Below are 72,089 nucleotides of genomic sequence, written 5' to 3' on the forward strand. Positions count from 1 at the left end.
TCTAAACATATATAAATTGGAATGGCATTCTGAAACTTCATGTTTAACATGTGTCAATCACTGAAATAACAAAGTACACATTATATGCTAATGAAATTTAATAGTCAAATCAAAAAAAATTTTATTCTATTTTCTTCTATCTCAATTTATGAGTTCAATTTTCAAAAAAAAGAGTTCAGCTTTCATCACATACTTTTCTTAAATCATTGTGTGCAAGTTTATCCCATTCATCCTAACTATAAAGTAATGGTAGCTCTTTCATTTCAGTACCATCTGGGAAAATATTAGCAGAGGAGATAGTTAAGGAATAGAAATAAATTTATTTTCATTTGTTTATAATACTATGTGACTAAATGGCAATTCTACTGCTGTTGCATCCATCCGCCTCCTCCAGAGCCTGAGGTCAGTGAGCTAGCACAGAAGGAATGAAGCATGATTCATTTATTGACCAGAGAAATATCCTTTAGATCTTTATTCATATATCATCTGCATAGTGGGTCCTTCCTGGTCATTCTATCCAAAATTACCCAGACACTTCCTATGCCCTTCCTGCCTCATTTTTTTTTCTTAGCATTTATTACTGTTTTACTTATTCAATTTTCTTATTGTTAGACTTTGGGTGACAAACCAGCTTTCCAAACCTTCCAAGGGGGCACAGTCTTTCCCTAATCACACCCAAAGACTGCCCTGATTTCAGAGACAAGGGATAGCCAAGGAACTTACAGAAAATACTTTCCATCTCCCCAGAAATCGGATTTTTCCAAGCTCAACAAAGAGATCAAAGGCTTTGCTTGATATCCTAAGTATGAACATTAATATATAGACTAGCTCATAATCTTCTTAAATCACAGGGCTATATATTAGATTAGATATTTCTGTTGGTCCTCGTATTTCAATGTCTCAGCAACTCAAACCACATTTTTCAATCATTACTTTGGTCCCCTTCTAAATTCAATTGTCTTGACAACATTCATCATTTTCTGCAACATGCCACCCTAAAGAAGCTTAGGACCTTATTTATTTCAGTTCTTTGATCTCAGATGACAATCTTCTATATATTATTGCCAGTGTACTCCCTGTCATTCCACCCTAAAAGGTAGACCAGATGCATAGTCATCATTCCTCAGACCTATTCATCATATTTTGCTTGTCAAAGCATTTTCATTCTCAGTATCTCACTGGACTGTGTGAGATGGATAATAAAAGTGCTATTATGTCATTTTACAACCAAGGGAACTGAGGCCTATTTGCTCAGTGGCTTACTTAGGTAATGGCAAAGCCTCTTATGGTGTTTTCACTGCCTCATCATTTAGGCCTGATGTCAGCATGTTCATACCTTTGTGTTGTGGCCACTCTTAGAAATTGTGTTAAAACTTTAACTATTTTAAAGTTGTAATATGTTTATATTCTTGACTTGGTTCAGTTAAAAGTTCTCAACATGACAAATTTTTTGAAGTTAAAGCTTTTTTTTATTTAAATTCAATTAGCCAACATAGAGTACATCATTAGTTTCAGTTGTAGTGTTCAGTAATTCATCAGTTGCATATCACCCAGTAAAGCTTTTTTTTTTTTTTTTTTTTTTAGTTTATACACAGACAATGAATCATGGAACACTACATCAAAAACTAATGAAGGGTGGGGCACCTGGGTGGCTCAGTCACTGGCATCTGCCTTCGGCTCAGGTCACGGTCCCAGGGTCCTGGGATCAAGCCCCGCATCAAGCTCCCTGCTCGGCGGGAAGCCTGCTCTTCCCTCTCCCACTACCCCTGCTTGTATTCCCTCTCTTGCTGTGTCTCTCTCTCTGTCAAATAAATAAATAAAATTAAAAAAAAAACTAATGAAGGGGGGAAATCGGAGGGGGAGATGAACCATGAGAGACTATGGACTCTGAGATACAAACTGAGGGTTCTAGAGGGGAGGGGGATGGGGGATGGGTTAGCCTGGTGATGGGTATTAAGGAGGGCACATACTGAATGGAGCACTGGGTGTTATATGCAAACAATGAATCATGGAACACTACATCAACAACTAATGATGTAATGTATGGTGAATAACATAACATAATAAAATTTAAAAAAAGGAAAAAACTAATGATGTAATGTATGGTGATTAACATAACATAATAAAATAAAAAAGTTTAAAAAACAGAAGATTTAAAGATATGCTTCAAAATTAACAGAAAATGTTTGGCCCTCCTGCTGGCCAGCCATGTCTCATAGATATGAGTTAGGGTGTAGTAGCTTGTAATCACAGCTACAGAGTATAGAAGATTCAGCCTGGGATGGGGGTGGAAATGAGGGTTGGAGGTGGTGGTATGAGTGAGAAGAAAGAGATAAAAATCTCTAGTGAAAGTGGTCACTGGAGATGACCATTCCATTGTAGGCAGGCAGGCAGTCGGGAGCAAGGTTACTAAGTCCAAACAGGGAAAGATATGAAGATGCGCTAAGATGTCAGAATGTCAGAAAGTCAGGCAAAGAATAATTACCAAATTTGAGAATATGCACTTCCAGGATCATTTTGCATAATTCCTATGGCCTCACTGGAGGGCTTAAGGATAGTCTGGTAACCAAAGGCAAGGTACCACAGATTTGGACTAGGGAACAAATTCTAGGAATGTTTTGTAGTGCACAGGTTAGGCAATCATATTGGATGATATTTCAAAATTCCAAGCATATTCAGTGAAATTAATTTTAGAGTCAGTATAAATCTAGGGATATTTAAAAAGAGTTTGGCCACTATACATTTAAAAAAAAACTGTTCCTTCAATAAATTTTGGAAATAAACAATGCTTTATGAATGACTTAGGTCTGACTAATTCTATTAGGAATTATTACTTTTTTAAGATTTTATTTATTTATTTGAGAGAGAGAGAGCACAAGCAGGAGGGAGGAGCAGAGGGAAAGGGAGAAGCAGGCTCTCCGCTAAGCAGGGAGCCAGATGCAGGGCTCCATCCCAGGACCCTGAGAGCATAACCTGAGCTGAAGGCAGACGCTTAACCAACTAGTCACCTAGGCGTCCCTTTATTCCTTTATTTCTGAATGTCTTACATTTATTTGGGACCATGTGTAACTTCTTCATATATACCAGATATGATGGTCATGTGCCATGAGATTAAAAACTAATTATTAACTTCACATTAATCAACTACTACTTTGATGGTTGAGAAGTACTTGTGATGATAGATGCAGCTTAAGAAATAGTGTTGGACTATGGTACATCCAGACAATGGAATATTATTCAGCACTAAAAAGAAATGAGCTGGCACACCATGAACAGGCATAAAAGAACCATAAGTGAATATTACTAAGTGAAATAAGCCAGTCTGTAAAGACTACATACTGTATGATTCCAACTGTATGACATTCTGGAAAAAGCAAAACTATAGAGACAGTAAAAAGATCAATGGTTGCCAGGATTTGTACATTTTGAGGGGATGAATAGGTAGAGCACATAGGATTTTTAGGACAGTGAAAATGCCCTGTAAGGATGAATAATGGATACATGAATACATACAATGATAGATAGATGTCATTATACATTTGTCCAAACCCACAGAATGTACACCAAGATCGAACCCTAATGTAAACTATGAACTTTGGAAGATTATGATGTATCAGTGTAGGTTCATTAATTGTAACAAATGTTTCACTCTAGTGAGGGATGTTGACAGTGGGGAAGGCTATGCCTGGTGAGGGCAGGGGTATATAGGATAACTCACTATACCTTCTGCTCTGTGTGTGTATGTATATGTATACATATATTATATATATATTATATTACATATATGTATACATATATATATATACTGTCTTATAAAATGAATACCTTTCTTGTAAGCTTAAAATCTGCTTTATGAGTATTCTGTGTTGACTTATGTAATGGAGTAGGTTCCTTGTGAGTTGACAGTGGTGAGATAGATACAACTGGAAAGGAACTGACAGAGGTCAGAGGCCTGAAAGAATGCAACATGGATGCCAAAAGTACATTGAATGATGGACTGAGGTCATTTATCAAATATACAAAAACACCATGAGAACTACAGAACTTTCAGCACATAACAACTCCATCCAAAACACTGCACTAAGAGATCTGACCAAACTCTAGCATGGCTCCAGGCAGCATAAGGCCATGTATCCAGGATGACTCCAGCCCCCTATTGACCACCATCCCCCATTAAATGCCTGCCTGAGAAGCACTGCACTGCCAGGAGAATTTAGTTTCTTCTAGCCAACATGTGACATAGGCTTCTGACCTCCCTTTCTTAGAGCATTTACTAAAAAGGACTTACAGTTTTGAATATGTATCCCTTACAACTCAGAAATGTCTTTCTCAAGGACCTGAGAATCATTACTCTGAAATGTAATCATCAAGAAGCATAGGGCCTCTGATCTCTCAGTCTTTGTGGGAGGATAGAATGCTAATTCTAATAACTGCTAGCTAGCAAATATAGCTGGCCTAATCATATTTATATGACCAACCCTTTGTAACTTTTCACTTCTCTGACTCTACTGAGCCCCCTTCATTCCCCTCTTCCTCATTCTCTGCATCCCTACTGTCAGTAGATTCTGATTAAAATCTATTTTCACCACTTTAATGCCCAGCTATATTATCTTTGACACCACATCTACAACACAGAACACAGGCTGGAATCCAGGGGAAAATCCAAGATCAAATCTTGAGAGGCTAAGCCAGGAATCAAAGCAAAGAACTAGAATATTCTGCAGTAGTAAAGATGAATTTTGCAAATTTCCTTATAGCAGGGCCTCATTTCTTAAGCAATTGAGAAATTCAATTATTTTAGGCAGTGCTATGGACTGAATTATGCTCCCCCCAAATTCATATTTTGAAGCCATGAACCCCCCCACCCCGTGTGATGATATTTGGAAACGGGGTTTTTGAGTGGTAATTAGACTTAGTTGAGGTCATGAGAGTAGGGCCTTCATGATGGGTTAGTGTCCTTACAAGAGACACTGGAGAGCTCCCTCTCCCCTCTCTCTGTCTCCAACATGTTAAAACACAGTGAGAAAGAAGGTGGACATCTGCCAAGATGTAAGCCTACCCTAGAGAACTGAATCAGCCAGTACCTCAATCTTGGACTTCCCAGCCTTCAGAATTGTGAAAAATAAATTCCTGTCCTTTAACTAACTCAAAAAGATATATGCACACCCCTGTTCAGCACAGCATTATTTACAATAGCCAAGATAGGAAACAACCTAAGTGTCCACTGATGGATGAATGGATAAAGAAAATGCACCATATATATAGATAAAATTTATATATATATAATGGAATGTTATTCAGCCATAAAAAATAAATGAACTATTGCCATTTGCAACATGATAGATGGACCTTGAGGGCATTATGCTAAGTGAAATAAGTAGGAGAAAGACAAATAACATATGATCTCACTTATATGTGGGAACTTAAAAAACAAAAACAAGCTCCTAGATGCAGAGAACAGAATGGAAACTGCTAGAGGTGGGCGGTGGGGGCAGTGGGTGAGATGGGTGAAAGGAATCAAACTTCCAGTTATAAAATAAATAAGTCATGGTGATATACTACACAGCATAATGACTATAGTTAATAATACTATATTTCATATTTGAAAGTTAAGAGAGTAGATCTTAAAAGTTCTCATCACAAGAAAAAAAATTTTGTAATTATATATGGTGACAGATGTTAACAGGCTTAGTGTGGTGATCATTTCACCATATATACAAGTATTGAATCATATTGTACACCTGAAACCAATGTTCTATGTCAATTATACCTCAATAAAAAAATTTTAAGTAACAAAATCCTGTTGTTTAAGCCATCCAGTTAGAATATTTTGTTATGGCAGCCTGAGCTGACTAAAACAGGCAGAATGTTAGGCAACATAGAGAACATACATCCAGACTTGTGAAAAGTATCCCAATACTATAACAGTTCAATGTCTGGTTTAGGACTGGAATTTATGTTCACAAATGCTATAATGAAGTGCTAAAGGGCTAAGACAGACTTTTGTATAGAGGCCCAAAGGAAGGACTAGTCACATCCATGAGGAAAAGGAATGAGAAAGGGATGCCTAGGTGGCTCAGCTGGTTAAGCATCTGCCTTTGGCTCAGGTCATGATCCCAGGGTTCTGGGATCCAGTGCAGCATCAGGTTCCCTGCTCAGTGAGGAGTCTGCTTCTCCTGCTCTCCCCCTGCTTGTGCTCCTGTGTGCACTCTCTCTCTCAAATAAATAAATAAAATCTTTAAAAAAAAAGAGAGAGAGAAACAAGAAATGTCTCAAATATACAACCTAACACTATATCTATAGGAGATGGAGAAAGAACAGCAAATAAAGGCTAAACCCAGCACAAGAGGAGAAATAATAAAGATCAGAGCAGAAATCAATGAACTAGAAACCAAAAGAACAATAGATCAAAAAAACTAGAAGCTGGTTTCTTTGAAAGAATTAATAAGATTGATAACCCCTGGCCAGACTCATCAAAAAGAAAAGAGAAAGGACCCAAATAAATAAAATCGTGAATGAAAAAGGAAAGATCACAACCAACACCAAAGAAATACAAACAATTATAAGAACATATGAATAACTCTATGCCAACAAATTAGATAATCTCAAAGAAAGGGATGCATTCCTAGAGATGTATCAACTACCAAAACTGAACCAGGAAGAACTAGAAAACTTGAACAGACCCATAACCACTAAAGAAACTGAAGCAGTAATCAAAACTCTCCCAGCAAACAAGACCAGATGGCTTCCCAGGGGAATTCTACCAAACATTTAAAGAAGAATTAATACCTTTCTTCTGAAGCTGTTTCAAAGAACAGAAATGGAAGGAAAATTTCCAAACTCATTTTATGAGGCCAGCGTTACCTCAGTCCCAAAACAAGACAAAGAACCCATCAAAAAGGAGAAAAACAGACCAATATCCCTGATGAACATGGATGCAAAAACTCTCACCAAAATACTAGCCAATAGGATCCAACAGTACATTAAAAGGATTATTCACCATGAACAAGTGGGATTTATCCCTGGGCTATAAGGTTGATTCGACATGTGCAAATTAATCAATGTGATACATTAATAAAAGAAAGAACAAGAACCATATGTTCCTGTCAATAGATGCAGAAAAAGCATTTGAAAAACCACAGCAGCCTTTCTTGATTAAAACTCTTCACAACGTAGGAATAGAGGGCACATATCTCAATATTATAAAAGCCATATGTGAAAAACCCACAGAGAATATCGATCTCAATGGGGAAAAACAGAGACCTTCCCCCTATGGCCAGGAACATGGCAGGGATATCCACTATCACCACTGCTATTCAACACAGTACTAGAATCCTAGCCACAGCAATCAGACAACAAAAAGAAATCAAAGGCATCCGAATCAGCAAAGAAGAAGTCAAACTCTCACTTTTTGCAGATGATATGATACTTTATGTGCAAAACCCAAAAGACTCCACCCCAGAACTGCTAGAACTCATACAGGAATTCAGTAAAGTGGCAGGATATAAAATCAATGCACAGAAATCATGGCATTCCGATACACCAACAACAAGACAGAAGAAAGAGAAATTAAAGAGTTAATCCCATTTAAAATTGCACCCCAAACCATAAGATACCTAGAAATAAATCTAACCAAAGAGGCAAAGGATCTGTACTAGAAAACTATAGAATACTCATGAAAGAAATTGAGGAAGACACAAAGAAATGGAAAAACGTTCCATGCTCATGGATTGGAAGAACAAATATTGGAAAATGTTTATGCTACCTAGAGCAATCTACACATTTAATGCAAACCCTATCAAAATACCATCCACTTTTTTCAAAGAAATGGAACAAATAATCCTCAAATTTGTATGGAACAAGAAATAAACCCGAATAGCCAGAAGAATGTTGAAAAAGAAAAGCAAAGCTGGTGGCATCACAATCCCGGACTTCAAGCTCTATTACACAGCTGTCATCAAGACAGTATGGTACTGGCACAAAAACAGATACAATAGATCAAAAGAACAGAATAGAGAGCTCAGAAATGGACCCTCAACTCTATGGTCAACTAATCTTTGAAAAAGCAGGAAAGAATGTCTAATGGAAAAAAAGACAGTCTCTTCAACAAATGATGTTGGGAAAATTGGACAGGCACATGCAGAAGAATGAAACTGGACCATTTCCTTTCACCACACACAAAAATAGACTCAAAATGGATGAAAGACCTAAATGTGAGACAGGAATTTGTCAAAATCCTTGAGGAGAACACAGACAGCAACCTCTTCGACCTCAGCCACAGCAACTTCTTCCTAGAAACATCGCCAAAAACAAGGGAAACAAGGGCAAAAATGAACTATTGAGACTTCATCAAGATAAAACCTTTTGCACAGCAAACTAAACAGTCAACAAAACCAAAAGACAACTGACAGAATGGGAGTAAATATTTGCAAATGACATATCAGATAAAGGGCTAGTATCCAAAATCTACAAAGAACTTCTCAAATTCAACACCCAAAGAACAAATAATCCAATCAAGAAATGGGCAGAAGACATGAACAGACATTTTTCCAAAGAAGACACACAAATGGCCAACAGACACATGACAAAGTGCTCAACATCATTTGGCATTAGGGAAATTCAAATCAAAACCTCAATGAGATATTACCTCACACCAGTCAGAATGGCTAAAATTAACAAGTCAGGAAATGACAGATGTTGGTGAGGATATGGGGAAAGGGGAACCCTCCCACACTGTTGGTGGAAATGTAAGCTGGTACGGCCACTCTGAAAAACAGCATGGAGGTTCCTCAAAAAGTTGAAAATAGAGCTACCTTATGACCCAGCAATTGCAATACTGGGTATTTACCCCAAAGATACAAATGTAGTGATCTGAAGGGGCATCTGCACACCAATGTTACAGCAGCAATGTCCACAGTAGCCTAACTACGGAAAGAGCCTAGATGACCATCAACTGATGAATGGATAAAGAAGAAGTGGTATATATATACAATGGATTATGCAGCCATCAAAAAAAATGAAATCTTGCCATTTGCAATGACGTGGATAGAACTAGAGGGTATTATGCTAAGCAAAATCAGTCAATGAGAAAAAGACAATTATCATATGATCTCACTGATATGAGGAATTTGAGAAACAAGACAGAGGATCATAGGGGAAGGGAGGGAAAAATGAAACAAGTAGAAACCGGAGAGGGAGACAAACCATAAGAGACTCTTAATCTCAGGAAACAAACTGAGGGTTGTTGGAGTGGAGGGGGGGTGGGAGGGATGGGTTGAGTGGGTGATGGACATTGGGGAGGGTAAGTTCTATGGTGAGCGCTGTGAATTGTGTAAGTCTAATGAATCACAGACCTGTACCCCTGAAACAAATAATACATTATATGTTAATAAAAAAGACACGATTAGCAAAGCTAATAAACTTTAAACTTCAGGATCACTCTCAAGTGAGTTTCTCCCAAGCCCTATGAGGACCCTTAAAAATGTCTTCAGTTTGGTGAGTTATGTGTTCTTGGAGTTTATCCATCTCTTCTACGTTTTCCAATTTGTTGCCATATAATTTTTCATAATATTCTCTTATAATCCTTTGTATTTCTGTGTTGTTGGTGGTTATTTTTCCTTTTTTATTTTTGATTTTGTTTATTTGAGTCCTCTCTCTCTCTCTCTCTCTCTCTCTCTTTCTTTTAATGAGTCTGGCTACAGGTTTATCAATTTTGTTGATCTTTTCAAAGAACCAGTTCCTAGTTTCATTGATCTACTGGGGTTTTTTTACTTTCTATATCATTTATTTCTGCTCTACTCTTTATTATTTCCTTCCTTCTCTTGCTTTTGAGTTTTCTTTGTTTTCCTTTCTCTAGCTCCTTTACATATAAAGTTAGATTGTTTATTTGAGATTTTTCTTGCATATTCTTGATTTATTCAAGACCTTAGCTTTCTATCAGCCACTTTGGAACATAAACACATAAAATATTCTTACATTTGTTAATATTTTCTCTGATACACTTTTTTCACCACTGAAAACATAAAGTTCCTGACCTCAGCATTGCTGACATAAAAAGGTCAAAGGTCCAATGATGAAAGCAAATTCACAGGTATTTGCAGTTTTATTCAATACAAAAGCAGGACACAGAACTTGAGTATTGTTTGTAAGTCAGTGAGCACTGATTAAGAACTGTCTCAGAAGAATGAGAATAGGAAATTAGAGTAGCTTATTTTTAAAATCTGAGAGAAATGATACAATAGGTATAGTTATGGAAGTAAAAATTAAAGAGGTGGTTGACCCAAAAATTCCATTTCTAGGAATTAAGGAAATAGCCACATATGTGACAAAACAAAATTTATATACATGAGGGGCACCTGGGTGGCTGAGTCAATTAAGTGCCTGCCTACAGCTCAGGTCATGATCCCAGGACCTTTTGCTCAAGTCAGGATCCCAGGGTACTGGGATTGACTGAGTTTTCTCCTTGCTCAGCAGGGAGCCTGCTTCTCCCTCTGCCTGCTGCTCCCCACAGCTTGTCCTCTCTCTCTGTCTCTCTTTCTGAGAAATAAATAAATCAGTGTAGGTTCATCTTTCAATCTTTTTAAAAAATCATGTGAAGAATATTTATCAAAATGGAAAATTATTGAGGGGAGGAGCAAGATGGCAGAGGAGTAGGAGACCTAAATTTCGCCTGGTCCCAGGAATTCAGCTAGATAGAGATCAAACCATTCTGAACACTTACGAACTCAACAGGAGATCGAGAAAAGAATAGCAGCAACTCTCTGAACAGAAAAGTGACCACGTTCTGGAAGGTAGGACATGTCGAGAAGTGAATCAAAGGTGATATTCAGGAAGATAGATGGCGGGGGAGGGGGCCTCGTCAGCTGCTAAGGCAAGTGACAGAGCAGCAGGGCATAAAATCGGAAATTTTAGAAGTGAGCTCTGCTGAGGGATTTCGCTCCAGTGGCTAAGCAGGGGATGGAACCCTTGCTGGGACAGTGTGGTCTCAGGACCCTCGGGGTCACAGAAAGACTGGGGGTGCCTGAGTGTGGCAGAGCTCCCAGGTATTGTAGAAGGGAAGCGAGCTGCAGAGATGGAGCCGAGCACTGGGCTCTCAGCTTGGGATGGCCATAAACCGTGATCCATGCAGGGACCCAACAAGCGGCAGATACGGGGAGACTCCCCTGCCTATCCTGGGAGGAGTGCAATGGAACCACACCACAGGGATCTGCTGGGTTTGGAGAGTCCAAATGGGGTTGTGTGCCAGAGATAGAAATGCTCCATCGCAGGCCAGGTGAGCACAGAGTGTGGCCAGAGACCGGGGAGACGGGAGTGATTGACTGCTATTCTCTGGGGGCTCACTGAGGAGTGGGGCCCCGAGTTCTAGGCTCCTCCAGGGCAGAGATTGGGAGGCCACCATTTTCACTCTCATCCTCCAAAGCTGTACGGAAAGCTTGCAGGGAACAAAAGCTCCTGAGAGCAAACCCGAGCAGATTACTTAGCCTGGACCGGCAAGAGCAGGGCAATTCCGCCTCCAGCAAAGACATTTGAGATCCATGGCAACATGCCCCTCCCCCAGAAGATCAGCAAGAACAGCAAGCCAAGACCTAGTTTACCGATCAATGAGAACGACAGAACACCAGCGGTAGGGGGATAGTGCACATAGAATTCATGGCTTTTTTATCATGATTCTTTAGTCTTTCAAAGTTAATTTTTTTAATTTTCTTTTTTCCTTTTACCTATTTTTTAAATTTTTTTTACCTTTTTAAACCAATATCTTATTAATCCCTTTTTAAAAAAAAGATTTTTATTTTTCATTTCTAGAGTCACATTCTATCCCTTCATAGTAATTAAATTTATTTTTGGTATATGTATATAAGTTGTTCTCTCTTTAAAATGTGGGATAGGGTTTCTTCTAACAGACCAAACTGTACCCTAAATCTCTAGTGTATGGCTTTGTTCTAGTCTCCTGCCTGACCACATTTGCTCTCCCCTTTTTTTTTAAATCCTCTTCTTTCTTTTTCCAACCAACTTCTTATCTTATCAATTCCTTTTAAAAATCTTTTATAATTTTCATCTTTACAGTCATATTCCATACCTTCATCGTATCTACCCTCATTTTTGTACATTTATAAGTTTTTCTTTAAAATTTTGGGAGGCACTTCCTTCTAACAGACCAAAATATGCTCAAAATCTACTCTGTGGCACTGATCTATGCATCAGCCTGATCATATTTGATCATATTCTGTTTTTTTGTTTTGTTTTCTTTTGTTTTGTTTTTATCTTTTTCTTTTTTTTTTTTCCTTTCCCTTTCTTTTCCCCCCAGCTTCAGGTCTCTTCTGATTTGTTTAGTGTATATTTTTCTGGGGTTGTTGTTATCCTGTTAGCATTTTGTTCTCTCATTCATCTATTCTCTACTGGACAAAATGACAAGAGAGAAAAAATCACCACAAAAAAAAAAAAAAGAGGAAGTAATGACTGCCAGGGACCTAATCAATATGGGCATTAGTAAGATGTCAGACTAAGAGTTCAGAATGACGATTTTAAAGATACTAGCTGGGCTTGAGAAAACATGGAACATATTAGAGAAACCCTTTATAAAGAAATAAAAGAACTAAAACCTAACCAAGTCAAAATCAAAAAGGTTATTAATGAGGTGCAATCAAAAATGGAGGCTCTAACTGCTAGGATAAATGAGGCAGAAGAGAGAATTAGTGATATAGAAGACCAAATGATGGAAAATAAAGAAGCTGAGAAAAAGAGATAAACAACTACTGGGTCACAAGGGTACAATCTGAGAGATTAGCGATACCATAACATGAAACAATATTAGAATAATTGGGATCCCAAAAGAAGAGAGAGGGGCAGAAAGTACATTGGAACAAATTATAGCAGAGAACTTTCCTAATTTGGGGAAAGAAACAGGCATCAAAATCCAGGAGGCACAGAGAAACCCCTGTCAAAATCAATGAAAATAGGTCAACACCCCAACATCTTATAGTAAAACTGACGAATCTCACAGACAAAGAGAAAATCCTGAAAGCAGCTCAGGAGAAGAGATCTGTAGCCTACAATGGTAGAAACATTAGATTGGCAACAGACCTATCCACAGAGACCTGGCAGGCCAGAAAGGACTGGCATATCATCTTCAGAGCACAAAAGGAGAAAAATATGCAGCCAAGAATACTATATCCAGCTAGGTTGTCATTGAAAATAGAAGGAGAGATAAAAAGTTTCCAGGACAAACAAAACTAAAGGAATTTGCAAACACGAAACCAGCCCTACAAAAAATATTGAAAGGGGTCCTCAAAGCAAATAGAGAGCCTAAAAGTAACATAGACCAGAAAGGAACACAGACAATATACAGTAACAGTCACCTTACAGGCAATACAATGGCACTAAATTCATATATTTCAATAGTTACCCTGAATGTAAATGGGCTAAATGGCCCAATCAAAAGTCACAGGGTATCAGATTGGATAAAAAAACAAGATCCATTGATATGCTGTCTTCAAGAGACTCATTTTAGACCCAAAGACACCCCCACATTGAAATTGAGGGGGTGGAAAACCATTTACCATGCTAATGGACACCAAAGGAAAGCTGGGGTGGCAATCCTTATATCAGACAAATTAGATTTTAAAACAAAGACTATAATAAGAGATGAGGAAGGACACTATATCCTACTTAAAGGGTCTATCCAACAAAAAAATCTAACAATTGTAAATATCTATGCCCCCAACATGGGAGCAGCCAATTATATAAGCCAATTAAAAAAAAGAGCAAAGGAACACATCGACAATACAATTATAGTGGGGAACTTTAATACACCCCTCACTGAAATGGACAGATCATCTAAGCAAAAAATCAACAAGGAAATAAAGACTTTATGAGACACTGGACCAAATGGACTTCACAGACATATTCAGAACATTCCATCCCAAAGCAACAGAATACACATTCTTCTCTACTGCCCATGGAACATTCTCCAGAATAAATCATATCCTGGGTCACAAATCAGGTCTCAACCAGTACCAAAAGACTGGGATCATTCCTTGCATATTTTCAGAACACACCACTTAGAATCTAGAACTCAGTCACAAGAGGAGAGTTGGAAAGAACTCAAAAATATGGAGGCTAAAGAGCATACTCCTAAAAAATGAATGGGTCAACCAGGAAATTAAAGGAGACTTAAGGAAATTCATGGAAACAAATGAAAATGAAACCACTACTGTTCAAAATCTTTGGGATGCAGTAAGGCGGTCCTAAGAGAAAAGTATATAGCAATACAAGCCTCTCTCAAGAAACAAGAAAGTACTCAAGTACACAACCTAACCCTACACCTAAAGGAGCTGAAGAGATAACAGCAAATAAAGCCTAAACCCAGCAGGAGAAGAGAAATAATAAAGATCAGAGCAGAAATCAATGAACTAGAAACCAAAAGAAGAGTAGAACAGATCAATGAAACTAGGAGCTGGTTCTTTGTGAGATTTTAATAAGATTCATAACCCCCTCACCAGACTTATCAAAAAGAAAAGAGAAAGGACCCAAGTAAACAAAATCATGAATGAAAGCAGAGAGATCAAAACCAACACCAAAGAAAACAAACAATTATAAGAACATATTATGAGCAACTAGGCAAGCAAATTAGATAATCTGGAAGAAATGGATGCATTCCTAGAGATGTATCAACTACCAAAACTGAACCAGGAAGAAATAGAAAACCTGAACAGACCTGTAACCACTAAGGAAAGTGAAGCACTAATCAAAAATCTCCCAATAAATAAAAGCTCAGGGCCAGATGGCTTCCAGGGGAATTCTACCAAACATTTAAGGAAGAATTAATACCTATTCTTCTCAAACTGTTCCAAAAAATAGAAATGGAAAAAAACTTCCAAACTTGTTTTATGAGGCCACCATTACCTTGATCCCAAAACCAGACAAAGACCCCATCAAAAAGGAGAATTACAAACCAATATCCTTGATGAATATGGATGCAAAAATTCTTACCAAAATACTAGCCAATAGGATCCAACAGTACATTAAAAATATTATTCAGCACAACCAAGTGGGATTTATCCCCGGGCTGCAAGGTTGGTTCAATATCTGCAAATCAATCAATGTGATACAATATTTTTTTTATTTTTTTATTGTTATATTAATCACCATACATTACATCATTAGTTTTTGATGTAGTATTCCATGATTCATTGTTTGTGCATAATACCCAGTGCTCCACGCAGAATGTGCCCTCTTTAATACCCATCACCATGCTAACCCATCCCCCCAACCCCCTCCCCTCTAGCACCTTCAGTTTGTTTTTCAGAGCCCATCGTCTCTCCTGGTTCATCTTGTGATACAATATATTAATAAAAGAAAGAACAAGAACCGTATGATCCTCTCAAAAGATGCAGAAAAAGCATTTGACAAAGTACAACATCCTTTCTTGATCAAAACTCTTCAGAGGATAGGGATAGAGGGTACATACCTCAATATCATAAAAGCTATCTAAAAAAACCCACATCCAATATCATTCTCAATGGGGAAAAACTGAGAGCTTTCCCTCTAAGCTCAAGAACATGGCAGGGATGTCCACTATCACCACTGCTATTCAACATAGTATTAGAAGTCCTAGCCACAGCAATTAGACAACAAAAAGAAATCAAAGGCATCCAAATCGGCAAAGAAGAAGTCAAACTCTCACTCTTTGCAGATGATATGATACTTTATGTGGCAAACCCAAAACACTCTACCCCAAAACTGCTAGAACTCATACAGGAATCAGTAAAGTGGCAGGATATAAAATCAAGGCACAGAAATCAGTAGCATTCCTATACACAAACAACAAGACAGAAGAAAGAGAAATTAAGGACTCGATCCCATTTACAATTGCACCCAAAACCATAAGATACCTAGGAATAAATCTAACCAAAGAGGCAAAGGATCTGTACTCAGAAAACTATAAAATACTCAGGAAAGAATTTGAGGAAGACACAAAGAAATGGAAAAATGTACCATGCTCGTGGATTGGAAGAACAAATATTGTGAAGATGTCAATGCTACCTAGAGCAATCTACACATTTAATGCAATCATTATCAAAATACCATCCATTTTTTTCAAGGAAATGGAACAAATAATCCTAAAATTTGTATGGAACCAGAAAAGACCCCGAATAGCCAGAAGAATGTTGAAAGAGAAAAGCAAAGCTGGTGGCCTCACAATTCCAGACATCAAGCTATATTACAAAGCTGTCATCATCAAGGCAGTATAGTACTGGCACAAAAACAGACACATAGATCAATGGAACAGAATAGAGAGCCTAGAAATGGACTCTCAACTATATGGTCAAGTAATCTTCGACAAAGCAGGAAAGAATGTCCAATGGAAAAGACAGTCTCTCAACAAATGGTGTTGGGAAAATTGGACAGCCACATGCAGAAGAATGAAACTGGACCATTTCCTTACACCACACACAAAAATAGACTCCAAATGGTTGAAAAACCTAAACGTGAGACAGGAGTCCATCAAAATCCTAAAGGAGAACACAGGTAGCAACTTCTTCGACCTCAGCCGCAGCAACTTCTTCCTAGAAACATCACCAAAGGCAAGGGAAGCAAGGGCAAAAATGAACGATTGGGATTTCATCAAGATAAAAAGCTTTTGCACAGTAAAAGAAACAGTCAACAAAACCAAAAGACAACTGACAGAATGGGAGAAGATATTTGCAAATGACATATCAGATAATGGGCTAGTATCCAAAATCTATAAAGAATTTCTCAAACTCAACACCCAAAGAACAAATCCGATCAAGAAATGGGCAGAAGACATGAACAGACATTTTTCCAAAGAAGACATCCAAATGGCCAACAGACACATGAAAAAGTGCTCAACATCACTTGGCATCAGGGAAATCCAAAGCAAAACCTCAATGAGATACCACCTCACACCAGTCAGAATGGCTAAAATTAACAAGTCAGGAAATGACAGATGTTGGCAGGTTGTGGAGAAAGGGGAACCCTCCCACACTTTTGGTGGGAATACAAGCTGGTGCAGCCACTCTGGAAAATAGTATGGCACTTCCTCAAAAAGTTGAAAATAGAGCTACCATACAATCCAGCAATTGTACTACTGGGTATTTACCCCAAAGATACAAAAGTAGGAATCGAAGGGGTATGTGCATCCCAGGAGCAGCAATGCCCACAATAGCCAAACTGTGGAAAATGCCCAGATATCCATCGACAGATGAATGGATAAAGAAGAGGTGGTATATATATACAATGGAATATTATGCAGCCATCAAAAGCAATGAAATCTTTCCATTTGCAACAATGTGGATGGAACTGGAGGGTATTATGCTGAGCGAAATAAGTCAATCATAGAAAGACATGTATCATATGATCTCACTGATATGAGGAATTCTTAATCTCAGGAAACAAACTGAGTGTTGCTTGAGTGGTTGTGGGTGGTAGGGATGGGGGCCTGGGTGATAGACATCGGAGAGGGTATGTGCTATGGTGAGTGCTGCGTATTGTGTAAGACTGTTGAATTGTGATTCTGTACCTGTACCTCTGAAACAAATTATTATATGTTAAAAAAAAAAAGAAGAAGAAGAAGATAGCAGGAAGAAAGAATGAAGAGGGAGAAATTGGAGGGGTAGATGAACCATGAAAAGACTATGGACTCTGAGAAACAAACTGAGAGTTCTAGAGGGGAGGGGCGTGGGGGGATGGGTTAGCCTGGTGATGGGTGTTAAAGAGGGCACGTACTGCATGGAGCACTGGGTGTTATACGCAAACAATGAATCATGGAACACTACATCAAAAACTAATGATGTAATATATAGTGATTAACATAATAAAAAAATAATAATAAAAAATCACATTAGCCTTCCCCCCATTATTTTTTAGGGCATATCTGACACATTCACAGCTACTGAATAGATAAGCCCTTGAGGGTAGGAAATGTTTTATATTCATTTATTTATTCCCCATATCTAACATATATCTGGTACAGGTAGGCCCTTAAATATTTTTTTAACTAATGAATGAATAAATGAATGAGTATATCAGTGAACACTGTGTTAAGGTGCCTAAAACTGATTCTCTGGTTTTTCTGCTTCCTTTATCTGACTGCAGGCCCTAGAATAAGTATTTCTGGGTTTGAATCCTCCCTCCACCAAGAGCTATATGAACTTTGGACTGTTATTTAACTTCTTTGCCTCAGATTCCTGATTTTTAAAAGGAGGATAATAACAGTCCCCACATCATAGGTAGTTGTGAGGATTAAAGACAGTGAATTCATGTGACATCTTTAAATAAGCTTGACACAATAAAAGCACTCAGGAGCATCTCTCTTTTATCTTATGTTGTGTAACTGTGACCACTGTCAACAGAATTCTACGTCTTGTCTTTTAATGGATAGTTTTTAATAGAATACCCATGATTATAATATAATAAAATTGATTGTTAGATGATTATTTCTTCCATTGGGCCTATACCACCAGCCTCCACACCTCAATCCTTTGAGGATCTTCTTCCACATGAAAAGTCAAGACTGTCTTGTCCCCATGATATTATTTTTTGATTTATGCATCCCTAATAATTAAAATTCTAAATTCCTTAGATGTATTCATTCATTGCCTTATTCATTCACTCATTAAAAAAATCTCTCATCTATTAAGTTCCTACACTGTGCCAGGCATTCTGCTATAGAACATAGAGATGAATGAAATACAATTTCTGCCCTCGACATACACATTTCTATGCAAGAGACGGACATGGTTTTGTGTCTTTTGGACCTCCTGGTCTCTCTCATTCAAATGCTCCCAAGTTTGTTTCTCTTCTTCCTAAGGGTTCCAAAAGGACCACAATATCTGACCAGCATTGAATAAAGTAGGGACCATCACTTTTTTGTTACACTGATCTCTAGATGGGAGGGAACCAGAGGCTGGGACACATCAATCTCTTCACACTAGACACAGTCCCACCCCAACCCACATGGGCCATGGTAGGGGTGGAATGCAGAGGGAAGGAGTTAAATGCTAGTGGATCCAAATGCTGTGTGCCTTTTTATTTAAAATCTCTCTTGGGGCACCTAGGTGGCTCAGTTGATTAAGCATCTGCCTTCAGCTCAGGTCATGATCCCAGAGTCCTGGGATCAAGCCTGTGTTGGGCTCCCTGCTCAGCAGGGAGCCTATTTCTCCCTCTCTCGCTTCCCCTGCTTGTGCACTCACGCTCTCTCTCTCTCAAATAAATGAAGAAAATCTTTTCTTTTTCCCCTAGAATACTTCTTAAAAAAAAAATAAGGTCTCTCTTGAGGTTTTCCCTTTGGGGGATTCACTGTGTTTAGAGTCTCTCATCTCATATGTACAGTGCAGTAAAAAAAAAGCCTATAATCTCCACCTTCTTGAGAGAAAGATCTTCTTCTTCCCCCTTGGCCCTTAGAAACCAAGCAGAAGCCAGGGATAAGTCTCAGGACAAAGGAAGTAAAAATGTACAACTTAAGCTTGATGTTATAAGCCTTATGAAGAAATACTTTCTTTTGTTTGACAATTTTTCCCTTAGGTTCATCTAATCCTGCCTTCTTGTCATCATCAAAGCAGTAACATCTCAAGGGCTGAGATAAGGATAAAGGCCTAAAACAAAGATACCAAAAAAGTAGTTCCGCCAGCTTTTTTATGTAGGCCTTAGGCTTAGTATAAGCAGAAGAGTTCCAAACTCCATACTACTACCCACCTCAGTAGGATACCAAGCCAGAGCTTAGTAATGAAACTCCATCTCATAACTCAGTGTCTATTTGTTTATTGTCTTTTGTGAATCTCTCCTTTCAAAGCAACATCAAGGGAATCTCTCCTTGCAAAGCTGCCACAAGAGGTAACTAATCAACACGACAGGTGTTTGGGATGCCAGTCATATTCTATCATTAGGTACATTTCTGTCTGAAAGTGATTACACTCAGCTTTGCTGTACAATATTCACCAAGGCCATAGATAATGACTGTTGATGGTCACTGCTATGGATAGAGCTCCATTTTAGCTAAAAAGACCAAAGCCAAGCCAAGATTGCAGCATTTTATCCACATGGAATCTGCCAAGGACTCCAAGAATGCAGCTCCTTCTTACACTACATGGTGCTAGGTATCTTTCCCTCCTAAAATCAGTATTTGCCACAGGGCTTCTTCACAGGGAAAGTACTTTCTTTTATATCTCATGGATATAGTTTCCCAGTAGTCCAGACTACTGCCATTGAATTTCTGCTTTATTTTGTGCTTAAAATTTTCCCATTCCTTCCCACTCCCTAAATCCTTAGAGATGGATGCAAGCTTCTTAACAGTCTGATCCTGTCTATGCTCCAGTCTTAACTTTGCACCATGCTCTACTATGTCCTAGCCATGCTAAGACTCTTGCAGTTCCTAGGGGGAAAAAAAAGAAGAAGAAAAGATATGCTCTCTCTCAAATGCTATGCTTTTCCAAATGCTACTCTTTCTCCTCAAAACTACTCCCACTCTGTTTACTGCCTTTACTTCAAGACTTCTCTCAAGTTGCCTCTTCTGAGAAGCCTTTGTTTCCTACTCAGCAAATTTGGGCAATCCCTATTTTGTGACATCATATTATATTACGGCCTGTATATCTGCATGCCCCCAGTGGACTATGAGCTTCACTGTCATTTACATAGCTTCCATTTATTGAGCACATACAATGTGCCAAAACCCAAACAAATTAGGTGTTTCACATTTACAATTCCACCTTCCAAACAACTATCAAAACAAATATTTCTATCTTCATTGTACTGAATAAGAAGGGCATGTTCAAAACGCATTGCTGTAAGTAGGGGACACAGAATTCCTATCCTAGTCCATTTGGCTCGAACACCTAGGTTCCAGCACTCTGATTCCCAATACATACAATGGAGTCTCATTCATCTTTGTATCCCTAGTATGTGGCACAGAGTAGAAATTCTAGGCACTCAAGAAGAATGTGTTGATAGAGTGAAGAAATGACTACTTAAGTGTTTCTTATGCACACTTTACTTTCATTTACTCTGAACCAATCAATGTGATGAAGAAATACTTGCCTCATACGGAGTCATTTTACCACAGTCCCAGCAAAATGTTAGAAAACAAAGTCATTTAGTGTTGTACTACGAGTTCTAAAGAGCAAGAACTTTCAGTTCTAGATAAGATTTTTTTGTGATTTCCTTTGGCAGCAGTTACATAATTCATATTTAATAAACCTGTTCTGTGCTCCCATAAAATTTTGTATCCATCTCGATGTTAGCACTTGATATCAAGCTACATCAGTGCTTAAGATATGGGTTTTCCTTCTAAAGGGTAAAGATCTGGCCTCGTGGTCACTCATTTCTATATCCCCTAGAACAACCAACAGTGATCCTGGTACAAAGCATTTAACCAATGTATGTTGAATGAATGTTGTCAAATAATCTGACACAGTAACACCAAACCAACCCAAACCAAACAAATCCTGGCTATCTGAAGCCATGTGAAACAAGTCATTTTTAAAAGAGGAATTTTCCACATATGAGTTTAATCCTTTAGGATAAAATTTTTGTTTTTATTTTGTGTGGAAGCCTTTCTAAAATATGCATATTTCTTTCCTCTGAAGGCAATCACACTTAAAACAATTTAAACTACTTTGAACCTTAGCTGTTTCTTTATAGAATAATTGTTTCAGTGAATTTACCATATACAAAATGGTCTCAGACTATGGTGCTTTTTGTATTTTTTTTTTTTTTGCATTTTATTTTTCTTTTCCTGCCTTCTTTTACTATCAAGCTGTCAGATTTCATTCCTTAGGAGTATGAATGTGTTTGCCAATACCAATTTGTTCCCTATATTTAATAACTTTCATTTTTTGAATATTTACTGACAAGCAATGTGCTAAGTACTTTATTTGCATTATTTTACTTAATCCTGACAAATTTCTAAGAGTGTAGAATTGGTTCTGGCTCCTCAGAGCTCTTTTTCTGTTTTACTGACATGTTCCTCATGAGTAAAGTAGGATAGTTTATTTTTGGTATCTGGGCCATCGCTAAACATGACTGAATTGTTATCATCCCTTTTTCAGAAAGCCTCATCCCAATAATTTTCAGTTAGCACCATTACAATGAGAGTAGATACTTCACTGTTTATCACCCTATTTTCTTAATGTTTTAAATAACACATAACTGGAACTGCTAATGTCTCTCAAAAAGCTCCATGTGATGCCTACATATCAGATAAACACTTGGTAAGAAAGACTGGGAAAAGAACAAGGGAATAATTGATGGCTTTCAAACTGATGGAAAAGAATGTATTTTGCACTATGTTGCAGAATTACAACTAACGGGTAGAATTTTAGGAAAGCATACTTTTATTCCATCTATGGGAGAAATTTCAAACAGCTAGAACACATCCTTAATGGAAACAGCAAACTCTGTTTAAAATGACCTGATATTCCAGCCATGAAGCTGCTGCCCTGTTAAAGTATCCCAAGCACTTAGATCCTTTCTTTTATAAGCCTACTACTTCTTTGTTGCAATTGTATTTGCATCTTGTTACTCAGTCTCCCGATTTCCAACTCCTCCCTTGTAAATAAACTCCAGCCCCACCCCACTCTTTGCTTCAGACTGCATCAAAAAATACATCTAATCTGGTCCTTAGTCTACTGGTTAACATTTAGATGACCTGATCAGACTTTTGCAATGGTAGAGAGATTGCACATAAGATTGGATGAATATCAAATGGAATTCAACAGAAAACATCCTGCTTTGGAAAAGTCCTTGGACTATTTGAACAATAAGATTCCTCAAAATTCTTAGGATTCCATGATACCCTAAGAGACAGAAAGATTCAAGACCACATATTGTGGAGTCAAAGCAAATTGCGTTTGAGTTCATAATCCTCTACTACATTGTAAAATATATAGTAGAAACAACTTCACAGGATTGAGGGAATTAAATGAGTTTGTGCACATAAGAGTTTGGTGTATTGCTAATAGGCTTAATAAATGTCATAGGCTCATGACAGTGCTAATGATAGGACACTAGCATGTATAATGGTACTAGTTTGAACCTCAAATCCACCACATACAGAGAAGAAAAAGAATTAAATGAAGCTCTGCTCTTGATCTACTTTGTTTTGTGATTTGTGTCCAGGAACACAATCAATTATTTTAAAAAGTATATAGCAGGGTGGTTTAGAAAATGTACGGCCTACAGTTGAATTCCAGCTCTTCTCCTTACTAGCTATTTGACCTAGGGCAAATCATTTAAACTTTCTGCATTTTTGTTCATTCATCTGTAAAAAGAGAGTAATAGTAATACCTCTCCTGTATAACTGTTATGGGAATTAAATGACTTAATATATGTAAAATGCTTAATAACTTCCTAGAATATAACAAGCACTATATAAGTATTACCTATTATTAAAATGGGTTAGTGCTTACATTAGTCAGCATTCTCTAGAGAAACAGAACCAATAGGAAAGAGAGAGACAAAGAGACTGATTTTAAGGGACTGACTTGCAACTATAGAGGTGGGCAAGTCTAAAATCTATAGGACAGACCAGCAAGCTGGAAAACCAGGTAGGATTGGTGTTGCAGTCTTTTTTTTTAAGATTTTATTTATTTATTTGACAGAGAGAGAGTGAGCATGCACAAGCAGGGGGGAGCAGGAGAGGGAGAAGCAGGCTCCCCACCAAGCAGGGAGCCCACCTCACCCTGGGCCCCAGTGTTGCAGTCTTGATGCAAAATTCCTTCTCTGGGAAACATCAGTTTTTGCTCTTAAGGCCTTCAACTAATTGCATGAGGACCACCAACATTCCCATCTCCTTTACTTAAAATCAACTGTTATAGATGTGAACCACATGTACAGAATACCTTCACAGAAACATCTAGATGTGTTTAATTAAATAACTGGTTATTATAGCTGAGCCAAGTGGACATATAGAACATCCCAGTACTATAAAGGAATCTTGGGGCACCTAGGTGGCTCTGTTGGTTAAGCATCTACCTTTGGCTTAGGTCATGATCCCAGGGTCCTGGGATTGAGCTCCACATCATCAGGCTCCCTGCTCAGCAGGGAGTCTTCTTCTCCCTCTCCCTCTCCCTCTGCACCCCCTCCAACCCTCTCATGTTCTCTCTTTCACTCTCTCTCTCAAATAAATAAAATCTTTTTTAAATTTTATTTTATTATGTTATGTTAGTTACTATACATCAACAAAAAGAAATCTCGTGATGATTTTTGTATTATATATTTCTTTAAGAAATTAGTTTTAAGAAATGCCTCAATGACTTAAGCCATTAATGGCTTTGGGTTTATGACTCACTCTTATAGACTCTATACAAGAGAACTCAGGTTTTCCTGCTGGTATAATATCTGGTGTTATACTCATTGATTCATTTTTCATCAGATTGTGGAGGATGACAACAATAAATGTCAAAACAAAACAACTTTCCCTCCTTAAGTAACGCAGGGTTATTCATATGTTAAGCCATGATCTATCTTATGTTATTTACTTTCAATCATAGCTGCCTATCTACAAATAAATCATATTTACTAAAGTAATAATGAAATTATGACTGAGAATAGTAATGTCTGTGAACATTTCAGAAAATGTTTAATTAAAATAGTGTTTTAATAGATTTTCTAGTCCCCCAAACCCCCTGGAACTACTATCTGATTATGTTCTTTGACAATGTTACAAGTTGTATAATCATAAATCTGAAAATTTCTGGAACACTCCCAATTTCAACTATCCCTGTTTCCATATGTCTATATAGTGTGAAAACTATGGTCCTTTTAGATAAGACAATAATATGATCCATTTATTTATCCAACAAATGTTTACTGATTGGTTACTAGATGCAGGAATCTGGACTAGTGCCAAAGGGACATAAACCATATAAATAGGGCACAGTTCCTGGCTCCATAATATTGTAGGGGAATTCTAGCCTGCTCACAAATAATTAAACACAATGTGAAAAGTGCCAGGCTTCCTAAAAGAAAAAGAAAAAACTAAGCTACTCAAAACAAGAAGAGTACAATAGTCTCTCCTTACCCATGGTTTCACTTTTTGTAGTTTCAGTTACCTACGATCAATCATCACCCAGAAGCAGATAATCCTACTTCTGACACATCCTCAGAAGATCAGTAGTAGCCTAAAGCTATGTCAAAATGCCTGTTATTCACCTCATTTCATCTCATCATGTAGGCATTTTATCATTTTACATCATCATAAGGAGAAGAATGATTAGTACAGAACAATAAAAATATTGTGAGTGTGTATATGTGAGAGAGAGGGCCCATATTCACATAACTTTTATTATGGTATAATATTACAATTGTTTGATTATATTATTAGTTATTATTGTTAATCTCTTACTGTGACTAATTGTAAATTAAACTTAATCTTAGATATGTACAGGAAAACACATAGTATATATAGGGTTCAGTACTATCTGTGGTTTCAGGCATCCATGAGGAGGCTTAGAACAAATTCCCTGCAAATGGGTTGGGGGAGCACCATATACTTCTGGATGAGAATACCAAGTCCTCTTGAGGTTTCCATATAAAACCACTGTGGACAGGGTCTAAAGAAGGTAGACCTCCTTAAATCCATTGTATTGCTATATAGGCAGCATCACATCAAGCTTGTAAAGTATGGATATTTTGAAACATTTTCATTGTTACATTTTTATCAAGTTATTGATAGTTCCACCATATAAACAAATCTCACCCCCTCACCATAATATTTTGAGAACTGCATTGACTTCCATATAATGTAAGCTCCTTTCTCTATGGGAGCAAAATTTTATGGAATGTGAAGTATCCTCTATCTTTTTTGCCAGGATTCTTTCTGCCTGTTAAATAAGGAATAGGAATGTAATATTGTATAATTGCTAAACTGGCAAAAAAATTAATTTTTAAAAGAGAAAATGTTATCAAAATGGGTAAGCAATCAACCCAAATCAAGTCTACAGCAGGATACAGTATAATCCTTGCAGCCTAACCATTCTCTCCAAGACTGCTATTGACCCAATAGCATCTCTGACTCTGATAGTAATACAATGTGCTAGTAAGGTTTCATACACAGTGAAGGTTGTAGAACTATATGATATCAGTTAGCCCACAATTGTCCCATATTCTGCCACATAATAATTATGTTAAAGGATAGAATGAGCTATGGACAACCATGACTCATTTCTGTACTTCTAACAACTTCCTTTGGAATCTTACCTAGGACTAGAAACCTTTTCCAGGGTCAACCAGGAGATTTTAAGACATGCTTCTATACAATACATATATATTTAGCAAAACAGCATATTTTTCTCTGACGTCAAGGTAACTACAATCACCCACTCAATAAACATGTATTGAATACTTACTACCTAACAAGCTCTGAACAATATTATGGCTACATGAGTAAATATAATACTTGATATCAGGAAACACTCAATCTAACAAGTGAGGCATTTGAGCAGCTAGTTCTATTATAATACGATGAACACTCTAACAGAGGCTTTGAGCAGCACATAGGAGGGAAGAATTTGTTCTAGGTGATTGGAAGACTGGTGATAAACAAGTAGGCCTTCAGAAGATTAAGTAGGAAATTTCCAGATGAAAACTAACGGGAAAATATTCCAGTCAGAAGAAACAACAAGAACAAGACTTAAGTAAGACTTAACTCAAGTTTGGGCCAGATTATAAAGGCTACGCTAAAGTAAATGCTATGCTAAGGAAATGGAACAACAATCAGTAAACAATGAAGATCAATAGGTACTCTTTAAACTGTTTGCTTGTGGAGGTTGAGGTAAAAGAGTTCAGATAGATTATGAAGGTCAGTTAGCCTGTTGCCACATCTCTTGGGAAAATTCTATGAAAGCCTGAACTAGACCAGTGGCATTGCAAATGAAGAAGAAGGTCAAACTTAGAGAAAATTCAAAGTGATTAGCATTAATGGAATTTTATAGTTAAATTTTTTTCACCATCTCAATATTATATCCTTTGAGGTCCAATATTTCTAGTAAACAGGAATGTGATCCAATCTCATTACATTTGAACAGTAGTAGGTAGAAAACTAATGTACTCTCACGATTTTGGATCATATTATTGGAAAGTTAGCTAGAGTACTCCAAAGAAAAATATTACTATATTACTATACATTATTCATAGATAAATGTTGAGCTAACATTTAGCCTCAGCAAAGTAACCACCAGCTCCATAAGTTACAGGCTTCCTTAGGTAATTAATTTTGCAATCAGAATTTTCTTTTATAAGTTAGTTTGGGTGTATTTTTAAAATTTAACCTAAATTTCCTCTTTATAAATCAAGTTACTATCCATGAGAAATGATACCTGCAAAGAAAAATCCACTATTTTGTATCCTAAAGAAGGATAATGTATATTATCCTTCTATCCTGGGTACCTCTTCAGGTACCCAGTTGAATATTTCCTAGTATGACAGCCATCTAATTGGTCTCCCTGCCACCAGTTTCTCCCTTCTCTGATTTATCATGCATGATGCTGCCAGCTTAATCTTCCTCAGCAGAGCTGATAATGCCGCTTCCTTGCACAGAAACTTTCTATGGCTCACAACTGCCTAAAGAACAAAGTCTAAACTCTATCATATTGTAAGTAAAGCTCTCAATCAGACAGCTGATATCACCTAATCAGTCTTATAACTCTTGGCTTCCCTGTCTGCTAAACCTGACTACTGACTACTAACTACTCACTATTCCTAAAGACTGTCCCATTTTACCTGGGAAGGGCCATGGGATGTCAGGCACATGTTTATTAATCCCCATGACAGCACATTTTACTCTGTGACTTTGATCAAGTTACTCAACTTTTCTTAGGCTTAGTTTCATCTTTTACAAATTAAAAATAATACCTACCTACCATCTCAAATCCTATTTAAAACAAGGTGAGCAATCAATCAATAAAATACTTACCTTGCTGGATTGCTATGGAGATTAGGAGGTAACACATTGAAAGTGCCTAGCCCAGACTTCATTTGTAAGTAGCAGGTTTTATCACTCTTCCAAGCTTTTGCTCATGCAGTTTCCTCTTCCTGTAATATCTGTCTCCTCCACCCAAGTCTTAAGCATCATGCAAAGCCCACTGCTAGAGCCACATGGCCATGAAACCATCCCTAATATCCTTAATGAAAATTAGCCTTTTTCTCTGAGAGTGTAGTGGAGAAATTCTTGGCTTAATGTCAAACCCCTGACTCCTGTCACTTTCTAACAATATAATCCTGGACAAGTTTTTTATCCCAGCTTCTTCATTTCTAATATGGATAGTGACATCAACTCTATCTGGCTCACCAAGCCATTTTGAGAATCAACCAAGATAAGTTATATTTTTAAACTATATAATGGTCTATATATATGAAACACTGTTCCTCCTACTAAGTATAAGAGCCAATCAAGAGCCTTGGTCTTCCTCATCTTGGCAACTGACATAAAGAAAGATATCAAGTCCAAGGAAAAGAAAATGATTAGTATCCATGTCAGGAACTAGAAGATTGGAAGAAGACACCAAGTGAAAGGAACATGTCAAAGACAGCTGGGCAGAACTGAGGCTAGGAAAGAAGACCACATTCCTAAGGTTCACTTCTACACACCAGCCAATGTGTGCAAAGGTGCATGGTGGCTTAAAGACACCACACAGAGATGATGACACATAGCTGATATTCTATAAGTGACAATGGAAGGGAAAGCATTAGAAAGTGGAGGGGAAAGTAGGGGAGAAAAGGGAAGGGAGTGGAAGGGAGGACAGTTTCATCATTCTTTATAAGACCTAATTTTTGTGCCTCTTGCCAAACTAGAGTAATTTTAAAAAATTAACTGGTAGTTAAAGCTTGTTTGAGACCATTCACTTGTGCTTTAAGGTTCCTCTCCATGAGCGTGCCTCTTTTCTCTATTCCACGTCTCTGCCAATTCACTCCCATTCATCATCAAGTAGTTCCCTCCCACCATCACCCAGGTTCCCTGGGCCACCTAATTACTCTTGTCCTCCCACTCTCTCAAAAAAGCATAAATTTAAAAAAATGGGAAAAAAAAAGACACTGCTCTTATTTAAATGTCAATATGGAGCTCTGACAAGCTCATTCAAAAGCCTACTGACAGCAGTATGATACTGCCCTACAGCAGGCATGAACATTCTACCAGGGTCTACTGTTATTCTTTCTCTTCTTCAGCACCCCCAAAATATCCATGGAAAGAATTCCAAGTAACAGCAATAGGTATGTGGGAAGGTATTTGCATGCTGTACAATAATGATGATGAGATTATCTACATTCACATAATGCTTTTGCTTTGCAAACTGCTTTCCCATCTGATATTTGATCTGAATTCCCAGGAAAGAATGATGAAATAGGGAAATACAATCCTCTTTTACCATACATTCTAATATAATGCAGTTTGATAAAATTCAGTTTTCAAAGCCTTCTTATATACATCTTTACATTTGATTCTCCCCAACAGGTAGTTTTTTTTCTCCATTTACTGGTGATGGAAGTAAGACTCAGAGATTTGGAAGTCCTTTCCACAAGATCATTATCAATATAGCTGCTATTTATGGCATATCTACTAGACTCAGGAACTGTACTAAGCACTTTACATACCTTACATATTATTCATCCTTCAAAACAACTTTATGAGGTTAACTATTATTATTTTAACATTTTACAAATAAAGAAATTGAAGTTCAGAGAGGTTAAGAAATTTGGTTGTGGCCACATAACTAGCATATGGAAAAAACAAAATTCAAACACAGAGCTCTCAGATGACTCTTCATTTTTGCATTATGCCAAGCTACCTCATTCCTGGCCCAGTGCTTCTACTGCAACACTGTTCAATAATAGTTCAGTAATAAAAGAATGCTTTCCTTTTGTTACCAAGTCAGAGTTGCAGCTTTCAGCACAGCAACTCAAGCTCTGTGGGAAAAAATGACTAATATACATAAATTCTTAAAGCAGAAGTGGGGAGGATGCTATGTCCATTTCTTTCACAAAAGAATAAAAGATAGTTAAGCAAAAAATTCACCATAACTGGGAGCTACAAATCAGTTAATATAGTTTTGGTGGCTAGTAGGAGAGTGATATATGCCTCAATATAGAACAGTAAAGAAGAGAGAGATAAATCACTTATAGCTCAGGAAAATATACCTTAGAAACAAGCAAAAAATCAAACCTTGGATTATCTGTTTTGTTTTGTTTTTAAGATTTTATTTATTTATTTGTTTGTTTGTTTGTTTGTTTGACAGAAAGAGACACAGTGAGAGAGGGAAGACAAGCAGGGGCAGAGGGAGAGGGAGAAACAGCCTTCCTGCTGAGCAGGGAGCCCGATGCGTGGCTTGATCCCAGGACCCTGGGATCATGACCTGAGCCAAAGGCAGACACTTAGCGACTGCACCACCCAGGCACCCCTATCTGTTTGTTTTAAAACAAGTAATGTCTTTGATATATTTCTAAAATAAAGGCTGAGTGAATATTTTCCATCTTGTTTCAAAACCTCAACAACACAGAATAGCTCTATTATGACTTTGCTGCTGCCACCTTGTTATATCAATGGCCTATTAGAGGTAAAAAATACTGTAAGGAAGCAACAGAAAACTTTTTGATTTACATTTTCTAAAAACCTTCTATAAATCAGAATTTAAGTTAAGCAGTTAGAATTTTATCACATATGCTGATGAAGTGAAAAGAGAGATCTCTCCCTCTAGGCACCTAAAATGAAATTTTAAGAACTAGCAGGTGAAGCTTATATTTAAAATGATTGCAGGGTGAATGCAAATAGGTAAATGTCATTTTCTTTCTAGACAAGAAAAGACTAAACCTTGATCTCCAGGTCTCTAATACTACATACTATTAAAACAATGTCAACGTTTTTCTTTGGGAACTCATCTGATTTTGTTTCAAGGGAGAAAACTATCATTGGGAGGCACACTATAGGGACTTCACAGAATCCAAAACAATGACCCCATTGTCCTTGCTATCCACTTCAATATACACTAAACATATAGCTACAATAAAGAAGCCTATGAAAACTAATGATGAGTCAAGCCAATCCAGGTAAAAATAAAATATTTCTCATTTCTAAAAATAAGAGATTTTCCATGCCTTTTGGGAAGGTCAGGCCAAGTCATTCATACGCTCAAAACCTTCCAATGGTTTCTCATTTCTCTCAAAATAAAATCCTTCCAATAGCCTATAAGGTTGTACATAATCTGGCCCCCTCTTATCTCTTGGAACTTACCTTCTATTCTTCTTTCATTTGTTCTCTTGGCTACAGCCAAACAGACTTGCCCTCAGTATTCTTTGACTATACTAGATATGCTCCCCATAGAGGACCTATATACTGGCTAGTCCCTCCACCTGGAATGGTCTTCCCCAGATAATCTCATGGATAATTCCCTTACATCCTTCAAGTTTTGCTCAAGTATCAGCTTTATTGAGACCTACAATGACCACTCAATTAAAATTGCTACCTCTTGTAACCAGCATTCCTAATGCCTTTCAACCAGATTTATTTTTCCCATACCAGTCATCACATATTATATACTTTATTTAATTTTGATAATTATTTACTGTTTGTTCCCTCCACTAGAATATAAGGACCAGGAAAGCAGAAATGTTTATTTGTTGATATATATCTAATACCTGACATAATATAAACTCAATAAATACTGATAGAATAAATTAAAAAATGCATGCTATTATCCTAAGAACTGAAGTTTGGTGAATCAGCCAGAAAATGACAATTTTCATAAGCTATGACTATAAAAAATGGACTCAGACAATGAGCAAGGAGAGCTTAAATAACAGGATCTTCAGTTGGAGATCTTAGATCTTTCAGCTTTATAGGGCTGAAAATAGCAGGGATCTTTTCTTGTCTAGGACTCTGACAATCTGAAGGGATGAAGCCCTGCCTATTGAATAATTACTCTCAACCCAGACCCAAGAATTCTAATATCAACAGAGTACTCTCTTTCTTAGTAGGTTATAGACAGAGGATTGAGCAGAGAGGCTGATGCTGGTCATTTCCCTCTGCCTTAAAAGCCTTCCCCTGAAAGCATTTTCCTTAAGAACAGGAACATGACAAGGATGCCCACTCTCGCCACTCTTGTTCAACATAGTACTAGAAGTCCTAGCAACCGCAATCAGACAACAAAAAGAAATAAAATGTATTCAAATTGGCAAAGAAGAAGTCAAATGCTCTCTTTTCGCAGATGACATGATACTTTATGTGGAAAACCTAGAAGACTCCACCCCCAAATTACTAGAACTCATACAGCAATTCAGTAATGTGGCAGGATACAAAATCAATGCACAGAAATCAGTTGCTTTCTTATACACTAACAATGCAACTGTAGAAAAAGAAATTAGAAAAATGATTCATTTACAATAGCACCAAAAACCATAAGATACCTTGGAATAAACTTAACCAAAGAGGTAAAGGATCTATACTCTAGGAACTAAAGAACACTCATGAAAGAAATTGAAGAAGACACAAAAAGATGGAAAAACATTCCATGCTCATGGATCGGAAGAATAAACATTGTTAAAATGTCTATGCTACCCAGAGCAATCTAGACCTTCAATGCCATCCTGATCAAAATTCCAAGGATATTTTTCAAAGTGCTGGAACAAACAATCCTAAAATTTGTATGGAATCAGAACAGACCCCGAATCGACAAGGAAATGTTGAAAAAGAAAAACAAAGCTGGGGGCATCACGTTGCCTGATTTCAAGCTATACTACAAAGCAGTGATCACCAAGACAGCATGGTACTGCCACAAAAACAGACATATAGACCAATGGAACAGAATAGAGAGCCCAGATAAGGATCCTCAACTCTATGGTCAAATAATCTTCGACAAAGCAGGAAAAAATATGCAATGGAAAAAAGACAGTCTCTTCAATAAATGGTACTGGGAAAATTGGACAGCTATATACAGAAGAATGAAGCTCAACCATTCTCTAACACCATATACAAAGATATACTCAAAATGGATGAAACACTTCATCAAAATCCTAGAGGAGAACATAGGCAGTAACCTCTTTTACATCAGCCACAGCAACTTCTTTCAAGATACATCTCCAAAAGCTGGTGAAACAAAAGCAAAAATGAACTTTTGGGGCTTCATCAAGATAAAAAGCTTTTGCACAGCAAAGGAAACATTCAACAAAACAAAGAGGCAACCCACAGAATGGGAGAAGATATTTGCAAATGACACTACAGATAAAGGGCTGGTATCCAAGATCTATAAAGAACTTAACTAATACTCAAAAAACAAATAATCAAGTCAAAAAAAAAAATGGACAGAAGACAGGAACAGACACTCCTCCAAAGAAGACGTACAAATGGCTAACAGACACATGAAAAAATGTTCAACATCATTAGCCATCAGGGAAATTCAAATCAAAACCACATGGAGATACCACCTTACACCAGTTAGGATGGCAAAAATTGATAAGCAAGAAACAACAAATGTTGGAGAGGTTGTGGAGAAAAGGGAACCCTCCTACACTGTTGGGAATGCAAGTTGGTACAGTCACTTTGGGAAACAGTGTGGAGGTTCCTCAAAATATATATAGATATAGATATGTATAGATATAAGTAGATATATAAAATATATCTATAAAATATATAATATAAAAATAGATCTACCCTATGACCCAGCAATTGCACTACTCAGTATTTACCCCAAAGACAGAGAGGTAGTTGAAAAGAAGGGCCATATGGACCCCAATATGTTCATAGCAGCAATGTCTGCAATAGGCAAACTGTGGAAAGAGCTGAGATGCCCTTCAACAGATGAATGGATAAAGAAGATGTGGTCCATATATACAATGGAATATTACTCAGCCATCAGAAAGGATGAGTACCCAACTTTTACATCAACATGGTTGGAACTGGAGGAGATTATACTAAGGGAAATAAGTCAAGCAGAGAAAGTCAATTATCATATGGTTTCACTTATTTGTGGAACATAAGGAATAGCATGGAGGACATTAGGAGAAGGAAGGGAAAAATGAAAGGGGGAGGAAATCAGAGGGAGAGACAAACCATGAGAGACTGTGGACTCTGGGAAACAAACTGAGGGTTTTAGAGGGGAGGGGGTTGGGGGGATGGGTTGCCCAGTGATGGGTATTAAGGAGGGCACATACTGCATGGAGCACTGGGTGTTATACGAAAACAATGAATCATGGATCACTACATCAAAAACTAATGATGTTTTTTATGGTGACTAACATAATAAAATTAAATTAAATTTAAAAAATAAATAAAAATAAAATAAAAGATTTCCCCTGGAAATGTGGGGGGGAGGGGAAGAGGGAGGCAGGGCTGGGGAGATGAAAAAGAGGTTTTTTCCTCCATCTTTTTGGAAAGTGGATATATGGAAAGACTATACCACCAAATAAGAGTCAGAGGGACAACCAATATAGAAGAACATAAACTTAATTCTTAAAAATCTTTGTAATGGATAACATACTCTAGGCAACTTCTCCTTTCCCCTTTAGATAACAGAAAGGTTCTAAAGAAATCTGTACTCCAAAAAATAACTCCTATTATAAAAATGGAAGTAGACTGAATCAGATATAGTCATATTAGAAGAAGACTATTGGGGAAGTACTGCCAAATGACCAGCTATGGAGCATCAAACCAGGATTATTTTATACAGGGAGATACATACTATCTTGGGAATACTTCAGAGTAAGTTATTGTTATTGCCGTTGTTCTTTTCTTTCTTAAAACCAATCACAGATCTGTTAGAAAGACCCAGAAGGAAAGCAATAGGGATTAAATACATGTATAATATTTAGAACAGTGTCTGGCACATAGTAGCACTATATAGATGTTTAGTATTATCTGTATTTCTAATCTCAATTCTATAATAAACAATCTTTCACACAAACTTACACTGTATAAAGAGAGATGATAGAAGGAAATATGTCAAGGTGTTACCAGGGGTTACTTCATGAAGAATTACATGACCAAACTTTGATCTTCCTACTTTCCCTACCTACTTTAATGTGTTCTACACTCCAGTCAAACAGAACTAGTAATTTCCCACATGCACCCCATGCCTCATCACTACTCTGACATAATTCAAGCTGTTCTCTCTGCCTGAAATGCCCTTTTTGCCTACTTCTACACACCCTATGCATTCTTCAAGGCAGTTAAGGCAATAATGATAGCAGATAAGAATTACTGAGTGCCTATTATGTCTCAGGCACTATATTAAGCACATATCTAAAAAATCTCACTTAATGAATTCAAAGCCCTCTGAAATAAGTACAAATATTATTCCTGCTTTACTGATTAGTTTAGAATGATTGAATAACTTATTCAAGGTCATATAGTTCACGAATGGCAGGAGTGACATATATAAACCCACATTTGTTTGAATACAAAGTCAGAGCTTCAGTCGCCATCCTCACAGACTCATCCTTAAAAGTCCAGACTCTCCATGAGAGACTATGGACTCTGAGATACAAACTGAGGATTCTAGAGGGGAGGGGGGTGGGGGGATGGGTTAGCCTGGTGATGGTTATTAAAGAGGGCACATACTGAATGGAGCACTGGGTATTATATGCAAACAATGAATCATGGAACACTACATCAAAAACTAATGATGTAACGTATGGTGATTAACATAACATAAAAAAAAAAAGTCCAGACTCTCAACTAAAAAACTAACTCCTTGAGGTCAAGGTTAATGGAAAAATATATTTTAATTTTAGTGTCTCCCAATGAATGTATCTAGCACAGAGCCTAACAAAATACAGTAGCTTCAACAATAAATATTTAAAACAAAAGAATTAATGGATGAGTGAGTCATTCAATCAGCTGTCACTTGCACTATGCACTTATTCTAAAAATACAGTGGCCTCTCATGGAAGATTAAGATGGCCCTAGCTAAGAAGGTAGAGCTAATTTTAGTATATTTGTTCTTAGGGGGGAAAAAATGCTATAAGCTAAAATAACAGAACTAAAATTCTCAACAAATGATTGATAAAATTCTAGGTTTTGAGGAAAGGGAAATAAACAAAATAGACAAAAATCTTTTCCCTTATGAAGTTTACATTTCATTGAGAGAGCAAATATAGACATTTAATTCTTATAAGATTCCCATTTTAGAGGAAGAAACTATGATCTAAGGGGTTAAATAATTTACCCAAGTTGTCCAGTCAGTAAGTGGTGGAGCCTGCATTCAAAGCCAAAGGGTCTGACTGTAGACTGCTTTCTCTTAACAGCTAGGCAATAATGTTTCTCTGATAGATGATGACAAGTGCTTGAACAAAAACAAAGCAAGGAATGGTAACAGGGAGTGCTGGGTAGGTTATTTTAAATAGAATGGGGTAGGACTCACTTGAAAAGGTAACATTAAAAACTTGAAAGAGTTCACCCCCTTCCCATGCAGATATCTAGAAAAACAGAATTTCAGGCTACTCCTGAAGGACAAAGCAAGTCAAAGAAATCAAGGCTCTATGTGTTTAAGGATCAGTGAGGAGACTAGGGAAGCCAGACAGGTGTGAGTGAGTAGTAGAGTAGTACGATTAAATCAGAGAGATAACTAAAGTCATGACTGGTAGAGCTCTACAGGCAATCACAAGGAACTTAGCTTATACTTGAGTGGGAAGACACTGGGAGGCTTTGACAAAGGAGTGACACTGTATGTCCATGTTCCACCAGAAATGCTAAAGACCTTACTTTTATAAAGTGATCTTGATTGCAAATACACTGTTTAAAGACAGGGCAGTAGAAAACAAATCACTTAAAATTATGTTAAATACGATGAAGTGTCATAGTACATGTGATAAAATCCCAATCTCAGTTTTCCACCACCTCTAACTTATTTTATAGCAATAATTGAAAGTATAGAAATATTACCACATAGTAAAAAATATCAGACTACTGAGTTGGATTGAGAGGTCAGATATGCAGAATTTTTCACAAATATATATATATATGTACATATATATATATATGATTTTATTTATTTGACAGAGAGAGAGTGAGAGCACAAGCCAGGAGACAGAGAGAGGTGGAGAAGCAGGCTCCCCACTGAGCAGGGAGGCCAATGCAGGCTTGATCCCAAAATACTGAGATCATGACCTGAGCCAAAGGCAGACACTTAACCAGCTGAGCTACTCAGGCACCCTCACAAGTATATTTAAAAGCAAACTTTTCATAAGGTACAAACTTCCAGTTATAAGTTTAAAAAGTACTGAGGACATAATGCACAATAGGACGACTATAGCTAACAATGCTATATGGCATTATTGAAAATTGTTAAGAGTAAATTCTAATAGTTCTCATCACAAGGAAAAAAGACATTTTTCATTTTTCATTTTTTGGTAACTATATGAGATGATGTTAACTAAACTTATTGTAATAATCATTTCACAATATATATAAGTCATTATTATCCTATAAACCTTAAACTTAGTGCTTTATGTCAATTATAACTCAATAAAACTGGGGGAAAAAACTGTGGTTGATATTCAGGCTTCACTTTATTTGTACTTTCTTGTTTTTTAAAAGCTAATTAAGAGATTTCTATCTACCATCCTCTTTTCCTCATAGCAAATTTTCCTGCAGCAAACCAGACATTAAAATTCAAGTTACAGGATATCTTCCATCAAAGCAGCAAATCTTTCTGCATCTGTTGCAGAAGGACAGAGGGACTTATTAATAATGGGTTTTCCTTGCATATCCTTTTTACCCTAACCATCCTACATTTGAATTGTTGCATTAGAGGCTTCCAGAACTTCCAGAGGACATAACAACAGAGAGCAAAGACACTTTATTCTTGTTTTTAAGTTCAAAAGCTATCAATCATCCAGGTGTAAGACTGGAAAGATTTAAAAGACTATGCAGTCAAATGGAATATATTTCTTTCCAGTTATCCACTCCACCTCTGTCCAAAACACTCATGTTAAAGAGCAAGAGAAAAAGAATAAAAGAAGAGAAAAGGAAACTTTGCCAAAAATCACTTAAACTTGCATCCTTTTCTCAATCCTAAGTCTTTAAAGACATTCCCTGGCATCAATAGGGCACAAGAGAATAAAATAAAAACACTGGTAAAGGAATATCCAATAGAAGAGCGTGAGCAGCCTCACTAAATCCCACTGTACCCCAAGAAAAGTAGGAAGCAGCCAAATGTCATTGTGCTGCCAGTTTTTACTCTTGTAGCCATGAGGTACACTGATGGAGATTTTAAAAAAAAGATTAAGTGAAGAAGCTTTATGGTTAAAATGAGGAAGAGGAGCAGATGGTAGAGCATACCTTATAGGTAAAGATGAAGTAGAAACATGCATCTCAGCTGCATATGCCGACATAAAGGAGTGCGGATTCTCAAAGATTAGAAAGGAAATATCACACAGGAATTCTCATTGTGAATGCTGATTGATGATCATGATGCTTCCCTGCATGTCTCCCCTACCAATATCATTCAATCTACCAGTAATCATTGAGGCACTGTCCTCAACACAGTGATGTACAATATTACACAGTCTCTCTACTTTCACTGAGATCCTCTGACAAAATATACGCATCAGGGAATTGTTCCCTCTGAGAAAAAAAGGATAGTGGAGCAAAAGTGTGGGAGTGATTAAATGTAAAGCAAAAATGCTTTGAGAAAACCCAGAACTGAGAAGATAATGTTTTCTGCCTCTCAGCAGATTCAAAGCTTAATACTAACATCATGTGGATTTACAGAAAAATAAAGTTAAAAATTCTATACAGTATTATAGTTCGTTAAGAGTCCTCCTGTGCCAGGCACTGTTCTAGACACTAAGTGTATAATAGTGCCCTTCTTTGTGGAACCTTCTACTGGGGGTGGCAGATACCTCCTTGGCATGAAAGTATCACTGACATTTTGCAGCCAAAAGTCATCTGATGCCTACCTGTCTTTAAAATACCCAATCTAATGGCTATTTGCCCTGAAATTTTCATTTTTATGCTACCAGGTTTTTTCTTATGTCTAAAAAGACTTCAAAAGATTGTGACTTGATTCTACTAAAAAAAAAAAAAATACAGAACACTGAGTTAAATCTCCAATTTTTTGGTTAAATAAATGTACTAGCACATATATAATCCACTGAAATCAGTATCCCAGTGATGCATCCATTGCTTTAAGTGTTTTTTGAAACTTCTGTTTCCAGAGCCAATGTACCGGTCACATAAGAATATCACTCTTATTGCTTCAGAGGATATTATCCATGACTTCCTATGCCAGCTTTGATAAACTAAGGCGCACCTGTTTCTTCTCCATTTTAACATACATCCTGGGGAGACCCAGCTAAGAGAACAGAAAGAGAGAAGTATAATGGAATAGGCAAGTAGCCCTATGGCCAGACTGAAGTTGGACAATGTGCTTAGAGAGACTTCTTTCTAGTTCAACATTTATTTCTTGAACCTAACATGATAAAAACTCTTGTGCATATGAAGAATCAGAGATAAGGAATATTTACGATTGTTGCCCTTAAAGAACTTATATGTCCTTCCCAGATGCTTTAAATAAACTCAGTTTGTTCAAAGGAAGGGATACAAGATGAGAATTAAAAAAAAAAAACAAAAAACAAGTCTGTGCACTATATCAATAGAATCTACCCAGGATGTTGTCCCTTATTTTAAGGTTTTCTGGTTATAAAATTCATTTTGGCTCCACTGCTCAATTACTGTCCTTCATTTAAACAACTTTAGCAATAATTTAATTTGGACTCACTCTCCAAAATTTGACCTTGGAAAGCCAATCCCAACAGAGCAAGATCCTCAGTTGCCCTGGCCCAGTACAGAGACCCCAAATAAGAGATACTCTCCTACTATGCCCACCTCTATCTTCAAGGAGACAGACCAGCCAGATCTGTCTCTTTGCCTCATATTACCCATTAAGGAAGAACAATCAAATTCACTTGAGAAGCACCCTAATTGGAGTTATTGAGCATTCATGTTCTTATGTTTTGGATATAATTGGCCAATATTCAAATCACTAAAGGATGAGAACTTCCTAAACAAGAGATTTTAAGATGAATAGGGGAGAACTAAAAAGAAACCCTAAAACTTCAGTGGGAAAACCCACACATTAACTCTGTCTTGCCTATCCATTTTGACATTAAAAAGTAAGTCTAATACCCATGCAGGTTTTTTTTTTCTCATCATTCATCTTTATATCACCAGCATCTGTTCAAAAGCCAATTAAAAGTCTTGATTTATATGCATTCAATCAGATAATCTTAGATAACCACTGAATAAACAGGCTAAAGTTCTGTTTTTCTTTTTAAATGAGTTATCTAGCTGATGTATTTGTTGAAACGATATTAATATAAATATAATATAAATCAAAGGCATTACATATGTATAATAATTCATGTAAAAATTTTATCCCTAAGAAAATCTGTATATATTGAATCATTTGAATATACAAATAGCCCATATAAATGGACAACAAAGAAACATACAACAGAAAAATGAGAAAAGAATATGAATAAATTCACAGAACAGATTAACATAGCCAACAAACATAAAAAAAAAAAATGCTCAAATTCACTAATAGCCTGGGAAATGGAAATTAAGTTAAAAATAAAGTATCACTAATCCTATTAAACTGGTAAAAATTAAAAAGGGCAGCAATACCTATTGCTGGGATGAATGTGAGGTAAAATTGTAGCAACATGCATTGTTAGTGAAAATATCGAAGGCAAAATCAGCCTGGCAACACTTATTCAAGATAAAAGTATGCACATCCTTAGAGCCAATAATGTCACCCCTAAGAATCTATCCTATAGAATAAAAGTATCAGTATGTTCAGAAATACATGCAATCATCAGATTGCAGCATTAATAACAATGGGAGAAAACAGAAAACAATAAATTCACATTGAAGGGTGAATACTGAATAAATTATGATACATCCATATTATGAAATTATGCATCCATCAGAAAAACGAATTAAAGGTATACCAGACAATGTGAAGAAACATTCATATAAAATGAAGATTTTTTTCATAAACAATTACTTTTCATAATTCTGTGTGTGTGTATGTGTGTGCATGGATATATATAAAATATAGATATAAATATACATATAGATACATGTATATGTTTATGAATACACATTTTATGAGTGCAGAAGGTATAAACACATTAAGTTGTTAAGATAGGTTACCTATATGTAGGGAGGGAACTAATGCAGCACAGACAGGAAGTGACTAAAAGGGAAAACATGCAAACATGGAAAAGTTAAAAAAAAAAGAACTGAATTTAAGATAAAAAGTATATGCTTTATCATTTATGTAAAATTAGGTATATGCATGGGACTATGCATCTAGAAATTGACTAAAAATAATTCAGGAGATTCACAAAAAAAGCAATAAGAGCCTAGAAAAAATATAGGAGAACAGCTAATACTGGAAAGAAAAGAATAAAAAAAAAAGGTGGTAGATTTCATCACTTAAAAATTAAAAATGTTTTGAATGTCAAAAAGCACTATAAGCAGAATAGTGATCAAGAAACAAGAAATATTGTGATAATTATGACAATATCATGGAATATTTCATAAATAAAATGCTCTTACAAAACAGTAAGAATTTTAGCACCATTTTGAAAATACTGTCCTGCTCATGGAGAAAAGGCAGGCAAACAATATGAGGGCAGACAGCATGGAAAAAGCAATTTGAAGAATGCCTGGGACACACAGCAGAGAGATCATTTGCTCCTCTTGGAGAATGTCCCTAGGAGGGAGCATTCACAGAGACACGTCTCCAAGAAAAGGAGAGCTGGCTGCCACCATTTGCCCCACTGTCCCTCAGCATAAACACAGAACAACCCATGGGAAGCAGTACAGTGCCAACACTGGCTTCCCAACTTCCTTATACCAAGGCCCAACACCCTATGCTCTACCAGGACTATCCTTCTCAGTCAAGCTTGCCTCAGTCTGAGCATGGTGGGCTCCTCCCCCAGAAGACCAGCATAAACCCCTGCCCACACCACATCTTCCAACCAGAGAGTTCTGCAGGGCCTCAGTTCTGGTGGAGTTGGTGTCAGGTCTCATTTCACAAGCAGACCAGAGCACAGCTAGTTAAAAGTCACCATATTCAGGCCAGGGCCCAAACACTGTCCACAGCAGGCAAGAAGGGCCACTGCAGATGACTGGCCTGAGGAATAGAGCAGCCAAAATACAATAGCAGAATGCATACAGCACACACCACAGACACTCCCTGAAGTGCCATACCCTGGCCACTACATGACTTCTTCATAAAGCCATTACTTTCATGAGCAGGAGACATTACAGGCTTTTCTAACACAGAGAAGAAGGCAGAGACTTAGACAAAATACCAAGATGGAGGAATTTACCCCAAATGAAAGAACAACATAAGGCTACAAAAAGAGATCTAAGTGAAATAGATAAAAGTAATATGCCTGATGGTGAATTTAAAGCAACAATCATAAGGATACCCACTGGACTTGAGAAAAGAATAGAAGACATCAGTGACCCTTACAACAAAGATAAAAGAGTTAAAAAAGAATCAGAGATGAAGAATACAATAAATAATACTGGAAATGGGTTTGATGCAATGAATTGCAAGCTGGAGAAAGCAGAGGAATGAATTAGTGATCTAGAACACAAAATAATGGAAAATAATGAAGCTAAACAAAAGAAAGAATTGTACAACACTAGAATAGACTTAAGGAGCTCAGTGACTCCATCAAACATAATAACATTTGTATTGCAGGAGTTCCAGAAGAAGAAGAGAGAGATAAGAGGGCAGAAAATTTACTTCAAGAAATAATAGCCAAAAAGTGGGGAAGGAAACAGACATTCATATCTAGGAGACAGGGAACTTCCATCAATATCAACAAAAGCAGGCCAACACCAAGACATATGGTAATAAAATTTGCAAAAGATACTGATCAAGAAAAAAAAACTTAAAAACAGCAAGACAAAAGAAGTCCTTAACTTGGGGTGCTGGATGGCTCGGGTCGGTTAAGCATCTGCCTTTGGCTCTGGTCAAGATCTCAGGGTCCTGGGATCAAGCCCCGTGTTGGGCTCCCAGCTTGGTGCCCTTCTGTCCTTCAGCCCACTTGTGCTCTCTCTCTCTAATGAATAAGTAAAATCTTAAAAAAAAAAAAAAAAAAGAGTCCTTGGTGTTTAAAAAAGATGGCAGAGGAGTAGGGGACCCTACCAACTGGTCCTGGGAATTGAGCTGGATATCTACCAGACCACTCTGAACACCCATGAAATCAGCCTGAGATGTAAGAAGATCTGGATCTCTACAAACAGAATATCGCAGGTGGTTGGTTTCAAGGTATGAAGTGGGGAGCCGTGATTCCACGGGCAGATATCAGAGGATAAATGGCAGTGGGAGGGAGCCTGGCTGTGGGGATCCTACACCGCTGGTGAGCATTACCCTCCCACACTGGGGACCAGGCACAGGTACTGGTGGGGAAAGGATTTTAGATGGAAACTGGAGCGGTGGGGTTGCGCATGTGAACTGTGGGTGGCTGGCAATCTTAGAGGCACAAAGGGCAGAGACGTACCCCGACCTGGAGGCAGGACTGGGAATGCTGCAGAGGGGCACACAATCCAGGACACTGCAGTTTATAGCAGCACAGACAGAAATGGAGAGACTGTGGCCTGGAGAACTCACCGAAGAACAGACTGTGATCTCTCTGCTCTGAGGCAGAGGGTTGAAAATGGTCTCTTCTGCTCTGACTCTCGGAAGGTATGTGGAAAGCTGCCAGGGAAAGCCGCCAGAGAACAAAAGCCCCCAAAAAACAGTTCCCACTAAGCCCATTCCTCACCAGAGAGGGGCAGGAGAAATTCTGCCCAAACAGGTTTGCCTGAGTAACAGCATGGCAGGCCCCTCCCCCAGAAGACAGGCTGGGAGAACAAGAGGCCAGCAACCCTAAGGTCCCTAGAAAACAGGTGCATCTTGCTTCAGTTGTGGTCAATAATTTGGACTCTATACATTCCCTCAACCACCCCTCAACAGAATCACTAGGAGGAGGAGCCCCCAAAATAAAAAAGACTCAGAGATTATGACTTATGCCACAGATTTACAAATGGATGCAGATATAACCAAGATGTCAGAGATGGAATTCAGGCTAGCAATTGTGAAGACAATAGCTAGAATGGAGAAATCAATTAATGGCAACATAGAGTCTCTAAAGGCAGAAATGAAAGCTGAATTAGCAGAACTTAAAAATGCTATCAATGAGATCCAATCTAATCTAGATAATCTAACAGTTAGGGTAAGTGAGGCAGAAGAATGAATTAGTGACCTGGAAGACAAATTTAATAGATGAAAAGGGAAAAGCGGAGGCCAGGGAAAACCAACTCAGAATCCATGAACATAGAATCAGAGAAATAAGTGACACCATGAAGCGATCCAATGTCAGAATTATTGGAATCCCAAAGGGGTTGGAGAGAGAGATGGACTCCAAGATATATTTGAGCAAATCATAGCTGAGAACTTCTGTAATCTGAGGAATGAAACATTCACGTCCTAGAGGCAGAGAGGACCCCTCCCACGATCAAGGAAAACAGGCCAACACCCCGGCATGTAATAGTAAAACTCGCAAATCTTAGAACCAAGGAAACCATCTTAAGGACAGTTAGGGAGAAGAGATTCCTTACGTACAGAGGGAGGAACATCAGAAAACATCAGACCTATCCACAGAGACCTGGCAAGCCAGAAAGGCCTGCCAAGACATATTCAGGGTACTAAAGGAGAAGAACATGCAGCCGAGAATACTTTATCCAGCAATGCTGTCATTTAGAATGGATGAAGAGATCCAGAGCTTCCAAGACCAGCAGAAACTGAAAGAATATGTGACCACTAAGGCGGCCCTGCAAGAAATATTAAGGGGGGTTCTATAAAAGGAGAAAGACCCCAAGAGTGATATACAACAGAAATTTACAGGGACAATCTATAAAAACAAGGTCTTGACAGGCAACTTGATAACAATAAATTCATATCTTTCAATAATCACTCTCAACATGAACGGTATAAATGCTCCCATACAATGGCACAGGGTTTCAGATTGGACAAAAAGATAGGACCCATCCATATGCTGTCTACAAGAGACTCATTTTGAACCTAAAGATACATCCAGACTGAAAGTGAAGGGATGGAGATCCATCTTCCATGCCAGCGGACCTCAAAAGAAAGCTGGAGTAGCAATTCTTATATCAGACAAATCAGATTTTAAACTAAAGACTGTAGTTAGAGACACAGAAGGACACCATATCATTCTTAAAGGGTCTATCCAAGAAGAAGATCTAACAATTGTAAATATCTTTGCCACCAACATGAGAGCAGCCAACTATATAAGCCAACTGTTAACCAAAATAAAGAGTCATATTGATAACAATACGTTAATTGTAGGAGACCTCAATACTCCACTCTCAGCAATAGACAGATCATCTAACAGAAAATCAACAAAGAAACAAGAGCTTTGAATGACACACTGAACCAGATGGACCTCCTAGGTATATAAAGAACATTCCACCCTAAAACAACAGAATACTCATTCTTCTCAAGTACACATGGAACTTTCTCCAGGATAGACCACATACTGAGTCACAAATCAGATCTCAACCAATACGAAAAGTTGTAGATTATTTCCTGCATATTCTCAGACTACAATGCTTTAAAACTGGAACTTGATCACAAGAAAAAATTTGGAAGAAATTCAAACACTTGGAAGCTAAAGACCACTCTACTCAAGAATGTTTGGGTCATGAAGGGGTACATGCACCCCAATGTTTATAGCAGCAATGTCCACAATAGCCAAACTGTGGAAAGAGCCAAGATGTCCATCGACAGATGAATGGATAAAGAAGATGTGGTATATATACACAATGGAATATTATGCAGCCATCAAAAGGAATGAGATCTTGCCATTTGCAATGACGTGGATGGAACTGGAGGGTGTTATGCTTAGTGAAATAAGTCAATCAGAGAAAGACATGTATCATATGACCTCACTGATATGAGGAATTCTTAATCTCAGGAACAAACTGAGTGTTACTGGAGTGGTCGGGGGTGGGAGGGATGGGGTGGCTGGGTGATAGACATTGGGGTGGGTATGTGCTACGGTGAGCGCTGTGAATTGTGTAAGACTGTTGAATCACAGATCTGTACTTCTGAAACAAATAACGCAACATATTTTAAGAAAAAAGAAAAAGAAGAAGATAGCAGGAGAGGAAGAATGAAGGGGAGTAAGTCAGAGGGGGAGACGAACCAGGAGAGATGATGGACTTTGAAAAACAAATTGAGGGTTCTAGAGGGGAGGAGGGTAGGGGGATGGGTTAGCCTGGTGATGGGTATTAAAGAGGGCACATTCTGCATGGAGCACTGGGTGTTATGAACAAACAATGAATCATGGAACACTACACCAAAACAAATGATGTAATATATGGTGATTAACATAACAATAAAAAATTTAAAAAAAAAAGAATGTTTGGGTCAACCAGGAAATCAAAGAAGAACTTAAACAATTCATGAAACCAATGAGAACGAAAACACATCAGTCCAAAACCTATGGGATACTCTAAAGGTGGTCCTAAGGGGGAAATACATAGCCATCCAAGCCTCACTCAAAAAAATAGAAAAATTCTGAATTCACCAGCTAACTCTACACCTTAAAGAACTAGAGAAAAAGCAACAAACAGTGCCTAAGCCACGCAATAGAAGAAAAACAATTAAGATTAGAGCAGAGACCAATGAATTAGAAACCAGAAACACAGTAGATCAGATCAACAAAACTAGAAGCTCATTCTTTGAAAGAATTAATAAGATCAATAAACCACTGGCCAGACTTACCCAAAAGAAAAGAGGAAGGATCCAAATTAATAAAATTATGAATGAAAGGGGAGATCACGACTAACACCAAGGAAATAGAAACAATTATTAGAAATTATTATCAACAACTATATGCCAATAAACCGAGCAACATGGATGAAATGGATGCCTTCCTGGAAACCTATAAACTCCCAAGACTGAAACTGGAAGAAATTGACAACCTGAATAGGCCAATAACCAGTAACAGATTGAAGCAATGATCAAAAAACCTCCCAAAAAACAAGAGTCCAGGGCCTGATGGATTCCCTGGGGAATTCTACCAAACATTCAAATAAGAAATAATACCCATTTTTCTGAAGCTATTTCAAAAAATAGAAACAGAAGGAAAGCTTCCAGACTCATTCTATGAGGCCAGCATTACCTTAATCCCCAAACCATGAAAAACCCCAACAAAAAAGAGAATTTCAGACTGATGTCCCTGATGAATATGGATTCTAAAATTCTCAACAAAATCCAAGCAAATAGGATCCAACAATACATTAAAAGGATCATCCACCACGACCAAGTGGGATTTATCCCTGGGATGCAAGAGTGGTTCAACATTCACAAATTAATCAATGTGATAGAACACATTAATAAGAGGAGAGAGAAGAACCATATGGTCCTCTAAATTGATGCAGAAAAAGCATTTGACAAAATACAGCATCCTTTCCTGATTAAAACTCTTCAGAGTATAGGGATAGAGGGAACATTCCTCAAGTCCATAAAATCCATCTATGAAAATCCCACAGCAAATATCATCCTCAAAGGGGCAAAGCTGAGAGCCTTTCCCTTAAGATCAGGAACACGACAAGGATGCCCACTCTTGCCACTATTGTTCAACATAGTACTAGTATGACTAGCAACAGCAATCAGACAACAAAAAGAAATAAAAGGTATTCAAATTGGCAAAGAAGTCAAACTCTCTCTTTTCACAGACGATATGACACTTTATATGGAAAACTCAAAAGACTCCACCCCCAAATTACTAGAACTCATACAGCAATTCAGTTATGTGGCAGGATACAAAATCAGTGCATGGAAATCAGTTGCTTTCTTATACACTAACAATGCAACTGTAGAAACAGAAATTAGAGAAACAATTCCATTTACAATAGCATCCAAAACATAAGATACCTTGGAATAAACTTAACCAAAGAGGTAAAGGATCTATACTCTAGTAACTATTAAAAACTCATGAAAGAAATTGAAGAAGACACAAAAAGATGGAAAAACATTCCATGCTCATGGATCGGAAGAATAAACATTGTTAAAAGGTCTATGCTACCCAGAGCAATCTAGACCTTCAATGCCATCCTGATCAAAATTCCAATGACAGTTTTCAAAGTGCTGGAACAAACAATCCTAAAATTTGTATGGAATCAGAAAAGACCCCGAATCGACAAGGAAATGTTGAAAAAGAAAAACAAAGCTGGAGGCATCATGTTGCCCAATTTCAAGCTATATTACAAAGCAGTGATCACCAAGACAGCATGGTACTGGCACAAAAACAGACATATAGACCAATGGAACAGAATAGAGAGCCCAGATACGGATCCTCAACTCTATGGTCAAATAATCTTCGACAAAGCAGGAAAAGATATGCAATGGAAAAAAGACAGTCTCTTCAATAAATGGTGCTGGGAAAATTGGACAGCCACATGCAGAAGAAAGAAACTCAACCATCTCGAACACCATAAACAAAGATAAACTCACAATGAATTAAAGAACTCAATGTGAGACAGGAATCCATCAAAATCCTAGAGGGAGAACATAGGCCATAACCTCTTTGACATTGGCCACAGCAACTTCTTTCAAGATATATCTCCAAAAGCTGGAGAAACAAAAGCAAAAATGAACTTTTGGGGCTTCATCAAATAAAAAGCTTCTGCTCAGCAAAGGAAACAGTCAACAAAACAAAGAGGCAACCCACAGAATGGGAGAAGATATTTGCAAATGACACTACAGATAAAGGGCTGGTATCCAAGATCTATAAAGAACTTCTCAACCTCAACACCCAAAAACAAATAATCAAGTCAACAAATGGGCAGAAGACATGAAAAGACACTTCTCTGAAGAAGATATACAAATGGCTAACAGACACATGAAAAAATGTTCATCATCATTAGCCATCAGGGAAATTCAAATCAAAACCACATGGAGATACCACCTTACACCAGTTAGAATGGCAAAAAATGAACAGGGCAAGAAACAACAAATGTTGGAGAGGTTACGGAGAAAGGGGAACCCTCTTACACTGTTGGTGGGAATGCAAGATGGTACAGCTACTTTGGAAAACAGTGTGGCGGTTCCTCAAAAAATTAAAAATAGAGCTACCCTATGACCCAGCAATTGAACTCCTGGGTATTTATCCCAAAGACACAGATGTAGTGAAAAGAAGGGCCATATGCACCCCAATGTTCATAGCAGCAATGTCCGCAATAGCCAAACTGTGGAAAGAGCCAAGATGCCCTTCAACAGATGAATGGATAAAGAAGATGTGGTCCATATATACAATGGAAGATTACTCAGCCATCAGAAAGGATGAATACCCAACTTTTACATCCACATGGATGGGACTGGAGGAGATTATGCTAAGTGAAATAAGTCAGGCAGAGAAAGTCAATTATCATATGGTTTCCCTTATTTGTGGAACATAAGGAATAGCATGGAGGACATTAGGAGAAGGAAGGGAAAAATGAAGTGGTGGGGAATCGGAGGGAGAGATGAACCATGAAAGACTATGGACTGACTCTGAGAAACAAACAGGGTTTTAGAGGGGAGGGGGGTGGGGGGATGGGTTGCACAGTGATGGGTATTAAGGAGGGCACATACTGCACGGAGCACTGGGTGTTATACAAAAACAATGGATCATGGATCACATCAAAAACTAAAAAAAAAAAAAGTCCTTAACTTACAAGGGAAAACCCATAAAGCTAGCTGATTTCTCAACAGAAACATGGCAAACCAGAAGGCAGTATATGATATATTCTAAGTGTTGACTGGGAAAAACCTATAGCCAAAAATACTCTATCCATCAAGGTTATCACTGAGAATAAAGGAGAGATAAAGAGTTTCCCAGACAAACAAATAGCAAAGGAGTTTATGACCACTAAACTAGCCTTGCAAGAAATATTAAAGGGGACTCTTTGAATGCAGGGGAGAGAAGAAAAGTGACAAAAACAAGAAAGGATCAGAGAAAATCTCCAGAAACAATGACAAAACAAGTAATAAAATAGCAATAAATACATATCTATCAATAATTACTTTGAATGTAAATGGACTAAATGCTCCAATCAAAAAACATAGGGTGTCAGAATGGATTTAAAAGAAAAAAGACCCATCTATATGCTACCTACCAGAGACTCATTTTAGACCTAAAGACCCCTGCAGATTGAAAGTGAGGGGGTAGAGAAACATTTATTATGCAAATGGATGTAAAAAATAAAGCTAGAGTAGCAATACTTACATTGGACAAACTAGACTTTAATACTAAGACTATAAAAAAAGACAAAAAGAATTATATAATCATAAAGGGGATAATCCAACAAGAAGATAAAACAATTATAAATATTTATGCACCCAACATGGGAGCACCCAAATATATAAAACAATTAATAGTAAACATAAAGAGACTCACTGATAATAATACAATAATAGTAGGGGATTTTAACACCCACTAACATCAATGGACACGATCATCTAAACAGAAAATCAGTGAGGAAACAATAGCTTTGAATGACACACCAGACCGGGTGGACTTAACAGATACATTCAAAACATTCCATCCTAAAACAGCAGAATATACATTCTTTCAAAGTGCACATGGAACATTCTCCAGAACAGATCACATATTAGGTCACAAATCAGGCCTCAACAAATACAAAAAGATCGAGATCACACCATGCATCTTTTCTGACCATAATGCTAAGAAATTTGAAGTCAACCACAAGAAAAAAATCTGGAAAGACCACAACTACATGGAGATTACACAACATGCTACTAAAGAATGAATGGGTCAACCAGGAAATCAAAGAAGAAATAAAAAACAGTATATGGAAAGAAATGAAAATGAATATTCAATGGTCCCAAGTCTTTGGGATGCAGCAAAAGTGATCCTAAGAGGTAAACCTATTGCAATACAGGTCTACCTCAAGAAGCCAGAAAAATCTCAAATAAACAATCTCATCTTACACCTAAAGGAGCTAGAAAAAGAACAATGAATAAAACCTAAAGCCAGCAGAAGGAAGGCCATAATAAAGATTAGAGCAGAAATAAATGATATAGAAACTAAAAAACAATAGAACAGATCAATGAAATGAGGAGCTGGTTCTTTGAAAAAATTAATAAAACTGATAGACTTATCAAAAAGAAATGAGAAAGACCCAAATAAATAAAATCAAAAATGAGAGAGAAGAAATAACAATCAATACCCCAGAAATACAAACAATTATGAGTATATTATGAAAAACTATGTGCCAACAGGTTGGATAACCTGGAAGAAATGGATAAATTCCTAGAAACATAAACTACCAAAACTGACCCAGGAAGAAATAGAAAACTTGAACAGACTGATAACAAGCAAAGAAATTGATTCAGTAATCAAAAAAGCTCCCAACAAACAAAAGTCCAGGGCCAGATGGCCTCACAGGTGAATTCTACCAAACATTTAAAAAAAAAGAGTTACTACCTATTCTCCTCAAACTTTTCCAAAAAATAGAAATGGAAGGGAAACTTCAATATTTATTATATGAGGGCAGCATTATCCTAATACCAAAACCAAAGACTCCACCAAAAAAGAGAACTACAGGCCAATATCCCTGATGAACATGAACACAAAAATTCTCAATAAAGTATTAGCATATTGAATCCGTTAGTACATTAAAAGAATCATTCACCATGATTAAGTGGGATGTGTTCCTGGGCTCCAAGGTTGGTTCAATATTTGTAATCAATCAATGTAATACACCATATTAATAAAAGAAAGGATGAGAACCATAAGATCATTTCAATAGTTGCATAAAATCATATGACAAAATAGAGCATCCATTCATGATAAAAATCCTCAACAAAGTATGGGGAACATACCTCAACATAAAAAAAGCCTTATATGAAATACCTATAGCTAACATCATCCTCAATGGGGAAAACCTAAGAGGTTTTTCTCTAAAGTCAGGAACAACACAGAGATATCCACTCTCACCATTGTCATTTACCATAGTACTGGAAGACCTAGCCACAACAATCAGACAACAGAAAGAAATAAATGGCATCCAAATCAGCAAGGAAGCAACCTTTCACTATTTGCAGATGACATGATACTCTTTATAGAAAACCCAAAACCTCAACCAAAAAAAATGCTGGAACTGATACACCAATTTATAAAGTCATAGGATACAAAATCAACATACAGAAATCTGTTGCATTTCTATACATGAATAATGAAACAGCAGGAGGAGAAATCAAAGAATCAATCCTATTTACAATTGCACCAAAAATAATAAGATACCTAGGAATAAACCTAACCAAAGAGGTAAAAGATCATACTCTGAAAACTATTAAGCACTGCTGAAAGAAATTGAAGATGACACAAAGAAATGGAAAGACATCCCATGCTCATGGACTGGAAGAACAATACTGTTAAAATGTCTATACTAAAAGTAATCTATACATTTAATGCAATTTCTATCAAAATATCAACAGCATTTTTCACAGAGCTAGAACAAACAATCCTAAAATTTGTAGGGGATCCACAAAGACCCCAAATAGCCAAAGCAACCTTGAAAAAGAAAAGCAAAGATGGAGGCATCACAATCTCAGACTTCAAGTTATATTACAAAGCTGTAGTGATCAAAACCGTATGGCACTAGCTCAAATATAGACATAAAGATCAATGGAACAGAAAAGAAAACGGAGAAATGAACCCAAAACTATATGGTAAATTAATCTTTGACAATGTAGGAAAAAATATCTAATGGAAAAAAGACAGTCTCTTCAAGAAATGATGCTGGAAAAACTGGACAGCAACAGGCAAAAGCATGAAACTGGACCACTTTCTTACACCATACACAAAAATAAATTCTAAATGGATTAAAGATCTAAATGTGAGCCCTGAAACTGTAAAAATTCCTGGAGGAGAACACAGGCAGTAACCTCTTTGACATCAGTGGTAGCAACTTCTTTCTAGATATATCTCCTGAACCAAGGGGAAAAAAAGCAAAAATAAAATACTGGACTTCATCAAAATAATGTAAAGTGGTGCAGCCACTCTGGAAAACAATATTGAGATTCTTCAAAAAGTTAAAAATAGAACTACCCTGTGATCCAGCAATTGCACTCCTAGGTATTTACCCAAAGAATACAAAAATACATATTCAAAGGGATTCATGCACCCCAATGTTTGTAGCAGCATTATCTACAATAGCCAAATTATGGAAACAGCTCAAGTTTCCATCAACTGATGAATGGATTAAGAAGATGTGGTACACACACACACACACACACACACACACACGCCATGGGATATTAATCAGCCATAAAAAAATGAAATCTTGCCATTCATAATGATATGGGTAGAGCTAGAGAGTGCTGGGTGAAATAAATCAGAGAAAGACAAATACCATATGATTTCATTCATGTTTGGAATTTAAGAAACAAAACAAATGATCAAAGGAAAAAAAGAGAGAATAGGCAAACCAAGAAATAAACTAAACTATAGAGAACAAACTGATGGTTATCAGGGAGTTAGGTGGGGGGTGTTAAATAGGTAATGGAGATTAAGGAGTGCACTTGTTGAGCACTGGGTATTGTACGAAGTGTTGAGTCACTATATTGCACACCTGAAACTAATATTATACTGCATGTTAACTAACTGGAATTTAAATAAAAACTTAAAGAAATATAAATACCCAATAACTATTTTAAAAAAATACCCATAAATAGTGAACTGGTGGTTTCCAGAGGGGCAGGGGTTGGGGGATGGGCAAAATGGGTAAAGGGTAGTGGGAGGTACACGTTTCCAGTTATAGAATGAATAAGCAAGGGGATGAAACATATAGTACAGGGAATATAGTCAATGGTATTATAATAGAGCTGTATGATGACAGATAATAGCTATACTTGGGAGCATAGCATAATGTATAGAGTTGTCAAATCATTATGTTGTACACTTGAAACTACTATAACATCATGTGTCAACTATGCTACAATAAAAAAATAAAGGGTAAAACAAAACAGTTCAGTCTCAATAATGAATAATTGAAATCTAAAGCATTAACAAATTTTATCTATTAATTTGATTAATATTTTAAATAATTAATACTACTGAGGGTATAGATAGATAATGCCTTTCAAACACTGCTGGTAGTATCTTTCTGCAAAGCACTTTGATAATTTATATCAAGAGACTTACAAATGTCAATGTCTTTGAATGCAGTAGTTTCATCAGAAAACACACAATGGTTGATATACACAGATATCTATTATAGCATTATTCATAGCTGAGAACTGGAAATAGCCTAAATATTGAATGGAGAACTATTTAAGTAAATTCCAAATGACGGAATATTATATAGCCATTAAAATATTCCCCATGATATAGGAAAATATTATTAGTATAGTATTAAATATAAAAGTCATAAAAAACACCATATATTCTGTTGTACAAATTTTATGTACATATATTTCTACAGAAGAAAAGACTTAAAAAGTCAAAATAATTTATAGGTATTGAAATTAAGATTTTTAATGCTTTTAGTATTTATAAATTTTATATAGTGGTATCAATTAACAATTATTAACTTTTTCTTCAAATAACTAAGGTAATCATCAGACTTAATCTCTTAATCTCTTCCATTTTTTAAATCAATTCTGAGCAGGATAGAAAGCATATCATAGGCCTCAATCTTAACAGTCCAAAGATTCAGCAAAATGCCATTGATTAGGATTCCATGTAGCTTCCAAGTCAGCTTCACTACACAATCTTGACAGAGTGTGTGTGTGTGCGTGTGTGTGTGTGTGTGTGTGTGTGTGTGTGTGTACTACTACCTGCCTTCCAAGTATTGAATGCCACTTAAAAATATCATTTATCTGCCCCTGCCTCCATATTAATCCTCAGTTATGAACTGAAACATTCCTCAACTTGCCTTACTCTGTTGATTCCAACAGTATTCTCCAAAATTTTGACCTCACTATCCTATATATAAAAACCATATGAACACAGAACTCTACTAGCCTTATATTTATTTTTAAATGTGTATGTATTACTGTTAATATACTATATAAACTAACATCCAAAATTTTTAAAAAATATAAAGAATATGATAAAAAGTAAAAATGGAAGTTCTATTATTTTGTTCCTAAACCCTACTGGGTCATTTTAAAACACCCTAAGATATATGGCCCTACTATGGAGATGACAGCTACAGACCACACTTTCCAATCCCTTCTCCTTCCCATATTGCATCTGGAACCATGTTCTGAAATTCCAGAATGCCTTAGACTTGAGTCAACTCAAACTATCACAATATTCATAACAGAACTCACTTGTACAATGTGAAGAATCATGTCTTCCCATGCGTTTTTGTCTCTTGGCAAAATCTGGACATTTATATGTAAATATTGCATACAGTATAGTATAACTACATTTATATTATTATTGTTGCTATCTGTCAGTAATGATTACTACTACTGTGACTGTGACCACTTTACTGGCATAGTAAGTCATAATATTATTCAGTTCTTTTAGATGTTTCAATATATACCTCTGCAGATTTTTGAAGGTTATCATGGCATGGAGCAAGAAGGGATGTCTTCTCCCATTTCTGTGCAACTTGATTGGTTTCTTCTATCTTCTGATCACAACTTTTTTGAGAATTTAGCAATGTCACTTCATAAAATTCTTGAATATCTGTGAAAAAATGTAAGGGAAGGATCAAATGTCATGTACCACCACATAAATAGCTTCTGCATGTATGTATATATGAAAAATTTTGCTGACTAAAAGAACTACATACACATGATCCCAAAGAAAAATAACAAAAATAAGGAACTCTTGAAAATTGCATTTTTACCTGCATGAGAATCCTTTATTTATAATTGCAAAAACTGAAAACAACCAAGATGTCCTTCAGTTATTGAATAAACAAATTGTAGTAAGTCCATATTCAGCAATAAGGAGGAATGAGCTATCAATCCATGTAAAAACAGATGAATCTTAACTGCTAAGTTCAAATATCTGATCTAAAAAAGCTACATATTATATGATTCCATTTATATAATATTTTAGAAAAAGCAAAACTAAAGAGACAGTAAAATGATCAGTGATCACTAAAGGTACTGGGGGTGGGGAAAAGGATTAAATAGGTAAAGCACAGGGTGATGAAAATATTCTGTAATGATACTGCATTGGTGGACACCTAACATGAAGCATTTGTTAAAGCGCATAGAACTTTACAGCACAGAGAGTAAACCTAAATGTATGCAAATTTTAAAAAAACATTTAGGATGTCAAGGAATCCCAAGATGAAACACAGACTGTGACAAAAGAATCTAACTGTATTACAACTGTGTGAAATAACCTCCCTGAAGGCAGTAGGAGAAAAAGGTAGTATCCTGAAAATGATTAGAAACCATAAAACCAAAGACAAAGGAATTATTACAAAAGAATCCTACTCTATTCTTTAGTCAATAAATTTGTTTCCCATGATGAGTGAAAGTTAGCAACCTTGGAACCACTGTACATATATATTAGAATTGAACAATTAAATGGATGGCAGATGGTGGGAACCAGGTTTCTCACTATTGGAGTAGGAGTTTACAAACAAGTAGGTGGGGACAGGGGAGAGGAGGGCACTAGAACAATCCCTATGATTTTGGGTTATATTTTGAGACATCACTATAAACTCCTGTTTAGCTTAATATGGATACAAATGGATACGTATAGAAATATTTATATATCTGTATGTACACAGGTTAATACACACACAAATATTTTCTTACTTGGTATGCTGAAAGGACCTAGAATTAATGAAGCCCCAGTAAGAATGAACACAAATAGAGGCCAGATTCTGGCCTCTATTTTGTATTCTCCAACAATTGGTAAAGAATAATGAATAAATAAAGTGGTACTGGATTAGGATTGGGACTATCTATATGAATTCAAACATTTTTAAAGGAAGGGAGGGAAGGTGGAAGGAAGGAAGAGAGGAAGGAAGAAAGAGGAGGAAAGGAAGAAGGGTTAGGAATGAGATGGATATAGAAAACTATGAATAGAAATAATAATGATGATGTATGTATATGTTTCCTAGCTTTGTCATAAATTTGTAGGCTGAGAAGTCCTAGCAGGAAAAACAATCCAATAGCAACAAGCACACCTGGAGCCTAGATCATGGCTTGAATAAAAGGAATCAGGGCTTCTTGAGAAAATGGTTGACTCTATTACTGAAGCAGGAAAAACAGTAAGATGAGCCTAGAGCATCTTACAATACCCATAAATTAGAAAATACTACCCCTCCCAAAAAAACCATGCTACAATGGGGGCATGTCAAAGCAATATAAGAGTTGTAAGAAGGAGGAGCCAAAGACAGCCAGTAGTATTGGCTTATAACCCAAAGTATAAAATAAATACCCATGAATCTATACTGGTATATGCATACATGTATGAATAAATGAAAGAATAAATGTATGTAGATATGTAAATAGACAATCTCCCTTGATGAAGAGTTCCAAGTAATTTATTTAGATATTGTTCTCAAGGAGATGAAGCATAACTTTCCACCCCTTAAGTGTGAGCTGAGCGTACTGACTTCCTTCCAAAGAATATAGTATTAAAAGGGGGAAAACAAGAGTAACTTTACAGAGGTGAACCCCAACAAACACTAACTCAATCAAGCGATCAAGACCAACATCATCATTGAAGAGTCAGGCTGATAGCAAGCAACCTATAGAAGTAATGAGAATGGCACTTTACCTCTGTGGTTTTCCTCCCCAAAACTCATAACCCTAATCTAATCATGAGAAAGACAGAAAAATCCTAGTTGAGGAACAGTCGACAAAAAAACTTTATCAGTACTCTGTAAACTGTCAAGATAATAAAAAATAAGGAAAGTTTAAGAAATTGTCACAGTCTAGAAGACCCCAAGGAGACATGATAAATGAATGTAATATGGTAACCTAGATGGGATGCTGGAACAGAAAAAGGACATTAGCTAAAAATTATGGACTTAATTTCATAATAATGTATCAATATTTGTTATTAGTTCACAGTAAATCTAAGATGTTAACAATAGGAGAAACAGAGTCAGGGATACATTGGAACTCTGTACTATCTTTGCAACTACTCTGTAAGAATTAAAATTACTCCAAAATAAAAAAGTTATTTTTAATTGCCTTTTTATTTTATTTTTTAAAAGATTTTATTTATTTATGTGTCAGAGAGAGAGAGGGCCACAAGCTGGGGGAGCAGCAGGCAGAGGGAGAGGGAGAAGCAGGCTCCCTGCTGAGCAAGAAGCCCAATGCTGGATGAGCCAATGCCGGACTCCATCCCAGGATCCTGGGATCATGACCTGAGCCAAAGGCTGATGCTTAACCGATTGAGCCACCCAATCGGTGGCTCAATTAAAGGGACACAGGTGTCCCTTTAATTGCCTTTTTAAAAGGCATTACACATGGGTGTCTGAGTGGCTCAGTCAGTTGAGTGTCTGACTTCACCTCAGGTCATGATTTCAGGGTCCTGAATTGAGCCCGCATCATATTGGGCTCCCTGCTCAGTGGGGAGTCTGCTTCTCCCTCTTCCTCTCCCCCCAGCTCATATGCATACACTCTATCTCTCAAAAAAATAAACAAATCTTTTTTAAATAAGTAAGTAAATAAATAAATAAATAAATAAAAGGTATTATGCAATCACTGTTAGAAACCTGCCCAGAGGGCCCCCAAAATGAATGCTTTCATAAATCCATTTTCAGACTTAGAATGTAAATGGAATTAAAAATTATCACACAAAGTTACATTTTGCAACTTTCTAATATATGAAAAAAGTGTTTTTGATGACATCTGCTTCTGACACTATGGCTAAGTGCTCTTCAGATTAACTAGGCACTTTGAAGCATTACTGATGTTGCAGCAGATGGGGTAGGTCTCCAAGAATGATTTTTCACATATACACACACAAAAAAAAAACCTGAGCTGAAATCAGATCAGCTGGGAGGTTAGATTAATGGTAGTTGACATACAAAAGGGATGGGGTTGTTCTGAGGACACATTACCTATGGCAGAATTATTACTATCAGCATACAGAGCCTCATATCAGTAAGTAAAGGTAAGGAAGCTGGCCCTGAACTTCCTCACTGAGCCAAGATCCTCAAGGGATGCTGAAGTAATTCTATGATGGTGGCTCCCTATTTGCTATTGGCAGCAGCAAAAGAAAATATTTTCTACTGGAACTCTCAAAGCTGCAGGACTCTCATAGATGATCAAGAAAAGAGCTCATAATCAAGATCACAAACCAACAGAAAGGAATGTCAAAATAAATGAAATTCAGCAGCAACAACAAACAGTAAGTTACATGCCCAGTTATTATTGGTTTTGGACTTTTCTGATACAGAACAAAAAAAAGCTATGTAAAGTGTTGATGGCGATCTCACAAAGATGAGCAAATAACAAGACCTAGTAAGAGTGAACAAGCAAAATGAGAAGAAATAAATGTAACTTGTAAAAATTAAAAATTCAATTCTTTAAAAATAGATTAATGGATGGCTAGAGGGATGGATTGATATCACATATAACAAATATAATAAAATGCTAATGATAAAATCTATGTGGTAGGTGTACAGATACTCACTGTAGTATACTTATAACTTTGCTGTTTGAAAACGTTCATAATAAAATGTTAGAAAAAGGTATAATTACTTAAAGTTAAAAATTCAGGGGGTGGAGCAAGATGGCGGAGGAGTAGGAGACGTGGATTTCATCTGGTCTCAGGAATTCAGCTGAATAGGGATCAAACCATTCTGAACACCTACAAACTCAACAGGAGATCAAAGAAGAGAGTAGCAACAACTCTCTGAACAAAGAAGCAGCCACTTACTAGAAGGTAGGATGTGCGGAAAAGTGAATCCGAGACGATATTCGGGAGGATAGACGGCGGGGGAAGGGGCCTCCGTCGGCCACTTCTGGCAAGTGATAGAGCCACAGAGCACAAAATCGGACCTTTTACAAGTCGGTTCCGCTGAGGGACGTCGCTCCAGTGGCTAAGCGGGAGGTGGAAACCTCACGGTACAGTGTGGACTCAGGGCCCTCGTGGTCACAGAAAGACCGGGGGTGCCTGAGTGCAGCAGAGCTCCCAGGTATCGGAGTGGGGAAGCCGGCTGCAGAGATGGAGCCGAGGCGCGGGCTTGCAGCTCTGGGTGGCCATAAACTGTGATCCCCGGCCCACTCGGGCCACTGGGCCTTCAGCAGGGAGCCAACAAGCAGCAGAGCTGGGGAGACTCCCCTCCCTCCCCCAGGAGGAGCGGCACGGGAGCACACCGCAGAGATCTGCTAGATTTGGAGACTCCACACGGGGTCGGGTGCCAGAGATAGAAACGCTCGATCACAGGCCGGGTGAGCGCAGAGTGCGCCTAGAGACCGGGGAGACGGGAGTGATTGCTTTTCTCTGGGGGCGCACTGAGGAGCGGGGCCCTGAGTTCTCCGATCCTCCGGGCAGAGAGTGGGAGGCCACCATTTTCACTCTGGTTCTCTAAAGCTGTACCGAGAGCTTGCAGGGAAAAAAAGCTCCTGAGAGCAAACCCTAGCAGCTTGCTTAGCCCAGAACAACAAGGGCACGGCACTTCTGCCTCAGGCAAAGACATTTGGGAACCAGGGCAACAGGCCCCTCCCCCAGAAGATCAGCGCGAACAGCCAGCAAGCCAAGACCAAGTTTACCAATCAAGGAGAACGGGAGAACTCCAGTGCGAGGGGAATACTGCACATAGAATTCATGGCTTTTTTACCATGATTCATTAGTTTTTCAAAGGTAATTTTTTAACTGTTTTTTGGTTGTTTTTTTTTGAATTTTTCTTTTCCCTTTTTCAACCAACAACTTATGAATCCCTTTTTTAAGGAAACATTTTTTATTTTTCATTTTTAGAGTCATATTTTATCCCTTCATAGTAGTTACCCTTATTTTTCGCATATATATATAAGTTGTTCTCTCTTTAAAATTTTAATATACAGTTTCTTCTAACAGATCAAAATATACCCTAAATCACTAGTGTATGGCTTTGTTCTAGTCTCCTGCCTGATCACAGTCTCTCCCATTTTTTTTCTTTTCTTTTTTCTTTTTTTCAAATTTCTTCTTTCTTCTTTCAAACAAATTCTTATCAATTCCATTTATAAAACTTTTTATAAGTTTCATCTTTACAGTCATCTTCCATCCCTTCATTGTATGAACCCTTATTTTGTACATATATACGTCTTTCTTCCTTTAAAATTTTAGGAGGCACTTTCCTCTAACAGACCAAAATACACCCAACATCTAGTGTGTGGCAGTGATCTATGCACTAGCCTGATTATATTTGATCATACTCTGTTTTTTTTTGTTTTGTTCTGTTTTTGTTTGTTTTTATCTATTCCTTTTTCTTTTTCTTTTTTTTTCTTTCTTTTTTCATTCTTTCCCTTTCTTTTCCCTGGTTTCAGGTCTTTTCTGATTTCTATAGAGTATATTTGCTGGGGACGTTGTTAACCTGTCAGCATTTTGTTCTCTCATTTATCTGTTCTCCTCTGGACAAAATGACAAGACGAAAAAATCACCTAAGCAAAAAGAACAAGAAGTAGTACCATCTGCCAGAGACCTACTCAATACGGACATTAGTACGATGTCGGACCTAGAGTTCAGAATCATGATTTTAAAGACAATAGCTGGGCTTGAAAAAAGCATCAAAGTTATTAGAGAAACGCTTTCTGGAGAAATAAAAGAACTAAAATCTAAACAAGTCGAAATCAAAAAGGCTATTAATGAGGTGCAATCAAAAATGGGGACACTGCTAGGATAAATGGGGCAGAAGAGAGAATCAGTGATATAAAAGACCAAATGATGGAAAATAAAGAGGCTGAGAAAAAGAGAAACAAACAACTACAGGATCGTGAGGGCAGAATTCGAGAGATAAGCAATACGATAAGGTAAAAAAATATTAGAATAATTGGGATCCCAGAAGAAGAAGAAAGAGAGAGAGGGGCAGAAGGTATATTGGAGCAAATTATAGCAGAGAACTTCCCTAATGTGGGGAAGGAAACAGGCATCAAAATCCAGGAGGCACAGAGAACCCCTCTCAAAATCAATAAAAATAGGTCAACACCCTGACATTTAATAGTTAAAACTTACGAGTCTCAGAGACAAAGAGAAAATCCTGAAACCAGCTCCGGAGAAGAGATATGCAACCTACAATGGTAGAAACATGAGATTGGCAACAGACCTATCCACAGAGACCTGGCAGGCCAGAAAGGATTGGCATGATATCTTCAGAGCACTAAATGAGAAAAATATGCAGCCAAGAATACTATATCCAGCAAGACTGTCATTGAAAATAGAAGGAGAGATAAAAAGCTTCCAGGACAAACAAAAACTAAAGGAATTTGCAAACACAAAACCAGCCCTACAAGAAATATTGAAAGGGGTCCTCTAAGCAAAGAGAGAGCCTAAAAGCAGCAAAGATCAGAAAGGAACACAGACAATATGTCACCTTACAGGCAATACAATGGCACTAAATTCATATCTTTCAATAGTTACCCTGAATATAAATGGGCTAAATGTCCCAATCAAAAGACACAGGCTATCAGATTGGATTAAAAAACAAGACCCATCAATATGCTGTCTGCAAGAGACTCATTTTAGACCCAAAGACACCCCCAGATTGAAAGTGAGGGGTGGAAAATCATTTACCATGCTAATGGACACCAAAAGAAACCTGGGGTGGCAATCCTTATATCAGACAAACTAGATTTTAAAACAAAGACTGTAATAAGAGATGAGGAAGGACACTATATCCTACTTAAAGGGTGTATAAACAAGAAGATCTAACAATTGTAAATATCTATGCCCCTAACATGGCAGCAGCCACTTTTATAAAGCAATTAAAAACAAAAGCAAAAAAACACATTGACAAAAATACAATAATAGTGGGGGACTTTAACACCCCCCTGACTGAGATGGACAGATCATCTAAGCAAAAGATCAACAAGGAAATAAAGACTTTAAATGAAACACTGGACCAAATGGACTTCACAGACATATTCAGAACATTCCATCCCAAAGCAACGGAATACACATTCTTCTCTAGTGTCCATGGAACATTCTCCAAAATTGATCACATCCTAGGTCACAAATCAGGTCTCAACCAGTACCAAAAGATTGGGATTATTCCTTGCATATTTTCAGACCACAATGCTTTGAAATTAGAACTCAATCACAAGAGGAAAGTCGGAAAGAACTCAAATACATGGAGGCTAAAGAGCATCCTACTGAAGAATGAATGGGTCAACCAGGAAATTAAAGAAGAATTAAAAAATTTCATGGAAACCAATGAAAATGAAAACACAACTGTTCAAAATATTTGGGATACAGCAAAGGCAGTCCTGAGAGGAAAGTATATAGCAATACAAGCCTTTCTCAAGACACAAGAAAGGTCTCAAATGCACAACCTAACACTACACCTAAAGGAGCTGGAGAAAGAACAGCAAATAAAGCCTAAACCCAGCAGGAAAAGAGAAATAATAAAGATCAGAGCAGAAACCAATGAAATAGAAACCAAAAGAACAGTAGAACAGATCAACGAAACTAGGAGCTGGTTCTGTGAAAGAATTAACAAGATTGATAAACCCCTGGCCAGACTGATCAAAAAGAAAAGAGAAATGACCCAAATCAACAAAATCATGAATGAAAGAAGAGAGATCACAACCAACACCAAAGAAATACAAACAATTATAAGAACATATTATGAGCAACTCTATGCCAGCAAATTAGATAACCTGGAAGAAATGGGTGCATTCCTAGAGATGTATCAACTACCAAAACTGAACCAGGAAGAAATAGAAAACCTGAACAGACCTATAACCACTAAGGAATTTGAAGCAGTCATCAAAAATCTCCCAACAAACAAAAGCCCAGGGCCAGATGGCTTCCCAGGGGAACTCTATCAGACATTTAAAGAAGAATTAATACCTATTCTCCTGAAACTATTCCAAAATATAGAAATGGAAGGAAAACTTCCAAACTCATTTTATGAGGCCACCATTACCTTGATCCCCAAACCAGACAAAGACCCCATCAAAAAGGAGAACTACAGACCAATATCCTTGATGAACATGGATGCAAAAATTCTCACCAAAATACTAGCCAATAGGATCCAACAGTACATTAAAAGGATTATTCACCATGATCAAGTGAGATTTATTCCTGGGCCGCAAGGTTGGTTCAACATCCGCAAATCAATCAACGTGATACAATACATTAACAAAAGAAAGAACAAGAATCATATGATCCTCTCAATAGATGCAGAAAAAGCATTTGACAAAGTACAGCATCCTTTCTTGATCAAAACTCTTCAGAGGATAGGGATAGAGGGTACATACCTCAATATCATAAAAGCCATCTATGAAAAACCTACAGTGAATATCATTCTCAATGGGGAAAAGCTGAGAGCTTTTCCCGTAAGGTCAGGAACGCAGCAGGGATGTCCACTCTCACCACTGCTATTCAACATAGTATTAGAAGTCCTAACCATAGCAATCAGACAACAAAAAGAAATCAAAGGCATCCAAATCGGCAAAGAAGAAGTCAAACTCTCACTCTTTGCAGATGATATGATACTGTATGTGGAAAACCCAAAAGACTCCACCCCAAAACTGCTAGAACTCATCCAGGAATTCAGTAAAGTAGCAGGCTATAAAATCAGTGCACGGAAATCAGTGGCACTCCTATACACCAACAACAAGACAGAAGAGAGACAAATTAAGGAGTCGATCCCATTTACAATTGCACCCAAAACCATAAGATACCTAGGAATAAATTTAACCAAAGAGGCAAAGGATCTGTACTCAGAAAACTATAAAATACTCATGAAAGAAATTGTAGAAGACACAAAGAAATGGAAAAACGTTCCATGCTCATGGATTGGAAGAACAAACATTGTGAAGATGTCAATGCTACCTAGAGCATTCTACACATTCAATGCAATCCCCATCAAAATGCAATCCACTTTTTTCAAAGACATGGAACAAATAATCCTTAAATTTGTATGGAACCAGAAAAGACCCCGAATAGCCAGAGGAATATTGAAAAAGAAAAGCAAAGCTGGTGGCATCACAATTCCAGACTTCCAGCTATATTACAAAGCTGTCATCATCAAGACAGTATGGTACTGGCACAAAAATAGACACATAGATCAATGGAACAGAATAGAGAGCCCAGAAATGGACCCTCAACTCTATGGTCAACTCATCTTTGACAAAGCAGGAAAGAATGTCCAATGGAATAAAGACAGTCTCTTCAACAAATGGTGTTGGGAAAATTAGACAGCCACATGCAGAAGAATGAAACTGGACCATTTCCTGACACCACACACAAAAATAGACTCCAAATGGTTGAAAGACCTAAACCTAAGACAGGAGTCCATCAACATCCTAAAGGAGAACACAGGTAGCAACCTCTTTGACCTCAGCCGCAGCAACTTCTTCCTAGAAACATCGCCAAAGGCAAGGGAAGCAAGGGCAACAATGAACTATTGGGATTTCATCAAGATAAAAAGCTTTTGCACAGCAAAAGAAACAGTCCACAAAACCAAAAGACAACCGACAGAATGGGAGAAAATATTTGCAAATGACATATCAGATAAAGGGCTAATATCCAAAACTTATAAAGAACTTATCAAACTCAACACCCAAAGAACAAATAATCCAATCAAGAAATGGGCAGAAGACATGAACAGACATTTTTCCAAAGAAGACATCCAAATGGCCAACAGACACATGAAAAAGTGCTTAACATCGCTCGGCATCAGGGAAATCCAAAGCAAAACCTCAACGAGATACCACCTCACACCCGTCAGGACGGCTAGAATTAACAAGTCAGGAAACGACAGATGTTGGCGGGGATGCGGAGAAAGGGGAACCCTCCTACACTGTTGGTGGGAATGCAAGCTGGTGCAACCACTCTGGAAAACAGTATGGAGGTTCCTCAAACAGTTGAAAATAGAGCTACCATATGATCCAGCAATTGCACTACTGGGTATTTACCACAAAGATACAAATGTAGGGATCCGAAGGGGTACGTGCACCCCAATGTTCATAGCAGGAATGTCCACAATAGCCAAACTGTGGAAAGAGCCAAGATGTCCATCGACAGATGAATTGATAAAGAAGAGGTGGTATATATACACAATGGAATATTATGCAGCCATCAAAAGGAATGAGATCTTGCCATTTGCAATGACATCGATGGAACTGGAGGGTGTTATGCTGAGTGGAATAAGTCAATCAGAGAAAGACATGTATCACATGATCTCGCTGATATGAGGAATTTTTAACCTCGGGAAACAAACTGAGGTTTTTTAGAGTGGTGGGGGGTGGGAGGGATGGGGTGGCTGGGTGACAGACATTGGGGAGTGTATGTGCTATGGTGAGTGCTATGAATTGTGCAAGACTGTTGAATCACAGATATGTACTTCTGAAACAATAATGCAATATATGTTAAGAAAAAAAAAGAAGAAGAAGATAGCAGGAGGGGAAGAATGAAGGGGAGTAAGTCAGAGGGGGAGACGAACCATGAGAGACAATGGACTCTGAAAAACAAACTGAGGGTTCTAGAGGGGAGGGGGTTGGGGGGATGGGTTAGCCTGGTGATGGGTATTAAAGAGGGTACGTTCTGCGTGGAGTACTGGGTGTTATGCACAAACAATGAATCATGGAACACTACATCAAAAAATAATGATGTATGGTGATTAACATAACAATAAAAAATTAAAAAATAATAAATAAAGTTAAAAATTCAGTGGATGGTTTAAACAGCAGATTAAACAAAGTAGAACTGGAAAATATTCCCAAAGAAATTAGCCAGAATTCTTCATAAGAGAAGATTAAATAGAATATATGAAAGTATTAATTGACTATGTACAGGATGGTTAAGTCCAATATTTTTCTAGTAGATGTCTTCAAGGAGAAAATAGAATAAATAACAAGTGATATTTAAAGAGATAATGGATATAAAACTTTTAGAACTTATGAAAATATGAATTCAGATACTGAAAATAACAGCTTATATAGAAGAGAATAAATAAAAGCTATGCACATACCATAATAAAATTGCAAAGACAAAGAAATACCAAAGACAAAGCAAAGATCATGAAAGCAGTCAAAGTGAAAAGACTAATCAGACTTCTCAAAAGCAATAATGGAAGCCAGACAACAGTAGAATAACAACTTCAAAATTTTGAGAGAAAATAACTATGAACATAGAATTGTTCATTTTCAAATCATATATATGATTTTAAAAGCTTATATCTAGAATATATAAAGAACTCTCAAAATACAATATGAAACCAAACAATCCAATAGAAAAATGGCTAAAAGATTTGAACAGGAACTTCACTAAAGAAAATAATAGAGGGCAAATAAACACATGAAAAGATATTCAGCATCATTAGTCACTAGAGAAATGAAAAATCAAAACCACATTGAGATACCTCTACATATTTATTAGAATGGCTAAAATTATAAACACTGATCATACCAAGCACTGATAGGGATGTGAAGGAAATGGAACTCTCATACTCTGATACTGAAAATGAAAAATAATACAACCACTTTGAAAAACAGTTTTTTCAGTTTCTTAAAAAGTTAAGCATACAACTAATGTATTATCCAACTATTCATGTTCTAGTTAGTATCTAAGAGAAAAGAAAATATATATGTTGCTATGAAAAGTCAAGTCTGGAAACAATCCAAGTGTCCATTAATAGATGAATGAATAAACACATTTGGCATATCCATACAATAAAATACAACTCAGCAATAAAAAGGAACAAACTATTGAAACACACAACATGGATGAATCTCAAAATAATTATATCAAGTGAAAAAAATCAGACAAAAGTGAGTTCATGTTTTATAATATGTTATAAAAATTCTAGAAAATGCAAATTAATTCTATACTGACAGAAAAAAAAATCAGTGGTTGCCAAAGAATGAAGTGGGGAAGGACTGCAGGAAGGGGTGAGTGGGAGGGATTACCAAGAGACAGGAGGAAACTTTAAGGAGCAGTGGATATGTTTACTACCTTGATTGTGCTAATAGTTTCACTAATATATACATACTTCAAAACATATTAAATCACGCACTTCACATATGTGCAGTTTATTATGTATCAATTATACCTCAATAAAGTGAAAAAGATAAGGCATGAATTTAGAGGAGACATTTTCATAACACATAGGCAAAGGAAAAGTATATAGATATGCAAAGGCCAACAAATCAAAAATGAAAAGACATTATATAAGCCAGAAGGGGGGAAAAATGGGTGAAAAATATGGACAGTCATTTCACAGTAAAGGAAACATGTATCATGGACAAAAAAAAGATGTGGATCAGTAGCAACTTTTATTTGTTCCTGATGAGTGGGAATTGCTATAACCACTTTTTTTTTATGGTCAGTTAACCAGCATATATTACATCATTAGTTTCTGATGTATTGTGCAATGATTCATTAGTTGAGTATAACACCCAGTGTATAACCACTTTAGAAAACAATTGTCTTATCTTGTAAAACTGAACACTTATTTCTTGTATAATCCAGCATTTCTACTACCCAATACACATCCTAAATGAACTCTTGCACATATGCACCAAGAAACAAGCCAAAATGTTCATAGTAGCACAGATCATAATAGCAAAAAATTAGAAACAATCCAATGTCCATCCAAAAGGAAAATGAATAAATATGGTATGTTCTCAAAGTGGAATTTATACAGCAGTGAAAATGAATAAACTACAGTATCATAAAATGACGTGAATAAATCTTGAAAACAATGTTGAGTGAAAAAAAGCAAGTCTCAGCATAAAAATATTTTTGTAAAGTTAGCAAACATACAAAACTAAACTCTATATTTTTAGGCATACATACATATGTGAAGAAACATTTAGATCAAAGCAAAGAAGTACATGGAAAGATGTAATTACCTCAGCAGAAGGGGTGGGTAAGGGAGAAATACATAGGTAGATGCAATTAGCTATGGTCTAGTTCTAGATTTGAGTGGTGATTCCAGAAATGTTTATTGCATTATTATGCTACATATGTTACATATAAATTACATATATTTTTTAACTCTTTTAAATTTTATTATGTTATGTTAGTCACCATACAATACACCATTAGTTTTTGATGTGGTGATCCACGATCCATTGTTTTCATATAACACCCAGTGCTCCATGCAGTACATGCCCTTCTTAATACCCATCACCAGCCTAACCAATCCCCCACCCCCATCCCCTCTAAAACCCTCAGTTTGTTTTTCCCCATCCCTTCACTTTTCCCTTCCTTCTCCTAATGTCCTCCATGCTATTCCTTATGTTCCACAAATAAGGGAAACCATATGATAATTGATTTTCTCTGCTTGACTTATTTCACTTAGCATAATCTCCTCCAGCCCCATCCATGTGGATGTAAAAGTTGGGTATTCGTCCTTTCTGATGGCTGAGTCATATTCCATGGTATATATGGACCACATCTTCTTTATCCATTCATCTGTTGAAGGGCATCTCGGCTCTTTCCACAGTTTGGCTATTGCAGACATTGCTGCTATGAACATTGGGGTGCATATGGCCCTTCTTTTCACTACATCTGTGTCTTTGGGATAAATACCCAGGAGTGCAATTGCTGGGTCATAGGGTAGCTCTATTTGTAAATTTTTGAGGAACCTCCACACCGTTTTCCAAAGTGGCTGTATGAACTTGTATTCCCACCAAAAGTGTAAGAGGGTTCCCCTTTCTCCACAACCTCTCCAATGTTTGTATATTCTTTTGTATATATATTTTTTAAATTTTATTTTATTATGTTATGTTAATCACCATACATCATTAGTTTTTGATGCAGTGTTCCATGATTCATTGTTTGCGTATAATACCCAGTGCTCCATTCAATATGTGCCCTCTTTAATACCCATCACCAGGCTAACCCATCCCCCACCCCCCTCCTCTCTAGAACCCTCAGTTTGTTTCTCAGAGTCCATGGTCTCTCATGGTTCATCTCCCCCTCCAATTGCCCCCTTCATTTTTCCCATCCTACTATCTTCTTCTTCTTCTTTTTTTTTTTAACATATAATGTATTATTTGTTTCAGAGGTACAGGTCTGTGATTCAACAGTCTTACACAATTCACAGTGCTCACGATAGCACATGCCCTCCCCAATGTCTATCACCCAGCTACCCGATCCCTCCCAACCCCCACCACTCCAGCAACCCTCAGTTTGTTTCCTGAGATTAAGAATTCCTCATATCAGTGAGATCATATGATAAATGTCTTTCTCTGATTGACTTATTTCACTTAGCATCATACCCTCTAATTCCACCCACATCATTGCAAATGGCAAAATTTCGTTTTCCTTTTGAATGCTGCATAATATTCCTGTGTGTGTGTGTGTGTGTGTGTGTGTGTGTGTGTGTGTGTGTGTGTACCACATCTTCTTTATCCATTCATCTGTCAATGGACATCTTGGCTCTTTCCATAGTTTGGCTATTATGGACACTGCTGCTATAAACATTGGGGTGCACAAACCTCTTTGGATCACTACATTTGTATCTTTGGGGTAAATACCCAGTAGTGCAATTGCTGGGTCATAGGGTAGCTCTATTTTCAACTTTTTGAGGAACTTCATATGTTTTCCAGAGTGGCTGCACCAGCTTGCATTCCCACCAACAGTGTAGGAGGGTTCCCCTTTCTCCACATCCTCTCCAACATTTGTTGTTTCCTGACTTAATTTTAGCCATTCTGACTGGTGTGAGGTGGTATCTCACTGAGGTTTTGATTTAGATTTTCCTGATGCTGAGCGATGTTGAGCACTTTTTCATGTGTCTGTTGGCCATTTGGATGTCTTCTTTGGAAAAATGTCTGTTCATGTCCTCTGCCAATTTCTTTTTTTTTTTTATGTTATGTTAATCACCATACATTGCTTTTGTATGTATTTTTAAGTAATAAAAAAGTTAAGTGTTTCATAAATAGTAATATTTACATAGAAAACTTACAAATCTTCAAATTTTATGCACAGCTACACCTTTATTCTGCCACTAGCAATAAGGTGGCTGTGAAGTCATGCTTGGAAAATGTGTAAGAACAGAAGACAAAAGAACAAATAATCCTAAAATTTTTATGGAACCACAAAAGACCCAAAATAGCCAAAGATGTCTTGAGAAAGAACAGAAGCTGGGAGGAGAACAATCTCAAATTTCAAGATATATCACAAAGCTATGGTAATCAAAACAATATGGTACTGGCACAAAAATAGACACATAGATGAATGGAACAGGACAGAGAATCTAGAAACAAATCTACACTTATATGGTCAATTAACCTATGACAAAGGAAACAACAATATACAATGGGGAAAAGATAGTCTCTTCAACAAATGGTGTTGGGAAAACTGGACAGCTACATGCAAAAGAATGAAACTGAACCACTTTCTTACACCAGACACAAAACTAAAACCAAAATGGGTTAAAGAGATAAATGTAAGACCTAAAACCATGAAACTCCTAAAAGAAAACATAGGCAGTAATCTCTTGGACATTGGCCTTAGCAACATACTTATGAATATGTCTCATCAGGGAAAGGAAGCAAAAGCAACATAAACTATTGGGACTACCAAAATAAAGTTTTTGCATAGTAAAGGAAACCATCAACAAAATGGAATGGCAATCTACTGAATGAGAGAAGATATTTGCAAATGATATATCCAAAAAGGGATTAATATCCAAAATATACTTGTGTTCACTATAGCATTGTTTACAATAGCCAAAGTATGAAAGCAACCCAAGTGTCCATCAATAGATGAGTGGATAATGAAAATGTGGTATAATACATAATGGGATATTGCTCAGCCATAAAAAAAGAATGATGTCATTCCATTTGTGACAACACGGATAGACCTAGAGTGTATTATCCTAAGTGAAATAAGTCAGGCAGAGAAAGACATGTACCATATTATTTCACTTATATGTGGAATCTAAAAATAAAACA

This window comes from Eumetopias jubatus, unplaced genomic scaffold, assembly GCF_037043125.1.
Source record: "Eumetopias jubatus isolate StellerSeaLion01/CBP00866 unplaced genomic scaffold, mEumJub1_p1.0 scaffold_13, whole genome shotgun sequence".
Taxonomy (NCBI): domain Eukaryota; kingdom Metazoa; phylum Chordata; class Mammalia; order Carnivora; family Otariidae; genus Eumetopias; species Eumetopias jubatus.